The 72,089-nt window shown below is 37.6% G+C and overlaps 2 protein-coding genes and 2 long non-coding RNA genes across 4 annotated transcripts; 2 read left to right on the top strand and 2 right to left on the bottom strand.

The window, feature by feature from the left end:
- Nucleotides 1-4,524: 4,524 nt before the first annotated feature.
- Nucleotides 4,525-5,844, bottom strand: LOC130998301 (uncharacterized). The gene has a single exon (XM_057923732.1). The coding sequence runs from the start codon at nt 5,842-5,844 to the stop codon at nt 4,525-4,527; it is 1,320 nt and encodes a 439-aa protein (XP_057779715.1).
- Nucleotides 5,845-40,285: 34,441 nt separating this feature from the next.
- Nucleotides 40,286-41,451, bottom strand: LOC130998299 (uncharacterized). The gene is made up of 2 exons (XM_057923731.1): nt 40,411-41,451; nt 40,286-40,315 (listed from the first exon to the last, which is right to left on the bottom strand). Exons 1-2 carry the CDS (start codon nt 41,449-41,451, stop codon nt 40,286-40,288), a joined length of 1,071 nt encoding a protein of 356 aa, XP_057779714.1.
- Nucleotides 41,452-48,282: 6,831 nt separating this feature from the next.
- On the top strand, nt 48,283-60,787 carry LOC130997575 (uncharacterized). Its single transcript, XR_009093125.1, has 3 exons — nt 48,283-48,487; nt 56,730-57,245; nt 57,780-60,787. It is a non-coding gene; the product is annotated as an uncharacterized LOC130997575 (long non-coding RNA).
- Nucleotides 60,788-61,981: 1,194 nt separating this feature from the next.
- Nucleotides 61,982-63,491, top strand: LOC130997574 (uncharacterized). Its single transcript, XR_009093124.1, has 2 exons — nt 61,982-62,605; nt 62,888-63,491. It is a non-coding gene; the product is annotated as an uncharacterized LOC130997574 (long non-coding RNA).
- The last annotated feature ends 8,598 nt before the right edge of the window (nt 63,492-72,089 follow it).

The raw sequence follows: 72,089 nt of genomic DNA, 5'->3' as shown, positions 1-72,089 counted from the left end.
CCTTGACTTGCTTAGAAGCAATTTTTGAATTTATAAATTGGGGACTACGGGTATACACCCTACTCCCCCCTCTGGTGACATGTGCAATGCCTCTGCATGAACATGTTAAGTAAAATATGCAATGTGAAACAACGATAATGAAAAATGCACGAGACAACACCGGGAAATTCCCTAAAACCACGTATCCAATTTTATTGATATCATGGCCCCGAACCTCGTTAAAACCCCTGTGGGGAAAAAGAGTATTCGGTCTACAATTTCATCATTTCTGCTGAGTAGCAGTTATACATAGAACTTTTTTAGAGTGTTGATATTCCACGGCCTAGGGAGAGCTCTGCCGTCTGGATCTGACAATATGTACGCTCCGCCACCCAAGACCTCTGTGATGATGAACGGGCCTTCCCAATTAGCTTCAAACTTGCCCACTGCCTTTAATGCATCAGCTCGCTTAAGGACTAGGTCGCCCTTGGATAATTTCCTCGCTCTGGCCCTTTTGTCATATCCTGCCTTGATAATACTCTTGTACTTTGCCGCTCTGACCCGGGCTTCATCCCTCTGTGCTTCCACCAAATCCAACTCTGCTCGGCGGAGTTCGGCATTGTGCTCAGTGTTGTAGGTTGTAATCCGATACGACTCCAACCTTGCCTCTGCTGGTATCACCGCATTAGATCCATACACCAGAGTGAATGGTGCTTCGCCAGTGGCTGTCTTTGGGCTAGTGCGGTAAGCCCAAAGTACCGTGTCCAACTCCTCGACCCACTTGCCTCTGCTTTGATTCAGCCTCTTTTTAATCCCTTCGCATATTGTCCTGTTGGCCAACTCCACTTGTCCGTTCGCTTGTGGATGATCCACCGAGACAAATCGTTGGGTGATGTCCATCCGGTCACAGAAATCCGCAATCCGCTGCCCAGTAAATTGGGTTCCGTTGTCCGACACGATGATCCTGGGCACGCCAAATCTGCAGCATATATTCCGCCAAATGAAGCGCTCCACAGTCACCTCATCGATTTTCCCCACGGCTTCAGCCTCGACCCACTTAGAGAAGTAGTCCACCGCTACAAGGAGAAAGCATTTGCCCCCTGGCGCTGTTGGCAGTTTCCCGACTATGTCGATGCCCCACTTGTCGAATGGACATGCAGCGTACATAACGCCCATAGGTTCCCCTGGAATGTTGATTCTCCCGGCATGTCTTTGGCAAGCCTCACACTTGCGGACGAACTCCCTGGCGTCTTTGTTGATGTTAGGCCAGTAGAACCCTGCCCGAATGATTTTGCGTACAAGGTCCCGGAATCCCGTGTGACCACCACAACAACCTGCATGAACTTCGTTTAAAGCAAAGTTAGCTTCCTCTGGAGATAAGCATTTTAGTAAAGGCTGAGTAAAGGATCGTTTGTAGAGTTGGTCATTAAGCAAGCAATAATTTTCGTATCGGGCCCTCTGATTAGATTCTCTGTTCAACCGCTCCCCTGTCTTGAGGAAGTGTATAATTGGAGCCCGCCAGTCATCCCTGATCTCCACGGAGAAGACCTGTGAAGTCCCCATCTCTCTGGTATCACAGAGTAAAATGATCTCGTCATTCCACGTTTGCTCTACTGCACTGGCCATGCGTGCCAATAAGTCCGCTTTTGTGTTCTCGTCCCGAGAAATCTGCTCGATCTTAAATTCCATGAACTTTTCTTTCATCTCGCTGATTTTGCAATGATACGCCTTCATCCGCTGATCTTTGACATTATAGGCTCCTGACAACTGTTGAGCTACTAACTGGGAGTCTGTCTTGATGATAACACATTCGGCCTTGAGTTCCGACAGAATATGCGCCCCTCTGACCACAGCCTCATATTCAGCCTCATTGTTGGACAGCCGGCAGGTGAATTTGATGGCGAACTGATATGTCCCATAACCTGGGGAGGTGATGTACACCCCGATTCCACACCCCTCATTCGTTACTGATCTGTCCACGAAAGCAACCCAAAACTCTGGCAAAGGACGGCGAGTTGTTTCTTGTATGAAATTCGCTAAAGCTTGTGCTTTGATCGCCGTTCTCGGCTCGTACTTCACATCATATTCCCCCAACTCCACAGCCCATTTGACCATTCTTCCCGACAAATCCGGCCGCCCCAACACTTGTCTAAAAGGTAGAGCAGTGCGCACCACTACCCGGTGTGATAGAAAATAAGGTCTCAACTTTCTTGCCGTGACCATGACCGCCAGAGCAGCCTTCTCGATTTCTGTGTAATTGGACTCAGGACCCTGGATGATTCGGCTGACGAAGTAGATGGGTTTCTGGTGACTTCCCTCCTCTCTGATAAGCACAGAGCTGATTGCGTCTTCCCCCACTGCTATGTATAGATACATCGTTTCTCCCGGGATCGGCTTGGTCAGAGTCGGTAGCTTTGCTAGATACACTTTGAGATCCTCAAATGTCGCTCGACATTCCGCTGTCCACAAGAATTTAGTTCCCTTCCTTAAGATTTTGAAAAATGGCATGCTACGCTCTGCCGACCGTGAGATAAACCTGCTCAGAGCAGTGATGCGCCCATTCAGAGTCTGCACTTCCTTGATTCCTCTGGGTGGTGTCATTTCCATGATGGCCTTGACCTTTTCCGCGTTGACCTCAATCCCTGCGGGAGTAACTTTGTAGCCCAAAATTTCCATGTTGTGACCCCAAAGGTGCACTTCGCTGGATTCAGCATGAGCCGATGTTTTCTAACAACGGTGAAGATTTCCTCCAGGTCAGAGAGATGGTCCTCCGCCCTGATACTCCGCACGAGCATGTCATCCACATACACTGAGATATTTTTGGAGAGCTGTTCTTTGAAGACTTTTTCCATCATCCGCTGATATGTGGCTCCAGCATTTTTCAAGCCAAATGGCATACTCCTCCAGCCGTAAACCCCACAACAGACGGCGAAGGCCGTTTTGGCAATGTCTCCTCTGTTCATTTTAACTTGATGGTATCCCTGATATGCGTCCATCATAGATAGTAAGGCGCATCCCGAAGTGGTATCCACCAGCTGGTCAATCCTCGGCAGAGGATAGTGGTCCTTTGGGCAAGCAGCGTTCAAGTCTCTGAAGTCCACACACATCCTCCAAGTATTTGTTTTCTTTGGTACCATAACCGCATTCGAAATCCATTCTGGATATTGCACCTCCTCAATGTGCCCTGCTTCCAACAGCCCTTGGACCTGCTCTCTAATTGCAGCGTCCTTCTCGGTCCCAAAATTCCTCGTTCGTTGTTTCACTGGCTTAACTCTGGGATCCATGTTAAGGCAGTGCTCTGCCAACCCTCTGTCAATTCCCTTTAAATCAGCGGTACTGAATGCGAACACATCTGCATTCCGCCGCAGACAACCAATGAGCTCTTCTTTGACCTGATCACTCATGGAAGACCCGATTTTGGTCTGGAAGCCCTTCTTCCCTGGGAATAACTCGATCATGTTACAAACATCACTTGTAGAAACCAGAGCGGTCTTCTCTGTACTATCCCTATCCTTCAACAAGTCTGCCAATTCGTGACGCTCCTCTGCCGAGGCATGTACCTCGCCCACTTTTCCCCTCTTCCGCGTATCCTTCCCTCTGTTGTTCTTTCCCTTTTTTGCCCTGAAGAATGTGTAAGCATTTGTACATGGCACGCTTTCGATGCCGTTTGGTCACCACAGACTTCTCCCACTCTTCCCCCCTCGATGGGGAATTTCATCTTTAAGTGAAACATAGAGATTACCGCCCTGAACGACATCAAGGCAGGCCGGCCGAGTATTACATTGTAAGATGGTTTAGGCATGTCTACCACCAAGAAGCGCATCATTCTAGTTTTGCTGGCAGCGGCTGCAGTGCCGAGATTTAATGGGAACTCCGCGTAACCTATAGGCATGACCATTTCTCCCCCGAACCCAAACAGAGGGGCATTCGTTGGCTCAATATGTACTTCGATTCCCATATTTTGAAGGCACGACAGATATAAGATATTCACTGCGCTACCTGAGTCTACAAAGATACGGTGAAACAATGCAGCCCGCTATGTCCGCCATAATACCAGCGCGTCATCATGTGGGTACATTAGTGTGCGTAAATCCTCTGCCCCAAAGGTGATAGTCGGCTCATCTGCCGCACTTGTAATCTCCATAACCCGTGTAGGGTAGTACCCCGACTTGACTGCTCGCTATGACTTGTTTCTTAGCCCTGTTTGACGTGGGCATCCCATTTTCTCCGCAAATCATATGAACTTCCCTCCTATACGGGAAAGGAGGTGCTTGTCCTTCTGGTCCCTCTCTTCGGTTATCCCGGTTGTCATCGGGTCTGCGGTCCCTATTGTTTCCCTGTTATTGTCTCTGTTCTCGGTTATTTCTCTGATCCCTATGATCCCTCTGATCATTCCGCCTCTGGCCCTCATTCCCCCTGTCAATGAACTGATCGAGATTTCCCTGGCGAACCAGTAATTCCAACTGGTGTTTGAGATGACCACAATATTTGGTATAATGTCCAAAGACATTGTGATACTCGCACAGCTTATTGTTGGGGCCCCTCCTACGGCGGCCCGTCCCGATAAGTCCCTGGTGCCCGAAAGAACGGTTGGTTTTTTATCAAATGGAAGATTTCCTCTTGTGGTTTGTTCAGAGGTGTGTATTCGGTGAATCGCGTGACTTCGTTCACAGTACGTTGTTGTTGAGGCGGCATCTCTCCTTGGGGTGGCAGTACCCTTGGAGGTAACCCTCTGAATGGTGCCCTGTCCTGATGTCGTTGTCTCTCTGGTGCTTCCTCAGCTCTTTTGACTTTGTGTTTATCGTTTTCTGCTTTTCTCGCCATCCTGGCATCCTCTAACTGCAAATAGCCTGGCAACCTTGCCATAATATCGTCAAAATCCTTTGCTGGTCGGATCTGTAGTTCATCAAAGAAAATCCCCGGCCTGAGCCCTCTGACGTAGGCGCAATTCTTAATTTGGGATTCCGCCTCTGGCACCTCCAGAGCGGCTAAGTTAAATCTGGCAGTATATTCCCTCAGTGTTTCATTTTGATCCTGTTTGATATCCATCAGCGAAAGAGCTGACTTTCCCACCCTTCGCGAGCTTGCGAACTGACGTAAGAAGCGGGTCTGCAAGTCCTCAAAGGAGTAAATAGAATTGGGGTTAGCTGGTCCGGTCAGAGTAGTGGAGAAGATGCGGCACTTGATGCCCTCAGTATACATATGCAGTGTGACCAACCCCTCAAATCGATTGAGGTGTACCTCCGGGTCGGTAGTGCCATCATAGTCTAGCGAGATGAGTTTGTAGCTTCTGGGTAAAGTGTCCGCCAGAATGTCGTCGGAGAAAGGACTGCGGTTGTTGATAGGGTGGAACCTCGACGTCTTGGCCCTTTTATCCTCCTTATCTCTCCCATGTTCCCGTCTGTCCCTCGGGGAGTCGTGAGCGTGGGGGCGCTTGTGATCCTTGTGCCCTGGCCTGCCAGAGGAATACTCCAGCTCTCGTTCATCTGACTTCTCTATATAGCGTGATTTCTCTGAACGATGGGACCTCTCTGCCCTGTACGACCTTTCTGCTCTGTTCGATTTCCCTGACCTCTGCCCTCTATCGTCCCTCCGGGATTTCTCCCTCAGTGATTCCTCCAGATCCTCAAGCTGGTGCTTCAGTTGCGACACCTGGTTTTTCAGTCGTGCTTTCTCCTTCGGCCTCTCCTCCTCGAACACGAGCGATACGGATTGACTATCAGACTTATCAACCCCCTCCCGTCTAACAACACTATTGAGCCTGACCCGACTCCCCTCCGGCCTTTTCTCCACTTCCTTGTCAGCGGGAACCCTTTGTATCTCCCTCGGTAGCGGGGCTTGTGCTTTAGTGAATTGGTTGTTCATCTCCTAAATAGTAGGAGGCGGGGCTTCAGTACCCTGTGGAACGAGCGCTCCTGCCAGAGGAGTTGCAGCGGGGATGGTGGACAGCAGAGGAGTCCCCAGTGCCTGACGCATATTAGCGTAGTTGAGTAGAGCCATCATTTGCTCTGCCAGCCCGAAGTTGAGCGGTCCCCCACCAGATGTAGGGGCCAAACCTGGCATCTCGGAACCCGGAGTCACCAGAGCGAATCTCTGGACCCCAACATTTTGCCCTGTCGGCGGAGTGGCTGAGACGGTGTGAAAACCCGGTGGTGCAGTGAAGATGGTGCTGGTGGGCAGCCCATTAAATAGCGAGGTGGGCACTTCAGTAGTGTGGGCAGCAGAGCCAGATCCCACGTTGTCGAACTCCTTCTCCAGAATACGGCGAGTTTTAGAGGAACCCATAGTACCTGCACATAAACAGAGTGAGAAGAAATCCAGACAACAAATGAATAGATCCTCCTTTACTGATTGAAATCCCGATATAAGAAATCCCGAACACCGGCACAGAGGCCGTTTAAAAAATTCCCCTCAAGATAACTCTATACACTGGGAAATAAACCCAGGGCATAGATTGGAAAAACAGAGCCCGAATAACAAAAATTTCCCCTGTGAACTCGCATTAAGATCCGGCAGAAAAAACAGAGTGTCAAGAGAACCAAAGTAAGAGACCCAAGGATAGACATAAACAGAATAACCACCAAGAAACTTGTAAGCGCAATACGTTAGGCATGATATATAATGAGAATTATGCAAGAAAACGAACATCGTAACCCAAAATTATCACGATCGTGCGCTAAAATAACCACAAAACCCAAAAACGGTAGAATCATCACAGCAATCAGCCGAATTATTAACAGAACGCGTTAAACAGGGGATAACACGAAGATTTATCCGTAAAAACACGGAACACACCAATAGTTATCACCCTTAAATGAAAAACAGCCGTAAACCCACAACACAAACCCAGCATGACAGAAACAGAGTACCACCCCACAATCCACCGATAGAAAACGAAGATTAGCCGCAAAAACATGGAAAACATCGATAATTATCATCCTTAAGCGAAAGACACCCGCAAATCAACAGCGCAAGCCCAACCACAACAGAAACAGAGTGTTAATCAGAATATTACCGATGCAAAACCCGTAAATCAATAGCGAGAACCCAGGATAACAGAAACAAGATATTAATCAACATATCATCGGTGCAAAACCCGTAAATTAACAGCAAAAGCTCAACACAACCAAAAACAGAGTATTATCCCACAATCCACCAGTATAAACATCAGATCTGTAAAAAAAACCCCAATTCTACGAAGAGACCCTGCGTTTGCCTACAGCTAAACCGATCAATCGGTAAATAAACACAAATTCCCCCAATTCACGATTTACAACCTTCACCACCATTCCCCATGCATAAAAAACGCAACTAAACACAGATCGCAGAAGATTAAAGCACATCAGCCCGAAAAACGTAATTAACGGATCGAATTCATCTGGGTGCCCGAATTATCGGCTCAAACGGTACCGACACACGCAAACCCGATTGGAATTTCAGATCTGCGCGCGCCGGCGACCACAAACTCACATCCTAACTCAGTTACTTCCCACAGACGGCGCCAGTTGGTGAAACAAGGAACCAACACCTAGACTAAAGAGTAATGAACGTAGACTATACCTAGTGTGGTTGAACGGAAGAGACAAAGAACACAATCGGAATGCAGAAACTCAAGAGAAAACTACTGCTGTATTGAGAATTTGAGATAACGTAGTTTACAATGCACGAACTCAAGGCTTATTTATAGATTACATGGGAGGGCAAAATAGTAAAATCGGCATATACGCATGCGCCCTGCGTGGTCGAGGGTATTATAGGAAATTCGTTTCTACGCGGGAGATTTCACCGCGCTTTTATTGTTTCCCTCTGGCGAAAATGACTTCTCTGGTGGGCGAGACTCCTCTGGCGAAAATGGCTTCTCTGGTGGGCGAAACTCCTCTAGCGAAAGTGACTTCTCTGGTGGACGAGACTCCTCTGGCGAAAGTGACTTCTCTGGTGGACGAGATTCCTTTGGTGAGGATGGTTCCTCTGGTGAGTATGATTCCTCTGGTGAGGATGGTTCCTCTGGCTAGGATGGTTCCTCTGGCGAATATGATTCCTCTGGCGAGGATGGTTCTTCCAGCGAGTACGATTCTTTTGATGAAATCTACCTCACTGCTCTCCGTGGCTCCACTGACGAAGAGATTCCTCCGCTCCACATATATTACTCCTCATCAAGGTGCCCGTGTAAGAAGTGCAAGAATGCAGCCTTTTTATATGTACCTACGGTCAGGGAACATGTTAGTAGGCGTGGATTTATCCTCAATTACACAACATGGGTTTATCATGGGAAAACACCGACGTATATACCGACATTACATGATGGACCTAGTAATTACCAAGTAATGGATGAGGATGATGAGTCATACAATTACTACGAAAGGATGGGGCATGATTATGCTGGACCTAGTAATTACCAAGATCTTCCAAATCTGGAGGAGCCGCCTAATCCTGACGCTCAACAGATTTATGACATGTTGAACGCAGCCGATAATCCATTGTACCCATCCTGTGACACTTACTCACAGTTATCTTGGATGACTCAATTCATGAGCATAAAGATTGAAAACCACATATTAGAGAAATGCTACAATCAGTTGTCGTCGATGTTTAAAATGACTTTACCGAAGGATAACAACTGTCCAGAAGACTTCTATAGTATGAAGAGAAATCTGTGCGGTTCGGGTTTGCCGATAGAGAAGATCAATTGTTGTGTTAACAATTACATGCTGTATTGGGGGGGGACGATAGTGAATTGCACAGTTGTAACTTCTATGGCGAGTCACGATATAAGGAGACACGGTGTGCATTTGGAAGATTGCGAAAGAAACCTGTTCCCGCAAAACAGATGCACTACTTTCCTTTGACGCCCCGACTGTAGAGGTTGTTTGCATCTACAGCAACAGCCGAGAATATGCGTTGGCATGCGACTTCAACAGACGATGGGGTTATGCGCCACCCGGCAGATTCTTCAGCATGGAAACACTTAAATTCAGTTTATCCTGAATTCGCTCAGGAGACCAGAAATGTGAGATTGAGCCTCTCTACAGATGGTTTTGCCCCCTTTGCACAATCAGGATGTCAGTATTCATCTTGGCCGGTGATTGTCACACCATATAACTTGCCTCTGTGGTTGTGCATAAAAGAACAATTCATGTTCCTCATGGTTCGCGTACCGGGGCCATCTAACCCAAAGATGAAGTTGGACGTATTCTTGCAGCCACTGATACAAGAGTTGAAATATTTGTGGGAGGTAGGTGTGAACACTTACGACGTATCTATGAAGCAAAATTTCCACATGCGGGCAGCTTTTATATGGACTATCAGTGATTTTCCAGCGTACGCTATATTGTTTGGGTGGGGTACAGCTGGGAGATTGGCCTGTCCACACTGTATGGAGAATACAGAAGCATTCACTCTACCGAAGAGTGGAAAATAATCGTGGTTTGACAATCATCGGAAGTTCTTACCTCATAACCATGTATTTAGGAGAAACAGAACTTCATTCCTAAAGAATAAGACATGCAATGTGAATCTACTAGAACAGAGATCGGGAACAGAAATCTTGTATCAAATTGAGCGGTTGGGCTTCGTGAAGGTTACAGAAGACTTTGATGGCAGAAACGCTCAACTCGCAATATATCAAAACATTGGGTGGAAAAAGAAAAACATATTTTGGGATCTTTCCCATTGGAATGATCTTTTGATTCGACATAATCTGGATGTCATGCACATTGAAAAAAATGTGTTTGATGACGTGTTCAACATTGTCCTCAATGTGAAGGGGAAGACAGAAGATATAGAAAAGTCGGGAGAAGAATTGAACATCTTCTGCCGACGGCCTGAATTGAAGAAATTGGATGGAGCCCAACAGTATCCAAAAGCATGTTACACGCTTGAAAGGGAAGAGAAGAAGATGCGTTGATATGAACACCCTGAAGATCCACAACAGAAAAGTCATGACTGTCACGTGTTCATGCAAATACTGCTACCAGTTGCCTTCAAAGAACTTCTTCCTAAGAACGTTTGGGAGGCAATTACAGAGTTAAGTTTCTTCTTCAGGGAATTAACATCCCGCAATATCTCAATGCATGATATGGGTATACTTAGTGAGAAGATAGTTGTTACTCTATGCAAACTTGAGCGTATCTTCCCACCGAGTTTCTTTGACTCAATGGAGCACCTACCAGTTCATTTGGCAGACGAAGCACGACTTGCCGGTCCAGTGCAGTATCGATGGATGTATCCTTTTGAACGATATTTGAGGACTTTGAAAAACTATAAAAAAAATAAAGCCAAGGTTGCGGGATCCATCACCATTACATATATATTAGAAGAAATGTCAACCTTCGCATCGTATTACTTTGAGGATCATGTGACTACAAAGTGGAGAAATTTGCCTCGCAATATTGATGAGCAAGTTGCTGAGAATGATGATCCTAATGGACTCTTAATATTCAAACCAGTTGGACGTTCGATTGGTCGAATGACAAAGAGATACATGGAGGCGAAAGAATACATTGCCGCGCATATGTATATTTTGAGCAATTGTGCGGAGGTTGCAGACACATATGTGAAGTGAGTATTCTCGTTCAATTTATGTATATAAATACGCATCATACATAAGTAGTAACATATAACTTTTTCTTTGTATTTGAGGATCTTCGAGGAGGAACTGCGATATGCAAATCCTTCAATCACCAGAGCGGAGTTAGAGGTTGCGTTTGATAATGATTTTCTTGAGTGGTTTAGCCATTATGTATGTTGCAAACTTAAATTTATGTTAAATATACATTTACTTAACTAAAAGTGGCTTGTAAAATTAAATTATTGTGTATAACAGGTGAGTAGTCCTTCTAATGACGATTTGAATCCGTATATTAAGTCGCTTGCAGCCGGGCCCTTAAATGAGATTGAAACATACTCTGGGTATTTTGTGAATGGCTATAGATTTCACACGACTGATCATGATAGAGAGAGTGCGACTGTGAACAGTGGCGTTTGCATTAAAGGCTCGGTCTATGGTAGAGATGTGCTAGACTTTTATAGGCGTCTGCAAGAGGTGTGCGTGCTGGAGTATCGGGGGTATCCAGTTAAGAAGACAGTCTTGTTAAACTATGAATGGTTTGACTTGTCTGCGAAGGGAACTTCTATTGATACAGACTTCAAGTTGGTTTCAGTGAACCACACAAGGAAATATAAGAAGTATGATCCATTTGTTTTAGCGAATCAAGCAGTTCAAGTATTTTACTGCCCAGATCCCAGTACGAACCAATCAAAGAAAAACTAGTGGTCAGCATGCAAAGTCAACGCAAGATCAAAGGTTGAAGTCTCTACTGCCGCATCTAATTCAACATTAGATCAACTGTTTCAAGAAGAGGTGGTTACTATTATGCCTACCCACACAACTGTAGACATTGACCCGCCACTTCTTGTTCATCCTCTCGGTGAAATCGTTGATGTTGAAGATGACGATGAACCAGAAGATGATGATCAACCGTTGACATCTGATGAGGACGGTAGTGATGATGACAGTAGTGATGATTAGGTTTGTGTTATGTTTGTTATTTTATTTGTGTTATGTTTGTTATTTTATTTGTTAATGTATTTCTAAATTCACATAACAGGTTGAGTCGAACACTTGGAAGTTAAGATATTTTATTTGCGTCTATGCTTATCTGAATCAATTTGAAACAGGTAACATGTCTAGTCATAGAGGTTTCTTTGGGTTTGGTCGGTCTTCTCGGTCTGCACAGGATGAGACTGGTGACACATCTGATGGGCCTGGGCCGCATATTTCTGTGACTCTTGAGACTCCCCAGGCCTCTACTAGTAGTTCACGGGCTAGAAGGCCCAGAGGCCCTACAGCTGCCAATATCAGAGCCAGCTCAGCTAGAGACGGATGGAGGATTATATTTCAGAGGGATCATAATGGGTAAGTATTTTAATTTAAATTATTATTTCTCGTATAGTAAATAATTCCTTAAATTACTTTTACACAGTGTGTTGATGGAGCCAGTAGGCCTGTCTAAAGCATGCGCGCAAACATTTAAGAGGATTGATAACCCAGGCGGGTACACATGGAGGTTGACTCACTCGAGCGTGAATGATGCGTACTTTGAGGAATTACGGGTATAATTGAATTTATAGTACATATAAATTTTACATGTATATATTGTTAAAATGTTATATACTCCCCCCTTCCCACTTCAATTGGCACACTTGCTTTTTTTGTTTGTCCCACTTCAATTGGCACTTTCCAAAAATAGTATGTGGTCCCTACCTTCTCTACACACATTAAACAAATGGTCCCCACCCACTTTACACACCCAACCCTTTATTCTTAACCTCCGTGCGCAAAGTAAAAGTGCCAATTGAAGTGGGATGGAGGGAGTATTAAATTAACTAATTCTTTCAACAGAAAGAGTTTCTTGGCAGCCTGAGGATGAGTATGATGTGAGGTGCATGTGGGAGCGAAATGCCCGCAAAAGGTACTCCGACTTGATGAGCGACTACAAGAAACAGCTCCGGGAGTATACGGTTGAAGGGCGGGAGATGCCTAGACCCGTCTGGATGACTCCCGATTTTTGGACGGGACTCCAGGGACACTGGCAGCGGGGACGATGTTCAAGCCTTATCCGCGCGGGCACGTGCGAACCAAATGTCTGAGCACGATGGACCTGGTACAGGAATCAGCAAGCACGTGGGAGGGTCTCAGTCCACTCGTATCCTGCAGCAGAATCTGATTAGTAATTATCAAATAAGTTCATATGTAATATATAATATATATCGCAAATAATATAATTTATTTATCTTATATACATGCATGAACAGAGCTTGGAGACTAATCTGCCCCAGGATGCACACAACTACAACACCTTCCTCTGCCTCCACATGCGCCCGGATGGAAGTTATGTGACAGAGAAGGATGCAAGACTTGATGTAAGTGTTTAAGTTTAATCAAAATATTAGTAATATACATAGTGAAATGTATTTATTTTCTGACAATTATGCATTGTTATGTATGAATTAGGCGGAGATTCATCGAATCGCTGTTGAGACAGGACGAGAGAACGGGCTCGATGAGGTCTATTTGGAGGTCGTACAGCGCAATAGATCACGGTTCTACGACACTGGAAGTGCTGGTCGGACCCAGGTTAGTAGGAGATCTACTCACTGGCACTTCTGAGATGTCTCAGCAGCTGTATGATACACTGATCTCCATGCTGGAGGACCGCCTGCAGAAGGCTGAGGAGGAGAGGGTTGCAGAACGTCGAGAGTTCCTGGAGTGGATGACTATGACGGAGCAGTATATGAGGCAGATGAGTCAGCGACCTCCATCCCCTACTCATGATGATTAGGTCTCTCATCCCCGGTCCATCGTCTTGATTTACATATATTTATATTTTGTTGAACTATTTATTACATGTTTTGGAACAACATTACATTTGGCATTTTATTTTTACATCTATGTTTTATTGAACTATTTATTTCATGTTTTGAAACAACATTGCATTTAACGTATGCAAATGATTTCAAAATTAATACATTCCAATTACCAAATTAAAATACCTATATAAACTAGATTGATAAAAAAATATTTATTAAAAATTAATAAACAAATATTTTTCGACATAAAAATAAGGACGTAAATAAATAAATTTAAAATACATTACAATTACCAAATTAAAATGTTTATGGTGTATAAACTAGATTGATTAAAAAAATTAATTAATTAATTAATAATAAATTAATAAATAAATATTTTTTCGACATAAAAATAAGGACGGAAACGAGATCGATCTGTAATTAACAACATCTCTTAGATATCATCTCGACATATTCTAAAGTTATGAATATATGATATTGTATATAGCCTTTAAATGAGTTAATAAGTACTAGATATATCAATAATACGAGTGTTCTGTACTGGTGACCACTCGAAAAGAACTTCAAGGTTAAGCGTGCTTGACTCAGAGCACAAGTAAGTTGGGTGACCGACTGGCAAGTTCATCTAACTTATCCAATACTGTATAAATACGAAATAAATTGTGGATATATAATAAAATAAATAAATAAATAAAATAAAAATACTTACCGGCGGCAAATGCCGTCGCTAATTAGCGGCGGCGTAATGCCGCCGGCAATACCTAGGTCACCGTCCGGCGAGTACACCTTACCACCGTCTGGTAAACATTACCAACGGCGGTGGCGCCGCCGGTAATATCTGGGCCGGTCCGGCGAGTACGCCATCGCCGTCCGGCGAACTTTATCGACGACGGTGATGCCGCCGGTAATTTTCCGGCATCTCTCCGCCGTTCAACGATGACAAATGGCAGCGGCGTCATCGCTGTTAATTGCCGGCGGCTTCCTGTTGCCGCCGGTAATGGACTTATCGATGAGATTTTTGCCGGCGGCGGCTCGTCGTCGGTAACGCTGCCGGTAAGGCGATTACCGACCATAAAAAAAAGGAGTATTGGGATATATATCCCAAAGTTATCAAGACTGTTGGTATCAAAAAAAACAAAAGGAGTGTTGGGATATATATCCCAAAGTTTCAATTCATTAAAATAAGCAAATGATTATCTTTACTAGTATTCTTTATCTATTAGGAAAATTTATCAAAGAGAACATGTTCTCTGTGATTGATAAATTTATCATGGGAAAATGAGGGATAACAAAAAATAATTCTCCCTTTAAATCACTCATTTCTTTTCTCTCATTCCTTACAAAATAAAATTTCATCCTTTTTCATTCATCCTTTTCACTTCAAGGAGAGATAATATTTTCACACTAGAAGTGGAAGGATAATATTATCCCTTCTTGGAGTGAAAAGAATGAATGAGAAATGATGAAATTATCTTTTTATAGAAAATTAAAGGAAAAGAAATGAAGCATTTAAAGGAGGGATAATAAGAATTTTTTACTATCCCTCATTTTTCTATGATAAATTTATCAACCAAAGAGAACACACACTTGCCAATGAGGCCTATCTCAAGTGGCAAAGCTGAGGCACTCAAAGACTTTCCTTTGTGAGGGGTTCAATCCCTCTATATATATAGGGGAGAGTTCTATAGAAACGCAAATATAGACAGAGAAAGGAGACAGAATCTCAGCCGTTGATCTTATCTAATCTAACGGTCAGCGTTCGTTCCTTCAACGTTCAACGCGGATTTGTGTTGAACATGAACAACCATCAAACCCCCAGCCCCAAAAAGTTCAACAAATCATTTTGTACGTTCAACAGCATTAATTGCCATATTCAATGTTTCTATTTCGCATTCGACACCTTTGTTTCTGTAGAATGCAACCCTATATCTATATATATATAGGAGGGGAAGTTCTATAGAAACACAAAGATATATAGAGAAAGGAGACAAATTGTAGTTCGTTAGATCAATCTTGATCAAGAGTTGAGATTAAAAGTTAGTATAATTAATATAATAATTTTTTACAATAAAATTAGTTCCATCCGTCCACAATTTAAAGTCCCATTTTGGTGTGGGCACGGAGACTAAGAAAGCTGAAAAATGTGATGTGGATGAAATATAAGGGTAGTTGACTAAAGTGATAAAGATGTTGTGAGTGGGTCCACTAGTGATAAAATGTACTCCCTCCGTCCCAATAAACTTGTCCCACTTTCCTTTTTGGGTTGTCCCAATAAACTTGTCCCATTTCCTTTTATAGTAAAAATTAGGGGTCTCATTAAAAATTAATTAAACACATTTTAATTAACTTTGTTAATTAAATCCCTTTTATTTCCTACTATTCCTTATTCCCTACTGCACTCGTCTCTCTCTTTCTCTCTCTATCAGCCGCCTCGTTTCCATCCTCCAGAAAACCCTAAAATCGTCAGCCCCATTCGACCGGCGCCGCCACCACTTCCCCCCTCTGTTGGTGGCCGGTGCTCGTCGGCTATTGTTGGGCGACGTATTGCATATATTCGGCACGTACAGGGCTCTCTCTCTCCACTGGTCGCCTCTTCGCGTTTCTTCCGAAAATCCCAAAGTCGCCGGTCCAATTCGACCGCCGCCGCCTCCGCTTCAGTCAATTTCTGTATCCCCTTGGTTCGTCGGCTCCAAATTTCTGGTGTTCGTTGGTTACTGTGAAACCCCTAAAATTTCACAGATCTAAGACGAGCGGCCGCCGATCTCGACCACCGCCGTGATGAACAACCCATGGGAGGGTTACCTGAGCGGCACGTACATTCCAGATACGGAGGAGGATTTCTCAAACTGGGGTTCACCTCCAAAGGTGTATTTCACAGTTTTTGAAGTGTAATAGCCTTGTGTAGTGAAATGGCAGATTTTATAGAACTTGGCAGTGAATTTTGGTGGGAATGTTGAAAGCTGCGAATTAAATGAAAAAGTTTCAGATTTTGGCTCTACTTTTCCCTCTTCTTTTTTCATTTCAGATTTTTGCTCTAATTTTGAAGTGTAATGCCTTGAATTCTGCCAGCCTATTAAATTTGAAGGGATCAAATTATGCCACCTTGAATTCTGTCGCCCTTTTAATTTAATGAAAAGTCAGTCAACCTTATTTGACTTAAAACATAAGAATAATTAAGATTTACTTACTTTTTGTTAAATATGTGGGACCTCTTACTTTACAACACTAATTCAACACTCCTTAATCTCCGTGCCCAAAAGAAATGGGACAAGTTTATTGGGACGGAGGGAGTAGTAAATATAGAATATAAAAATAATAAAGGTATTTTAAGGTGGGTCCATTAGTGGCAAATGGTAGTAAATATAGGAAAAGAAGAAGAGTAAAAGTGTACAAAAAGCATAATAGAGCTTTAATTTGTGGACAAAAAATTAAGAGCAAGTAGGGCTTTAAATTGTGGACGGAGTTAGTAAGATTCATAATATCCCTAAAATTACTCACTTCCCATTTTCTCTCCCTCATCTCTCTCTCTCTCGTCCCATCTCTCTCTCTCTATCTCTTCTTCTCTCACTGCTGCTTTTTTCTCCCAGACCACCTCCAGAACTCGCCACCACACCATCAGCCTTCCGATGTCGCGCCGGAAGCGTCGTCGTTCAAGGCTCGGCATGACTCCGACCGCAGCCCCGCCGCCTGCAATCTTTCACGTCGCCACTGCTACCACAGCCACCGTGCAAGATCTGCACGACCACGGTCTCCCTCTGCGTCATACAGCCCAGCCGCCTGACCACCCGTGGATCCGGCACCGTCGACGGCCGTCAACAATTATTGTTGCTACGTGAACGCAGCGCCGCACGGTGCTATCTGCTGCTGGGAGAAGACGCAGCTGCTGCTGCCGCAATTCACGCCTCCGCCGCTGCACGTCCGCCTAGCCGCCCCCTTCTCCGAACTTGTAGATGTAGTCCAATGAATGTGTAGTTAATTTTATTGAACTTGTAGATATGGTCCAATGAACGTATAGTTAATTTTATTGAACTTGTAGATATAGTCCAATGAATTTTTAGTTTTCTGTTATTGAACTTATGTATGCAGTTTAATTTTATGGAATTCAATACCATGCACGTCCCTTGAACATTCGCGGAGAGAAGGAAGGGGGCGGCAGAATTTACAAAGGGATAGAGAGAGAGAGAGAGAGAGAGAAGAGAGGGGACGGGAGAGAGAGAAAGATGAGGGAGAGAGAATGGGAAGTGAGTAATTTTAGGGATATCATGAATCTTACCAATTTTAATTATATTAACTTCTAATCTCAGTTCTAATCTCAACCCTTGATGAAGATTGATCTAACGAACTAGAATCTATCTCATTTCTCTATATAGGGGACTGTTTCTATTGAATCTAACCCTATATATATATATATATAGGGGAGGGCTAGAATAAAAACACTCTTAAGTGTATAAAATATAAATGATTTTCAGCCCTTAGATCATCAAGATCTACGGTTGATTCGTAACCCTGTTGGATGAATTCGTGGTCCTGAGTTCGAATCCCAAAGGTAACAAAATTTTATTTTTCGCAATTCGTAACTCTGTTGGATAAAATTCGTACATTAAAAAACGTTTATATTATATTTTAACAAGTGTTTTTACTGTAGCCCTCCCCTATATATATATATATATATATATATATATATATATATATATATATATAGGGGATGACTAAAATAAGTACACTTCTTAAAATATAAAATAAGAATAATCATTTTCAGCCCTTAGATCATCAAGATCTACGGTTGATTCATCATCCTATTAGATGAATTCATAGTCCTAAGTTCGAATCCCAAAGGTAGCAAAAATTTAATTTTCGCAATTCATATCTTTATACAACGAATTCATACGTGTTTTATATAAAATTCATACATTTTTCCTAGTTCTTATTTCTTATTTTAAGAGGTGATCTCATATATATACTTCCTTCGTCCCACGAATTTTGACACGTTTGGTTTCGGCACGAAAATTAAGGAATTGTAGATTAGTGTTTTAAGTGTGTAGATAATAAAATATAAGAGAAGGTAATCAAGTGATAAAGATAATGTAATTAAGACCCCTTATTTTTGAACTAATTATTACCTTATTTGGAAATGTGTCAAGATTCGTGGAACGGTACAAAAAAGAATATGTTTCAAGATTCGTGGGACGGATGGAATATATATATTAGATACTCTTGTAATTCTCACAAAAAAGAGAACGCACCCTTAAGGTTAATCATGAAAAGTAAACGGTCCATAATAAGCTATTGCTAAGCTAGGGTATTTATGTAGCTTTAGGTGTCTGTCAATTATTTGATGATGTCGAGAGTACGGGAAAAATATTTCAATATATTATTCTAAGGTGAATGCACATATGAAATTATATGTTTGGAAAAGGTTGAGAGATTTACGATAAACACCTTTCACTGACGTCTTAACGATATATATACGCACACATGAATTTTAAAAATTTTATATTTTGCAAGGAATAATTATTTTTGTATCGGAGCCATAGAATTTAAAAGTTGGGGGCGTGGCGCCATTTACGCAATGGACGAGTGTTTGGCGATGGACAATCTACTAGTCATGCAATTAGTAGAAATACACACACACTCATCTTCTAAATTCCTTCATCATCTTCTGTCTTTTCCCCCTTTCATTCTCTCTCTCCCTCATTCTTTTTTTGGTAATCTTTTTTGTTGATTTTTTGTGTTGATAGTATTTAATCAACAAAGGCAAAAGCTATCTACACTTTGTTGAAAGGCACGTTTGAAGCATCCTATGTCTCCCTCGTCATAATTTCTTTCTTATTAGAGCCAACAAAATAAATGAAAAATTAAGTATTTGTAAATTATACCTAAGTTCCACATGTTTAGACCAACTCACCCTAGATATAATTAAACTCAATACCGATAAATAGTTCTTAATTAATATATTTACATTACTTGAAACACTACAAAAAAACGCACGATTACCGACGGCATTTTGCCGTCGGTAATAAGACACGGCCGCCGGTGATAAAGGCTATCGGCGGCAACTCGCCATCGCTAACCGGCTCGTCGGTAACGCCATTACCGACGGCGATCGACCGCCGCCGGCATTTCCGCCGTTAAATACCGCCGTTGAACGGCGGAGAGTTGCCGGAAAATTACCGACGGCAAATGCCGTCGGTAATTAGCGGCGGCGAGATCACCGTCGGTAATTTCCACCGGACGGTGGTGGCGCACACGCCGGAGTTGTTCAAGGTATTACCGAGGGCAAAATGCCGTCGGTAATTACCGACGGCATTTGCCCTCGGTAATATTTTTTAATTTATTTTTTTTTATTTTATTTTATTTATTTATTTATTTTATTTATTTATTTATTTTATTGTATATCCACAATTTATTTCGGTATTTATACAGTATTGCATAATTTAGACGAACTTCCCAGTCGGTCACCCATCTTAGTTGTGCTTTAAGTCAAGCACGCTTAACCTTGAAGTTCTTTTCGAATGGTCACCAGTACAGAACACTCGTATTATTGATATATATAGTATCTATTAATTCATTTAAAGTCTACTTCAATATACAATATCATATATATTCATAACCTTAGAATATGTTGAGATGATATACAAAAAATATTGTTAATTACGGATTGGCTCGTTTCCGTTCTTATTTTTATGTCGGAAAAATATTTATTAATTAATTTATTATTAATTTTCGATTTTTTTTTTTTTATCAATCTAGTTTATACACCATTCATAACCTTAGTGTTGATTGATGAGTGAATCACTAATCAAATTAACATTATTAAGTTATAATTATAAGTTTCTCACTAACAATTTTGAATGCTTAGCAATAATATTAGAGTAGTGATGATTGATGAGTGAATCACTAATCAAATTAACATTCTTAAGTTATAATTATAAGTTTCTTACTAAGAATCTTGAATTCTTAGTAATAATCTTGGATTAGTGATGATTGATGAGTGAATCACTAATCAAATTAACATTCTTAAGTTATAATTATAAGTTTCTTACTAAGAATCTTGAATTCTTAGTAATAATCTTGGATTAGTGATGATTGATGAGTGAATCACTAATCAAATTAACATTCTTAAGTTATAATTATAAGTTTCTTACTAAGAATCTTGAATTCTTAGTAATAATCTTGGATTAGTGATGATTGATGAGTGAATCACTAATCAAATTAACATTCTTAAGTTATAATTATAAGTTTCTTACTAAGAATCTTGAATTCTTAGTAATAATCTTGGATTAGTGATGATTGATGAGTGAATCACTAATCAAATTAACATTCTTAAGTTATAATTATAAGTTTCTTACTAAGAATCTTGAATTCTTAGTAATAATCTTGGATTAGTGATGATTGATGAGTGAATCACTAATCAAATTAACATTCTTAAGTTATAATTATAAGATTCTTATTCTTACTAAGAATCTTGAATTCTTAGTAATAATCTTGTATTAGTGATGATTGATGAGTGAATCACTAATCAAATTAACATTCTTAAGTTATAATTATAAGATTCTTATTCTTACTAAGAATCTTGAATTCTTAGTAATAATCTTAGATTAGTAATAATCAATGTTTAAATTTTCACTTGTATTTCAATATATATTTGATTTTAATGTTTTTGTATTTTTATCTTTGATCAATTTATTAGATGATAAATGAAAAAAAAAATGAAAAAAAAATAAAAAAATAAAAAAAAATAAAAAAAATAAAAAAAAATAAAATTAATTACCGACGGCATTTTCCGTCGGTAATTAGCATTTGCCGTCGGTAATTAGCGGCGGAAAAATGCCGTCGGTAATTTTGGCCGGACGGCGGTGGTGCTATCGCCGGATGTCACCGGCGGTGGTGATTAGCGGCGGCCGGTTGCCGCCGGTAAATACCGACGGCAATTGCCGTCGGTAATAAATAATATATATTTATATTAATATATATTTAAATTAGCGACGGCGTAACCGCCGCTAATTAGCGGCGGCCCGTTTGCCGCCGGTAATAGTCAAAAGGAGGGTCGCCTTTTTTGCCGCCGCCGTGCCGTCGGTAATTGCCGGCGGCGGTAATTTTCGTTGCTATTTACGCGTTTTTTGTAGTGAAATTTGTCAACACTCCACATAATTATTACCTTTATAAAGAGACAATCACGATTATTTAAAAGGATGAATGGAAAAATTATCGAGAATGTTTTAAGGTTGTACTTACACACGTACACAAACGCACGTAGTTTTCCACACTTATATATACTTTACTTTCATTGCTATATTGTTTATAAAATAAATTTAAATACATTAGCCTTTTGTAGTGGGTTGTCGTTTTGTCTATAAAAAATAAATAGAGAATTGATTGTGGAATTATAAACAATGTATTAATTGGTGCTCATTTTTGTATCACACGAAACGAGTGAAAATGTATAGACCACTTATTGCTTAGTGGTTGGCTTTCATTCGCTGGTCTTCCTCAATCACCATGCATGCATGCACCACTGCGTGATCAACCACTTGCTTTTCTTTTTATGGAATACGTACATCACAGTTATCCATATTTTTATTCGGATAATTGTCACTTCACTTATTATAAATAATTGATGTGGCCTTTTTATTGCAATATAACTTTTGGTAGAGCATTATTAATTATGGGTTTTTATTTTTTTTGATAAATTAATTATGGGTTTATTGATGTATGTATAAGATGGATGTATCATATCAGGGTTAATTGCATAAAATGTCACCAAACTATGCTATTTGTATCAAATTTGTCACTAAACTTTAATTTGTTTCAAATTAAATACTAAACTTGTATTTTGTATCATTTAAGTGTTTAAATTCAAGTTTCCAAATAAACTTATTCCATGTGGCTATTAAAAGCCACGTAGTCATCTCCATGTTTGAACTTTCATTCTGACATTTCATCAAACACATGTTGTGCCTTTGCAAACTTGAACTCTATCTTTAGCATTTATTTAAACAGATGTCATTTATGAGTAGAACAATGAGTTTCTTCACCAAAAATAGATTAAAGGTACAACAATGAGATATTGAAACAACTAGAAGAGGCATATAATTTTCTCAAAGCATGTAGTTTTTCTAACATAGTATTGCGATCTGCCTGCGCATGGCTACGAAAGTCAAGTATTTTCATGACAGTTTAATGTCAAATTCCTATTAGTTCAGTAAATGCATCCAAAACAATGAGTTCTCTCTAGTCTGCATATTTTAATTGATAGGAATTGACATAATTTCACGTTGGACCAATCAATAGTAGTTTAGTTGGCTTTTCATAAGTACTCTCAGTTGTTTACGCCTTTCGATCTGAGGATTTATTCTCAACTTGTCCCCAATTTTTTGTTTTTCTTTTATTTACTCTATTTTATATATAAAAAAAATGATATGGCAAATCTTTTTAATTAATTGATTTACATGGAGATGACTACGTGGCTTTTAATAGCCACATGGAATAAGTTTATTTGAAAACTTGAATTTAAACACTTAAATGATACAAAATACAAGTTTAGTATTTAATTTGAAACAAATTAAAGTTTAGTGACAAATTTGATACAAATAGCATAGTTTGGTGACATTTTATGCAATTAACCCTATCATATCTTCATTCGGAACTAAATTTGTTAATCTACCAACCCTATTTCGGCTGCTATATATTCCGTCTTAGAATACATAAGGGCAAAGAAGTAAATACATATCCCTTGATTTTATTTGGCGGAGTCTGTTGTGAATTATTGCTCACTATATAAAAAAATTGCAGATAGCATAGTCTTTTATTCTTGGAATCGGTATCCTCAATTTACAGAAATTAATTATTGATAAACTTATCAACTTATCCATCATTTATGAATCAAAGAAAACACACCCTATATAAACAAATTCTTGATAAATGTGGGTAGATAAATTGATAATTGAGTACAGAAATACAGAAAGCATGTATTTGGATAGATAAAGCACGTAAACAAATTAACTTTTTATATGTTAAAGTATTTGGAAAAAAAAAATTATAGCCATTGATTAATTTATCTCAATTATTATTAATCAATTTTTATGATTGTAATTAAAGAAAAGAGGATGAAGTCACTTTTTCACTATGTTTAAAGTTGAGATGGTAATTGATGGTTGAATATTTAATTTAGCACACTCTTTAACTTATGTGAGGTGATCAATTTGACTATTGACCCACGAATGGCAGAACGGTAGTGCTCCACCACAGCTGTTATACCTCCTCCTCCTCCTCTTCATCTTCTTTTTACTCTCTTAAATAGAAGAGCAATTTTTATTTAATTTATTTATATAGCTGTTTTTTGTTTTATGATTTTGAAAGTACGAGCTATTTGGAAAACAATAATTTATCCCTTTTTTTCTTTTGCATTTCTATCTGCTCTATGCAAGTGATGACGTTGCAATTGGATAGGACCACATTGATCATATATATACATATGAATTAGATTCTTTTTTGGTTTGGAAAAAAGAGGAAAGCTTGAAATGTCAATTTATTGAGGGAATCAAATTTAGATTTTATAAATAATGAAGTAAGTGGTAATCGTTTTGCTCATGTCTGCTGGGCATCATGGTCATGTTAGTATCCGTTATACAGTTACCTGGATACGTCAGTTTATTCAGAATTGGCAGATTCGCTTCACTCACATCCATCGTGAGGGAAATAAGCCTGCTGATTTTATGGCTACGAGAGGTCATCAGGTCATGGCTTTGACTACTTTTGATTGTTTTTCTGGCCGTCGTCATCTTCTTGCTCTTGTTAGAATGGATCAGCTTGGTTATCCTAATTTTAGATTTAGATATCATGTTGATAGTTAGTTGGTTCTCGGTTATTTCCTTTTTGATGTTGTTTTTTTCGTCCTCCGGCTGTAGTCACTCTTGGACTGCAGTTGTGTATAGTTTTGATCTGTTTATTTTCTGTTTCTCCCTGTTTTTTTTCGTGGGCATTGTCACTTTTGGTCAACATCATGTATGAGATACTGGTTGATGTCTATGCACAGGATGGGGGTCTGCATAACCCCTCACCCCTTGGGTGTTTTCTTAAAAAAAACAAAAAAAACTTAGACATATCGTCACATACGAAACTACATATGATTGAAGTCACGGCGCCAAATGTCTAGTAAATCATGTTAATATTTTCTTTGAGTATATTTCCTACATACTTATAATATAATTTTACTTGTATATTAGAGCATTTCATGTCGGTTGACTCGAATCAACCGAATGGATGAGTTGACAGATGCAAAGACGAAGGACTCCAGCTACGACTCGTTGGGATGAGTCCAGCTCGTTCTTCCTTATAAATGGTGCGTGTTATATACACGTGCCAAATTTCAAAAAAAAATTTTAAAAACTTCGACTGATACCAGCGGCAGAGAGAAAGAAAGAAAAAAAGAAGAGAGAAAGAAGCGTACCTAATACGACAACATTGATGAGAAAATTAGATTAGGGTTAATAAAAGATACTCCCTCCGTCCCAGCTTTTTGTATCCACTTTTAGTAGTATTTACAACTAAGTGGATACAAAAAGCTGGGACGGAGGGAGTATATTAAATGTGCCTATAGTTTGAGCTATATTAATGGGTTCTGTTAAATTTTGAAATGATCCATTGTGATTATTTTTTTTAAATTTTCAGTGTTTTTAATTAATGAAATTTTCAGTTTTTAAAATAAATGTAATCTTTAATGTTATTTAAATTAAAATAATTTATAAATTAACATAAAAATTAAAAAAAGTCAATATATGAAAGTAGCCATTTTTTCAGTAAACTTAAAATTTACCTACTCAAATCAAAACTTTAAAAATTATCCACTTTTTGTGTTAAATGACTAAACTGCCCTTAAAATTAAAATTAAAAAACTACCTACAAATACATCATCACAAACACACTACACATTTTTAAAAAAAAATACTCCTCTCTCTCTCCTCTCGGTTGCACGCTCTATCTCCTCTCTCTTTCTCTTCTCTTCTCCTCTCTCTCTCTCTCTCTCTCTCTCTCTCTCTCGTACAACACATTTCTTTCTATCTTCTCTATCTCTACAGCACCTTCTCTTCTCTCTCTATACATTCTCACATTTATTTTCTCGCCTAACTTAATTTTTTTTTGCTGGAATCTTCGATTTCTGTTCTGAGTATCACCAAATCATTAAATTGTAATTACAATTGGAAATAATTTGTCATTGCTGATGTTTGGCGCGCGAGTGGTCGGTTTCTAGAAAATGATGGAAAGCAATCCTCCACGGAAGCTGCTATTCTTGTTCTTGATATTCAAGCTGCTTCTCTGCTTCAGATCCTGATTTTCTCCTCATATTTTTTCACGAATCCATAGATATATAGATGTCAATGAATCCAGTTATTAAATACCAACCATGGCAGATGGTGCATTGTCACCTAATATTTCCGACAGCGCCATAGATTTCGATCTCATACACGAACTCTTCTTCGATGGATTCTGGTTAGAGGCCAATAGCTATGAATTCACAATCAGATCTATGAATTCATATCTAAAACTAGAATTCACAACTGGATCATTAGTTGTGAATTCGAATTTAAAAGCTTGAATTCACAACTAGTTGTTTTGGTTGTAAATTCGAGTTTTAAAATTAGAATTCACAACCAGTTTGATGAATTCACGACTGAATTGCTAGTGTTAGATGTGAATCCGAATTTTGCTAGTGTTAGATGTGAATCAGAGTTTTAAATCTCGAATTCACAACTAACACTATTTTTAATTGTGAATTCAAACTTTAAAACATGAATTCACAACTAATACTAACTATTCAGTTGTGAATTCGAGTTTTAAAGCTTGAATTCACAACCAAAATTAATGACAGCTGTGAATTCGACTGGTTGTGAATTCACGGGTAATTTTTAAATTTTTATATGCAACGGTAAAATCGTAAATGTGGCTAATTTTTATCTTAGTGGGTGTTTTTTAAATTTACTATTCCAAAGTGGCTATTTTCAAAATTCACTCAATTAAAAATCCGACATCTCAAAACTAAACTAATTTTACTTAATTAATTGTCTTATTTAAATTTGTGTCATTTAAATTAAATAAAAAAATTAGAAACTCAAAACTAATTTATATGAGTCAACATGATGAGCCATGTCAATGCAACACTTGTCTCGTAAATGGTCCCGGAGCATGGAGGAGTCAAGTATTGACTCAACCAATGTGGATGCTCTTATACACATGTTTGATAGGCCTTATCGGGGCTTGCCTGATTAATAAATGGGGTTATCTAGGCGTTTGATAGTCCATACGATTAATCAAGCAAGCTCCACATAATTAAAGTGAAGGCCCTGCTTTATTTCAATGTTCCTTTGATAGCCCAAATTATTAATCAAGTAAGCCCGACATAAAGTGAAGGTCCTGTTTTGTTCACTATTCCTTCTTCAATTATAATCTCTCACGACACATCTTTATTATTAAACCTATTGCTACAGTAACACCCATCAATTCACAGTACACAAAAACTACCCTCACTCAGCTCAACCTCTTCAAAACTTTCCTCGAAGGGCAGGGAGAGGGGGACGGCAGCGACGATTATCCTTTTCTGGCAGAAGTTTGTTTTGCAAACGGAGGAGGGTGGGACAGCGGCAACAATTGTCTTTTTCTAGAGAGGGGTTTGTTTCTGCAACAAAGGAGGGTGCAGGCGATCAAACAATATTTTTTGGGGGAAGGGGAGGGAGGGTTGGTGCACAAATTTGGGGAGGGGAGATGGTCTTGTTCCAGGCAGTGCAAGAATTCATTTTTTGGGAAGGAATTATTTTCTTTTTATTTTTTTGGGCAGAGAAATGGGGAGCTTGTCCATGACATCACAAAAATTGGGGGCGGAGGGAGGGGGTTGCTCGGGGCATTGGGAGGTGCGATTGTTTGGTGTGCGTATGTGCATGCCTTTCTCTCTGGGGTGGGGTGGGGTGGGGTGGGGTTCAGTGATTAAGTGTTTTGCTTGAATTGCTCCCAATGTTATATGCGTGGGTGCGTGTGGGTTTGGGTGAGGGCGGGGGAGATCTGAGTGTGTGTTGGGGGTGGGGAATTTCTCCAACTGTTGCATGGTTTGTTGGGGGGGGGGGCATTGCTTTGAGTGTTGTGTGGTTTGGGAAGAGGGGGCGCTGCCCTGAGTGTTGTGTGTTTTGGTGGGGGAAGAGGCGGTGAGGCGCCGGCTTACCAGCTAGGCGGTTGTCGGGGTTTGTTTTGAGGTTAGGCGGCAGTGGCCAAGGGGTACAATTTTTTTTTCATTTTTCCTTTTATTATTTTATTTCAATTTATATAAGGTAAAATTTTCATTAACTAATTTAATCTACAAATTATAACCTTTCTACCAAGCAACAATATTAATTATAATAGAATTATATCTTAGCTACCAAAGACACATAAATAATAACAATCTCACATAATCCATATTATTTATCTAGGTTCTATTTATCACCCTTTATCTCATCCTACCTGCCAAATGCATCCTAAATTTGAAATAATATACAAAATTAATATATATGTATGAGAAAGACATAGAAAGTAAGAAAGCCTATTGTTTCTTTGTTGGAGACCCATGCTAAGCCTTTTATAATCAAAACGAGAAAACGATACTCCCTCTATCCTCGAAATGAGTACCCATATTTTCTTTTTGGTCCGTCCACCAAATGAATATTCATTTCCTTGTTTTTTGGTAAGTGTAACACACACAACTCACTCACAATAAAAATTGGCCTCTTATTCAACTCATAAACACTTATCTAATTTCTTAAACTCGTGTCACCCCAAATGAGTACTCATTTCGTGAACAGAGAGAATATTTTAAAGTAAATAAGACAAATATTAACTCTATCCGGTAAAATACTTCCTCTCCAATTAACAAGTTGAAGATTTGAATAAATGGTAATTTATTAAAGGGTTGCACTAGATCAAAGCTCAGCTAGTGCAAGTCCAAAACTTTAATTTATTATATTGATATTGGTGAAGGTGGTCTAAATCACATCTGTTATTTTCATGTAAAAGGAAGAAGAAACATAACATGTTAAGTTTGGATCGTTGGTCTTTTTTATCTTCGAACAACGAAAAAAACTTTGATTATGTCTTCACAGCGAGAGTTCTCAATCTCCTCTTAAACAATTCAACAAAAAGTGATTAGAAAATGAAAACAAAGTTGTTGTGTACGTATGTGAAGTGTGGAAGGTGATAAGTCAGACGAAATACCACTGTGGCAGTGGCGTTGTCGTCAAACATTCAGAAGTGTTTATTTTATAATCCACTCCGTTATCAAATTCTGGTATGCTCCTAGAGAATCACCTAATATGTGCAAGTTGTAACTTGCCGAAGTCTGTCGTCAAGACTCCGGGCAAATGATATTTGTAAATTGTCCTATGCTCGCTATCATATTTTCCTAAGGACAAGTTTAGGTCGATCCAACAGAGAGTCGGTGTATCTCGGTGCTCGATGTCACAGTGCCAAAATTATAGAGAGGTTACACTTCAGTCTAAGTGTGAGGACTCTGGTTTGAACAGAATGTAAACTTTGACTCAATATAAATAATTGAAATAAAACCCAGAAAAATATCAATAATAAAAGGGACCTAGTCTGGACATAGCATTGTTAGGTACAGTGTATATTTTCCGGTCATCAATTCAAAGATATTCGTTGTGCCCGTGTGTCATTGGCTATAGGCCGTTTTGATCAATGACATGTGCCTCCTATTGTCATGATGTCACGAACACATACTCACCCAGCCCTCATTCGCTCCTTAAGTTTTGGGTTGAATTGATTTATTTTCCCCTCTTTACCTTGGTAGATTCCTCATCAAATTGTAGTTGCGTAAGTTTGCCTAAAACACATTAACGCCCAACAGATCCAAATGGTCACAGGCATGCCCAAAGACATACTACCACTCGCCCGCACCTGTCACACTTTACGAAGTGAGAGATCTCCATGCTTTTTTCCGCCTATTGTTTGTTACCTAATCTTGCCCATAATATTACAGGCCGAATAATACTCCAAATTTGATTAAGTTATATTTAATTCAGACCTAGTGCTTCGGAAACACACTTACATGACTATTTTGCCCATATTTGACCTCACGAATTAATTACCCCTATACCCAACTTCAACTTAGCCCAAAACAGGAATTAACTAGACATAATGAAAGAATTAAAGGCAAAGAGAGTAACGAGAAATAACATTCTTGTATTAATGATTAAATGTCTAGAAGGAAAGCAGTCCCTAGCCAGCACCAACTTGGGCCAAAGCAAATAAAAATATAAAATTAAAATTAAAGGTGTCTTTCAAACTTGTTCATTCATCGCAACTCTCAAACATAAATGATAAGGCTAAGAACATAATTTAAAGTGAAAGACGATCGTCGGGGGTAGCACATGGAGCAGCAATGGTCGAGTTCTTTTCTCTGGTGGATATGCTCATTTATTTATAGAGTGGCAGTGGGCTAGGGCTTGTTGGCTCGTGAATCAAGGTCGGCGTCTTGGCTGCTAGGGTTGACGGGGATAATTTTCTTCGACATCAAAATGTAGTGTCGACATATCTTCTTTGCTTTGGCAGGTGGTCTTTCCGGAAAGGTTAGTGAATTTGTCTTTTCTTTTCGACTGTACGATGGAGTACGCCGCCTTGCCTGATTGCCGCCTAAAGTCTGCATCCCTCTTTGGCATATTCACTTTTGTCTTCTATTATTTCGTCCTGGTCAAATCTCTGTCTTCATTGGCTCTGCACCTAAACACGATCTGATTCCGAATGGTACTTAGTCTGGGCAAAGTGCATGATGTTGAGCCCAGTAATGACTTTAAGTTCTTGCCACTCTTGGAGAATGGAGTCTGTTCTGGGCATAAACGTACATGCATGACTTATGCCCTACAACGTGTCCTTCCAGACACGAAACACAGAAAAACACAAAGAAAAAGACTCAATCTATACTTGTACAAAGGCTCAAAAGAGCACGAAAAATAGACTCATCATAACCCTAAAAAAAGTTAAGTAATTACAGGTTACAAATTCGCCTTAAACTTCACCCCAAACTAGTATGTAATCTATCGAAATTTGAGTTTACATCGTGATTTATTATTAATTTACATTGTTTTATAATTATAGCATATGAAATAGTCTTTATGAAAATTATTTCTTTTATTAATTTAATTTGATCAAATTGATGGTACAATTTAAATAACATCAAATAAATTGAGATTTATATTAAAAAGAAAAATAAAAAACCCTTGAAGGCACAAGAAAACAGACTAAGGGTCCGAAACTCGAAAGGAGCTCGTCGAACAAAAGAGAAAAAATCTAGCAAAACGTGCAGGATAGCCTGAGCCAAATGAAAGCTGCAGCACGTCACAGAAAATCTCTAACAATAAGGAGAAAATCCATGTTGGTGTGAAAGTCATCCAACTCCATTTTATCCGACCAACGTCCGCTGGCGATATTTTTTTCATAGAACACATACTAGCACGGTTGTTATGATCAACAACAAAGTCCCTCGGCTTATAACCCATTTTCTCCGCATTTCTGAGACGACCTTTTATGCTATCTTCCGAAGCCTGTGACGCGCGGATGCTCCATACTTTTTGGAGGATGACCTCGTCTACGCTTAGGCGGCGCTTGCTCAACTAGCATTTGCATCCCTCGACTAACCTGCTCCTCCAACCTGCTAATACGACTAGAAATATCCTTCTGAGCAGGAGTGGGCACATGAGGCTCCGGAGCCTGCTGTTGGTTTTTAATAGCATTATCCAGAAACCGCTCGCGGCTACGATCAACCTTCTTTTTGCTGGTCTTTTGTTGAGCAATCGAGGCCTGCCCCTCGTTGTACACCTTTTCCATCTTAAGAACATAGGGGTCCTGTTCTGCAATAATTTCCTTCTCCTCCATAGAGCTATCAAAGTCAACCACCTCCTCGGTCGGCCTCTGATCAGCCTCATGCGCAATATTCTCTACGGGGACCACAAGCTCAGCCTACGCAGAGGCAAGAACCACAAATTCATTGGAAGTCTCCGCTCCAAGCTTCCGCTCCCCAATCTTGGGCTGCCATGCAACATTCTCCACGGGGACCACAGGCTTAGCCTGTGCAGAGGGAAGAACCGCAAATCCATTGGAAGTCTCCGCTCCAGACTTCTACTCCCCAATCTTTGGCTGCCATGTGTTTTTATTGTTAACTTGAATAAATCCAACAACCTTAGCCTCCGCGGTAGAGGCTATTACCACATTTTCTGTTACTGGTTGTACCGCCACATCATTTTTCTCCGCTGCAACAGATCTGGTAGAATCCTTGGCTTGGGTTATTTTACATTTATCAATTGAATGTCCCTTAATCTTACAGTTGGGTCAATAACAGGGAAGTTGTTCGAATCCGAACTTCACGTAGAATGAGATATCTGGGCAGTCAACAAAAATTGAATCAGGTAAAGGAAAAGCAAGGTCAATTTCAATGAGAATACAAGCATAGTGCCCGAAGTCACCATCTGCCGTAGCGCCATCAACCTTTATAGGATTCCCCAAAGATTTACCAATTCTAGTGATGATATCCACACAATTCAATATTTAGCGGGCAAACAGTAAATTCTAGTCCATACCGGGAAAAGGGACGATAGTTCCTTATACGGATCAAAGTTACGCGTCCATTCCCTGAGACGCATTGTACCTTTGGAAAGATCCCACAACTGTTTTCTTTTGGCCGATGCCTTGTCCTTTGGAGAGCGAAATTTAATGGTGAAGAAACTTTTACCCATAGGTATCAATAGCCAAGAGTGATCCGGACACCAAATATCCTGCAGCTCGTTCTTGAGATCCATGGTCGTTCTTGACTTGTCCCCTTTACGAAGTATGAACCGCCCAATAAAAGCATGTTTGAACTCGGCTAACTGATTCTGGAATGATTCTTGGGGGATGGTTAGGGTGATCAGATCACCCTTCATCTCAGGCTACAGAGATGTCAAACTGTGAACTAAAACATCGGGCTTACGAGCCAAGAGATCCATATAGCAACATAGGAAGGCTTCGTTGCACCCTTCGGAAAAGGGCCTATTGTAACCACAGCAGGAAAGCCCGTAGCCAAGGCCAGAGATCTAGTGTGTGAAGCGGAGGCTAGTCCCGCCGCCGCGCGATTAGGAGAAATGGAGGCTAAAGCCGCCGTCGTGTGAGTGCCATGGATCAGGGCGGCCATAGCTGCAGTGTCCACGAGCAGATGAAAGCCCGCAGCCAAAGCCAGAGATCCAGTGGGCAAAACAGAGGCTAGACCCGCCGCCGCGCATTTAGGAGTTTCAGTCGCAGGGCCAAACACCACGGCGACCTCAGAAGGAGGAGAATGAGGGGCCTGGTGACAATCGTAGTTGGCAGAAACCGAAGGGAGGTTGAGATCTCCCTTATTTGGCGAACCGCAGAAGGTACTAGAGGCCATCTCCGGCGAGTAAAACAGCAGCGGCTGGCTAAAGTAGGGTTAGGGTTTCAAGAAGAAAAATTGAGAGAATTTTCGTCATTTTCCTGTTTCTCCAATATTCCCATGATTTAAATGACATTAATATCAATCAATTTGACAACTAAATGTTAAATTTTGGATGAGATAATAAAAATACTCTATATTATATACAAGTTTTTATCTGATTAACTTTCATAAAAAGTTGACGTGGGATTAGAGAATTTGAATAAAATAAGAAGAAAAAATGAAAATTTGATATGATGGAAGATTCTTTAGCTTTATTTTCTGTTAGTCGTTAAGATTTATTAATTTTATATATTTTTTTAATTGACGGATGAGAAATAATTTAAGTTTATATTCTTCATTTGAGCATCATCTCATCTATAGCTTGTAAGATTAGATCATCATCTAGAGCTTGAAAGACTACTTCTGACTTTTGAGTGTTGGACTTGTGAGCATCATCTTTCTTTGGAGTTTGAAAGACAGCGTCTGACTTTTAAGCATCATCATTTGGAGATTGAAAGACAATAACTAAATTTTAAGCGTAAGAAATCTGAGCACCATCATTTGGAGCTTGAAAGACCAGAACTAACTTCTAAGTATCATCTCATTTGGAGTTTGAAAGATCACTTGTGAACATCATCTCATTTGAAGTTTGAAAGATCATAACTAACTTCTATGCATTATCTCGAATGGAGCTTGATAGATCACCTCTGACTTCTGAGCGTCATTTCGCCTTAAATTTGAAAGGCCATAACTAAGTTATAAGCATCATCTCATTTGAAGTTTGACAAATCATCCTCTAATTTTTAAACATCATCTCATCTGGAGATTGAAATATTACATGTGGATGCTTAGAATTTAGATGTGGAGATAATGTAGATGGTAAATAGTTTAAATAGAAAATATTATTGTTGGAACACTGGAAAGATTACCTCCAACATTTAAGCATCATCCCGTCTGATGCTTGAGAACAATTTGCTTCGGAGCAGTAAAGCATGTCACTTTTGACTTCTGAGCTTTGAAGTATGAGATTTCACTTCTATGTGCAACCTACGTTATTCGAAATTTTCCTTTTCTCGCCATTTTTCTATGTTTTCCTCCCTCTATTTCTCTTTATCAAAATAATAAATTAATTAGGTTTAGTACTAATTCTAATTCTTTGGTTGAACCCCAGAAGTTAATGTTATCAATTTATTTTCTTTTTATTTGCTTATTTTTCTCTCCCACCCCTTTTGTCCGTAGTTTTCTATTAATATTTTATTTTTTCCTTTCAATTTTGAAATCATTTACTAAACAAAATTGATTCGTTTTAATACTAAAACTAATTTCTCATTGTAATATTTTTTTTTTTTGAGAGCAAAAGGGATATCATTAAACCAAAGAGCCGTTAACGGTTACAGTAGGAAAAGAAAACGAAGAAGAGGGCTCAGCCCTGGAAATTAAAGCAAATTTGGCCAGACGATCTGCTTTTGCATTTCCTTCTCTTGGTGTCCAACTGAATTCAACTGATCTCAGATTGTTAGCCAACTCCGAGATGCTGGTAAGAACATCCCCAAGGTAAGATCTGTCTTCATTCCTGTTTGTAAGCATCCAAAAAAGATCTTGACAGTCCGTTTCCATAATCAAATCATCCCAGCCGTATTCCACAGCCACCCGCATTCCTTCAAGCATAGCAGCAGCTTCGCCTTCAATCACAGAAAAAGCCCCAGGAAGGAAGCCGAAACCACAGCACTCAACCGAATCGGAAGCACTAGTAACCACAGCTCCATACCCCACCCCTGCTCCATTCAAGACAGCAGCGTCGCAGGCCACCACCAGTTGGCTGTCCCTACTCCGACTTACCTTATGAGCAGTTGGCTGATTAGAATCCGGCGTACACGTAGGCTTGGTCCAGAAGGTGCGTTTGGCCATGTCAAAACACTCTTGATGGCTTAAGATCTTTCCTTGAAACACAAGCAAATTCCTAGCATACCACAACGTCCAAATCAAGTTAGCAAACACTTTATGGACATCCTTCTCATTTGACTCTCTGATCTTTTCAAAGCAATCCAGGATAGAACATATTTCTTCGTTTGGCGTTGGTGGAAGGCGGAGAGGAGAAGCCGACCAAAAGAAACGAGTCCAGCTACAATCTCTAAGAGCGTGTTCCACAGTTTCAATGTGATCGCCGCATCGAGGACAGGAAGGATCAACAGAAATGGACCTTGAGAGCAAAGCTCTAGAAGTGGGCAGCGCTTCAACCAGACATTTCCACAGAAAGAGGCGGACTTTAGGGATCACCTCCAGATTCCAAATCCAGTTAAACAGACGGTCATTCCCTCCGGACGACGACGGCTCATTAGCTTCTCTGAGATTATATGCAAGGGCGTATCCCGACTTAACAGAGTAGGAGTTACATTTCCCAGAAGGCCAAAAAGGTCGATCAGCAGAGGTGAAATTAGGTTGGAGATGGTTCGAGAATTTCCATAACTCCTCATTACTGAGATACTGAGAAAGCTTCGCAGGATCCCATTGACCCGTATCAAGGAGAAGCTCAGACACTCTTGTATTATTCCACTCCAAAGGAACATTAGCAGCCCGGAACTTACCATCCCCCATCGGAATCCAAGCATCAATACCAATACGGATCCGAGCACCATCTCCAATACGCCAAGCCAATCCCTCGATCAACAGATCACGTCCTACCAATAAGCTTCTCCAAGCGAAAGATGGATTATGAGCATTATTGGCTAGGAGGATATCCGACCTTGGGAAGTACCTCGCTTTAAGAGAACGCGCAAGCATCGAAGAGTCATTGAGCAAAATCCTCCACACTTGCTTAGCAAGCATAGCCTTGTTGAACAGATGGAGGTCCCTAAAACCGAGCCCTCCGTTATTTTTGGGACCACAAAGCTTCCTCCAGCTTTTCCAATGAATACGACGTTCCTCACTCTTTTGACCCCAGAAAAAACTTGCTGCCACACTATTGAGTCGATGGCAAATCTGATCCGGCAAAGCGAAACAGCTCATCAAGTAAGAAGGGATCGATTGAAGCACAGACTTAATGAGTATTGTTTTTCCAGCCCCCGACAGAAACCGACGCTTTCAATCTTTAGTTTTTTTCCTTGTGCGATCAACAAGCATCTGAAAGATCTCAGTCTTGGAACGACCTACAGTGCTTGGGATACCAAGATAGCTCCCATGTCTTGTCTAACACATATCTAAAATTTATTGTATTGTACTCATCCTCGATAAAATTGATATGTCCACTAACACGTCTGACCTACTTTATATAAATACAAACAAAAAATAATACTAACTAAATAAAGTGTTTGATCAAGTTCAATATGAGCGACCTAGTGGTAAAAATTAAAATAAGACATATAACCATGATCGAAAATTTATAGTATGATTATACTTGATTTTCTTGTTATTTTAAGAACTTATATATATATATATATATATATATATATATATATATATATATATATATATAGGGGAGGGCTACAATGAAAACACTTCTTAAAATATAAATATAAACGTTTTTTAATGTACGAATTTTATCCAACAGGATTACGAATTGCGAAAAATAAATTTTTGTTACCTTTGGGATTCGAACTCAGGACCACGAATTCATCCAACAGGGTTACGAATCAACCGTAGATCTTGATGATCTAAGGGCTGAAAATCATTTATATTTTATACACTTAAAAGTGTTTTTATTCTAGCCCTCCCCTATATATATATATATATATATATATATATATATAGGGTTGGGTTCCGGTAGTATCCAAGCTTATAATAGATCCGTAGATCCAAATCTAGACCACACATTTATGACATGTGGCGCATCAAGATGGTGACACGTGGCAAGGTATTTCAAGGCAAAATCTGGAGAGGGGTAAAATTGGAATGTCATTTTCGAAATTATAAAAAAAAATAGATTTTCTCAAAATAGGTATATTTTAGATGCATAAAGTTTCATACGAGAATGCATGAACTTTCATATAAAAATGCATAAAGTTTCATATAAAAATGCATAAGATTTCACCCCACCCCAACCCCACCCCCACACCCCTGAACCCCACCAAAAAAAAAATTATTTTTTTATTTTCTCAAAAACTGATTTTTTGACCACTGACCCCCCCACCCACCCACGCCCCACCCCACCCCCCAAAAAAAATTTTTTTTTTTTGAAAAACTGATTTTTACATGCATAAAAAAATTACATGTTTTACATGCATATACTTTCGCACAGAAATGCATATACTTTCACACAAAAATGCATATACTTTTCACACAAAAATGCATTACATTTTTTGAAAAATATAATTTTTTTGGGCTGGAGGGTGGGTGGGGGGTTAGCGGTCAGAAAATCAATTTTTTTAAAAAAGAAAAAAATTGGTGGGTGGGTGGGTGGGGGTGCGGGGGGGGGGGGGGGTGGGTCAGCGACTCAACAATCAGAAAATCAGTTTTGAAAAAAAAAATTGGGGGTGGGGGGGTGGGGGTGGGTGGGGGGTCAGTGGTCAGAAAATCAGTTTTAAAAAAAAAAAATTGGGTAGGGGGTGGGGCAGGGTTGGGGTGGCGAAAATACCAGATTTATTAAAATGAAATGCATTTTTTGTATAATTTAATGCATTTTTATGTAAAATCTTTATGCACTTTTGTTTGATTTTATATACATGTGAAACATGACTATTTTGGGGGGTGGTAATTGTTGAATTTGTATACTGAAAGCAAGAACGTTTTATGCTTGTATACAATGATTCATGTGTTCACTATTTTATCTCCTATCTGATTGGGTTCATGATTGTATATGTATGTTCTTTATCTCTATATAAGTAGATTATATGGTGTGTTGTAGATCACAGAAGACTGTATAATTGGAATAACCTTAAGAGATATAATATAATCACAGCCGAAATAACTCTAGGACAAGTTATTGGTTTAGGCTGCGGTATAGATGGAAGTAGTTTGTCTTGATTACTTGTCTATACCGGTACGTCATAACGTATTGATAGGACCACAGTGAGATGTATTCTTCTATCTGACTTAAGTGAAGAATCAAGATCTCGGTGACTTAATAAAATCTTAATACTAATAAGATTTCAGATATATATGTTGATTCGTTTATCACTTTATTTACTATGAGCGAGAGTTATATAGTAACTTGAGTACTCTGTATCTTGGGTGATAGCAGTTAATATATGATATTTGATTATCTGTATTAGTACTCATATTCGTATAGAATAATGACATCCCCTTAAGGAGCTCAATAATGTTTATTGCGTTAAACCCTGCAGGTTGATTAAGTTCAGGCGCAATAATAAGTTTTGAGTGGTACTGCTTAAGGATTACAAAGAGATTAATTAATTAAGGCTGTCAGAGCTATAATTAATTAATGGATGTCGGATATTTTAAATACGAGAATTTAATAAGTCTAAATGCAAGCCCCGACTCATCATCGGCAATAAAGGGGTAAGTCAATATCGGTTCTCTAGTGGAATGAACTGATATTTATAAATTAATTATGGTCTGGGCTGACCATAGATAAATTAATTTATTTGAGGCCCATCTTTATTCCTTGTATTTGGTCCCTGGACTGGCCCAATGTCTCCTAGCCCAAGTAGGGCTAGAAATCGCCCCTCACTCATATCTGGCGCCCCCTCCCTTGTATTTTATTATAAAATACAGCTGTCAGCTCTTAGGAAAAACACACTGATAATTATTAGGGTTTTGAGAGCAGAAAGGAGGCGCAGAACGTGCAGGGTGAATTCTAGCTTGAGACTTTCATAGCTCGTTGTCCATCCAACGGTGAAAGCTGAGCGGGATACAGTCGAGAAGATCAGAACTGGAGTCTTTCGATTCGATCATCAACAACCTCTGCATCCGCTTTACAAGTAAGTATTCCTAACACCTATGTGCAGCTGTTAAATTCATAGGAGCATGTTTAAGATTAATCGTTGTTTGATAAATTAATAATAATCCAAGAAACGATCATCGGGCAAACGGAACGTTAATTCAATTTAATATTCCTTCAGTAATGGGGAGGGTTGGGGGTGGTGTGGTGTGGGGTGGGTTGGGGGGTGGTGCGGGGTGGGGTGGTGAAAATACCAAAACTGTAAAAATCAAATGCATTTTTCTGTTCAAAGTTATGCATTTCATGTGAAAACTTTATGCATCTTCGTGGGAAACTATATGCATCTAAAATATATCTATTTTGAGAAAATCTAAAAAAAATATATATTTTTTTAATTATTAAATCCGAAAATTACATTCCAATTTTACCCTCTCCATATTTTGCCTTGAAATGCTTGGAAACTCCTTGCCACGTGTCACCATCTTGATGCGCCACATGTCATAAATGTGTGGTTTAGATTTGGATCTACGGATCTATTATAAGCATAGGGATCTACATGATCCCATTCCTATATATATATATATATATATATATATATATATTTGTTCAGATTTATAATCGATAAAGCCTCATAAAATAATCGATGCAAAATTTCAATTAAAAAAAAAATAGGAATGTGAATTAATTAACAATAAAGGAAATTTTAAAATATTAAATAAATAAGTATTAAAATATATGAATTAAGAGAGCACTAAATAAGTATAAGATAAATAAGAATAGACGATGCCAATATAATATATTCACTAATATCCAAACATGTTTAAATTATTATAAATATAAAACAAATGTTCAAAATTAATTATAATATATATACATGTACTTATCCAAATTCATTAATTACTCGATCCGTTTAAATTTATAATACAAGTTGTTGCAATATTTTTGTTTAAAAAACTTGTATTCGTTCAAAATGAAATGATAAATTTAGGTATTTCGATTATACGAAGATTTGAATTATTTATCTAGAATGAAATATATGTATCCATTTAGAATGAAAATTGACATGTGAAAGGTATAAGTAGATTTATTATGAGGTATATCCTATATTAGCCAAAAATATATAATAATAGGAAATTATTACCACATAGATAAAATTATTAAAATAAATTTTGTTTTGGACTATTACACCCTTACACACTTATACGATTTACACAAATTTTGTGTGTAATCAAAATTTATGTAACAATGTTACACGAATTCGTAACAGTGTAAACAACAATTAATGTTACACCAATTTTTGTTACACTGCTGAAATAAGATTTTATTAAAAAGAAAATAAACAACAACGGAAAACAAAAACCCTTGAAAGCACAAAGCTGCAGACTAAGGGCCGAGCCTCGTTAAAACCTCAAAACAGCTGAGGAAAAAGAGTACTCGTCAAGGATCAAGGTTGACAGAGCTGAGTTAGGAGGTCTCAAGGATTCCGGCCGAACCATTACCCTTAGGCCTCCCGGCTCACAACCGATCCAGAACGAAGAGAAAAAAAACCAAAAAGTCAAGCGAAACGAGTAAAATAGGGAATAGAAACATCCTCCTTGACAAAATCATTTAAACCAGTAATGGCATGAGGCCAAAAACCCTCCTCCCTAGCTTGAGAAGCCAAAAAATCCGCCGATCTGTTGCCCTCACGATAAATGTGAGAAATGCGCCATGTGAAAGTATGGAGTTTGGAGAGAGCAAGCTGCCACCGAGGTTTGAATCTCCAAGGAACCGTTTCAGAGAGCGACTGAAGAAGCTGAACCACGAAGGAAGAATCCGACTCAAACCAAACTCTCTCCCATTTGGCACGATGCACAGATTCAATCGCAATAATAATAGCAAAAAGCTCAGCTTCGAACGCAACCCCCTGGCCGCCTGAGAAATGATAACAACCAAGAACGTCATTGAAGGCATTCCTAAAGACGCCCCCCGCATGAATCCTCCCTTCACGAACCGAACCATCAGTATTAACTTTAATCCAAGACGGCGGTGGAAGGTGCCAAGCAACGTAAATATAGGAGAAAGGCTTCCTGGGTTGTCCAGCGATGGAAATATTGTTAAGAATGAGAAGATCAGAAACCGAGTTGGCCATAGTACCAAGGACAAAATTGTTGGCAGCTTCACAAAGAAAAACCCGGACCTGCTTGAGAATCAAGTGGCGCGAAGGTGCAAAATTTTTGTGAATGACGTTGTTGCGATGAGACCAGAGACTCCAGAGAAGAGAGACCACCCCAGCTTTCCACAAATTGCCAACTTGTTTGCTGTTTTTCTGGTGGATAGAGAAACGAATCATGCTACCCACGTCCAACGGCAAAGGTTGGTCAATCAAAAACCAACGAAAGACATCCGCCCAAATCGAAGCCGAGAAGGGACAGTTCAACAGAACGTGATCCATTGTCTCTTCCGCTGCCGAGCATAAAGGGCAGCGGTTAGGCCCCTGAATACCAATGAGGCGATTCATATCAAAGGTAGGGAGCTTGCCAACAATAGTGCGCCAGACAAAGAGAGATCGCCGAGCGGGGATAAAAGGGGCCCAAATCCAGGAGCCCCAGTCGACCTTAGGGAACTGAGGTCGTATGTGAGCAAAGGCCGAAGCAGCAGTAATGTTCCCGAAACCCGAGCGAATCCAGGATCTGTCGTCCGCCAATCCAGGAATGGGGGTAGATATGATGTCGAGAGAAATGCGCGGGAAAGACTGCATAAAACTAGAAGTGAGGTGCCACTTATTATCAAAGTAGTAGTCTGAAATCTTCTGAGAGAAATAGGGTGTCATGAACTCCGGAATTTAAAGTTTGTCGATCAGCCGATACCCGAGCCAATTATCTCTCCAAAAATAAATCGTATCTCCCGTGCCAATCGTGCAGAAGGTATCCGAAACAATCTCCCGAATCGTCCTTCTAACACCAGTCCAAATCGACGAACTCGCCCATTGGGAAACCCAATCCATGGTCTGAGTGAGATATTTCTGACGAAGCAGCCGATAGCCGAAGCTGTTCATGTTCATAATATACCAACCCAGCCGAAACATGAAACTATTATTGATGTCAGAGAAAGATTTGACTCCAATTCCGCCATGTTCCTTCAGAGCACGAGCTCTGTTCCAACTCACAGAAAAAGAAGGTTTCTTCAGAGTACTCCCAGTCCAGATGAACGATCTACAAGCTCTGTCAAGAGCATGCAGAAGTTTCGCCGGCCATTTATAAACAAGCATGCTATGAACCGCAGCACTGTTGATAACGGAAGAAACTAAGCAGAGCCTGCCCGCCATAGATAGTTGACCGCCTTGCCACCTAGGGAAATGGGCAAGAATCCGATCATAGATAGGTCGAAGCTTAGCAGAAGAAGCTCGACCCGAGAAAATAGGCACTCCCAAGTATGTGAAAGGCATGGAGCCAATGTTGAAGTCCAAAACCATTTGAAGCCGAGAACGTCGCCCAGGAGACACCCCTTTCCCGAAGTAAAGAGTAGACTTATGCTTGTTGCAATATTGCCCAGAGACCGTGGCATAGAGCTGAAGAATCGAGTCTATGATAATGCAATTACGCTTGGCAGAACAGGAGGACATCGTCAGCATAAAGCAGATGAGAAGGAAAACTCAAAGATCTCGAGAAACGCATGCCGGCGATTAAACCCCGATTAGCAGCATCCAGAAAAATACGGCTAAGAACATCTTCCGCCAAGGCAAAAAGAATTGGAGACAAAGGATCTCCTTGTCTTACCCCCCGACCGCATTCGAAATAGCCATAGAGAGCACCATTGAACCGAATAGAGATGCGAGCCGAGCTGAGAATAGTTTTGATCCAAGAGCAGAAAATATTGGGGAAGCCAAACTCTTGAAGCACGAACAGAAGAAAATCCCATCTAAGCGTATCAAAGGCCTTATGAATGTCGACTTTAAGAGCCATGTTTTTGCCGTGTAAAGACCTCTCCATGCAGTTTGCCCCTTCCGAGGCAAGAGTGATACACTCATGAATAGAACGTCCCAAAATAAAGCCAAATTGATTGTTGGAGACGATGGTGGCAGCAGCAGCATTTAGCCGGATCGCCAGAATCTTGGCAATAACTTTGAAAAAGAAATTGCCAAGAACGATTGGCCGATAATCAGAGATAACCTTGGCATCAACTTTTTTGGGAAGAAGGGTCAGAGTATTGGAATTGAGACCCGAAGGGAGATAATGATGAGTGAAGAATCTTCTGATGGCGGAAGTGAAATCATGCTCAATAATGTCCCAAGCTGAACGATAGAAAGTACCTCCAAAGCCAATTTTTGTTACACAAATTCGTATAAATCGTGCAAGTTTATAGGCATAGCAGTTCAAAATGACTATTATTTCCATAATTTTATCTGCATGGTTAGATGTTTTTATTTTTTTATTTTTGCTATATTAGAAAGGCTAGAATGAGATATTTTCTCATTTACTATTTATGCATAATTAGATTATTTTGAAGGAGAAATCTATGCACATATCCATATAATCTGCTAATACGTATACTCATATCTATATCTATAAAGTTCGTTGGAAAGATTTAAAATAATATGCACACACACAGGGAAGGGTTAGGCTACAAACTCCTTTAAAAAAATAAATTACGAACTCTTGAATTCTAAATGAAATATGTATATGAGTTCACTGTGAAAATATATGGATTCAAAAATTAAATTTCGCTCCCTATGAAATTCGAATTCAATATCAAGACCATGAATTCATACTTTTTCAATGTAGATCTTAATTATCTAAAGGTTGAGATTCTTGAGAATGATTCCTAGTATAATATTAAATGAATTTTTTATTTTAGCCTAACCTTTTATATATATATATATAGATTAATTTATCTCAATAAAAATATAAGTGCATCTAAACTGAAGAATGCTCCTAATATATTTATATATTTATTTAAGAAGAAAAAAAGACTAATATAATTAGTGATGAGGTCATGTCTAAAAATAATTGCATACTCTTATGGGATGAACGAAAAAAGAAATCGAGTATACTCTTATGAGTGGGGGGAGTATTTATATTTTAAGAATAAAAAGAATAATACATATATAATTAATTAATTTATTATCATAAGTTATGCTTTGTAATGTCTATATTAATTGATATAATTATTGATTATATAATTTAAATATTATAAATAAAAAATAATTATTTCACATAAAGGAGATTTAAGAAAAATGAGAACGACAAAATTATAAGAAATTAAACAATATACTTGTATGGTCATTTTGAAGAAGGAAACACAATATTTGGCCACTAACTAAAAAAACACAAAATCTGTCCATTTTTTACGTTTTATAACTGTTTTGCCTTTAATTATGACAGACCCGATTCGGGTCGGATTCGGGTTTGCATGCGGGTTAGGCACACATGACACTATTAGTGTCGTTAGTGCCATATACTCAGTGTTGCACGAATTGTACTTATGGTCATATATATTAGTGTCATTAGTGTTATACGAATGATACTATGATCATATTAGTGTCATTAGTGCCATATACCTGGGTACAATTATATAACCATTTTGAACACTTCCCCATAGGGTTCAGATTATCCATTTAGAGTTTAGATTATCATTTAGCTAGGGTTTAGATTATCCATTTAGGGTTTAGATTCTCCATTTAGTGTGTTGCACGAATGTACTTATGACCATATTAATGTCATTAGTGTTATATACTCTCTTATATATGTAGTGTAGTACGAATGGTACTTATGGCCATATTAGTGTCATTAGTGCCATATACTTAGATTTTTTTTTTCTTCGGTTGGCACATATGTCACTAATAGTTCCATATGTTTCTAACCCACGTGCAAAGTCAAATTCGACCCGCCCTAATTAAGGGCAAAACAGTCTTTATATGCACGTAATAAATGGCCAAATTTTGTGTTTTTTCAATTAGTGGTCAAATATTATGTATCCTTTTTCAAAATGACTATTTCAAAAACGCTCTCAAATTATAAAGTGCCAAAACTAGAGAGACAATTTTTATATTAGTATAATATACTAGTTTATAGCCCTTGACGAGGTATCATTAATTAATAATATAGCTTTCTTAACTAAAAAGTTACATCTTTGATTTTTAACTTGTTTTTAGCTAATACACAATACAATTATTTTCATAATAACAAAAATCACATTATTAAATTGAGGTTTAATATAAAAGAAAAAATATCATCCATTGAAAGCACAAAGACGAAGACTAAGGGCACGATACTCGAAAGGAGATCGTAAAATTAAAGAAGACTAAATAAAAACAACTCAATACCGAAATTCAGGATAGTCATCCATTTCATCCGACCAACGTTCATGGACAATATTATTCATTGCACGCATACTGGGACTATTGCTAATGTCAACCACAAAATCACTCGGCTTGTAACCCATTTCTTCCGCATTCCTAAGGCGACTTTTAATGCTACCTTCTGGAACAGCATGCACCGGCTCCCTTCCTTTCCCTGAACCCTTTGGACGGCCACATCCTCACTTCGGCTCCGAGAGCAACTGCATCCCCTGATTAACCTGCTCCTCTAACCGACTTAAACGACTAGCAATATTCTCCGAAGAAGGATTGGACTGTTTATCACCAGCAACCTCTTTTTGAATCAGAGAATTAACCCGTTGACTCGCTAAACCTTCTGCCTTGACCACCGACTGCTGCTCCGCCACTTCCACAGGCTGTCCTCCCTGCGCCTGCTGCTGCCGAGCGTAAATTTGCTAAAATTTTATTAAAGTCGCCATTTACACATATTGAAATCAACCAATAATTCATTTAAATATTAATTGCATCAGTCAAAATAATTTATTTGGTTTAAGAAAATATACAATAAATTTATCGTTATATATTAATTGCATCGGTCAAAATAATTTATTTGATTTAAGAAAATATAGGCAGTGATATTTATATAACTGAATAGTAACAATTATAGACAGTGTCATTTGTATAATCGAATAATGTCATTTACACGATTTAGATCAGAATGCAAATTAAAATTAAAATGTGGATCAAAATTTAAGTGTGGATCAATTCGATTGTACGATACACCCAATCGTATCTAAGTTTTTGTGTTTACTTGTAATGAGATGAGATGGTACCACATTTGAGTGAGGCCACCGTTTAGCTCTCAGTCAATAATAAAATTAAAATTGAGTCATTTAAATTAAATACTAACATTTAAACGGTAAGCCGCAATTCTGGAAGATTAGTAGCACAAGCATCATGAATAAATTAAACTTTATGAATTGATGTGGATGAGCACTCACAAATTAAATTAGTAATCGAGAATCGTGAGCAACGAAGAGCGATCTTGATATATGCTCTTTCCTTAACAACAAAGGACGACAAACGCCACACCTTTTTTGACGAATCCGTTTCAGCTGGAAAAGTGTATTACTTCCATTACTCAACCACACCTAATTTACATAACTAACCAAATTATAAGGCGATGTGTTTCTCTTCCTTCTTCGTTAAGTCCAAATTAAACCTTTTATTTTGGAATTATAACCAAAAGGTTTTCAATTTGGTCTTTTATATAAGTTGAGATTTATTTGATTTGTATATTGAAATATGTTTTTTAGTCTTCAAAGGAATTTGGGGCTTGTTTGCTATGCATAATAAATGTGGGTCCTGTGGAATAGATATCTATAACACCATAATATATTATTTGCTTCAAAACTCAAAATCCTTTATAAATTAATGGCTCGTTATTTACTATCCATATATTTTGGATTCTGTAGACAGAACCGATCACCTATCTACCGTGGGTAAATATAACGTGTCCACCACTGATATGGCAATTGTAATTAGAGTAAGATAATTTTAATTAGAGTAAGATTTATTAATTCTCCTTTCTAAATAACATTGCCACATCAGTGATGGACACGCTATATTTACCCACGGTGGGTAGATGATCGGTTCTGATTATTTATATACTTCAATAAGGTAATTATATTAACAGAACCGATCACCTACCCACCGTGGGCATGCATAACGTGCCCATCATGATGTGGCAATTGTAATTATAGTAAGATAATTATTAATTCTCTTTCCTAATTAAAATTGTCACATCAATGGTGGGCATGTTATGCTTGCCCACGGTGGGTAGGTGATCGTTTCTGATTATATTAAACACTATGATAAAACACTTACAAACATACGCATAGTGAAAACATCCGCATAGGAGAATCTATGTATTTCTTTTTTAGTGATCTATCATCTCTTTACTAATTTTGAAATGAATAACAAAGGGTTTTAGAGTGCAAAACTATAGCCATAACAATTAGGCCAACACCTAACCCTTTTTAAAGACTCCCCTCCAGACACACACACACACACACACACACACAAAAACCTCAAAATATCATTTATTTGTGGTACGAAAACACTTGATGAGGAAGACCGTGGGGATGGTTTTTTATTTTTTGTTTTTTTAATATTTTCTAAAATTTTTGAATGAATGGAACGACGGACGTTCATTCCGTTATCCAAATTTTATCGTGGTTAGATTAAAATGAAGAATTGAAATACAGATTTTTCGAACATTATTGGGATATTTTACATATATTATTATATAGAAAAAAAAAACAATATGTTGATAAAAATGCATCAATAACATTTTGTACGTAAGAAAAATTGCGTCACCGAACCAAAAAAGATGGTTTTGAGTGGGTTTTCCAACAGAGGAATAAAGAAAAAAGAGTAGAATATGAATATGCTCCTTGACCTAAATATTCGAGATATTTTTTCACAACTAGTTAATTAATAAAAAATAATTTGTGGGTATATAATAAATTTCATATTACATAATAATAAATATGAATGTGACTAAAAATGGTGGGTTGAAAATCTTTTAGGGCCTCGGAACACGTTTGGACTTCATCGGAGCCCATAATATCCCCAAAAATCATGAACAAATTATGGGCTTGACCCAATGTAAGTTGATACCAGATTTTGTAAACAACCCACCCCTTGGTTGGATTGTAACAACTAATTCTTTTTTTTTTTTTTTTTTTTTTGAGAATATTGTAACAACTAATTCTAAAACCTCTTTAAGATTAAATAGTAAGGGTGGTAAAATGGTTCCGGTTATCCGATTATCACTGAAACCTAATTGGAAAATCAGTTAATCGATTAACCAATAATCGGTTATCGGTTATGTAACTTTCTGGAAATCGGTTAATCGGTTTAACCGGTCGGTATCAGTTAAATCGAATTAACCAGTTTAATAATTAAATAATATACTCCCTCTGTCCCATTGGGCTTGTCCCATTTGGTTTCGACACGGTTATTAAGGAGAGTATTAGTAGTGTTAAGTGTGTAGATAAAGTAGGAGAGAGAATGAGAGAGAAGGTGATAAAGTAGGAGAGAGAAAGAGATAAAGTGATAAAGTAGGAGTGTTATTTATAGAAATGAGACAAGATCAATGGGACAAACAAAAAAGGAATACAGGACAAGATCAATGGGACGGATGGAGTATATTTTATTAAATTGTAATAATACTAATAATTTAAAGAATTAGGGCTCCCACTCCCAGCGAGCAGCAATTTCCCTCAGTTTCATAATTGGGCTTTGTCTTCCCCATTCGTCCTTCCCACTAGAATTTCTGCGACTACGAGGGTTGAGGGAAGCGCCGAGCGACGTTGTTGCCCTCCCCCAATTCCCACCGTCGCATCTTACCCACGTCGCTGCCTGAAATTTGTCACTGCCTTCCCCCAGTTCCTCGACTAATCAACCCGCGATTCCCTTCGGCCTTTGCTCGAGTCCGAGCTCCGGTGGCGGCGATCCAACAATCTCGACGACGTACCTTTGAAAGGTTAGTTCCACTCATTTTCGCACAGCTTTATATGTAACCCATTTTAACACAGCTTTAATGTGGGAATGATTGTTTTAAGTAGTTTTTTCTGTTAAAAAGAATGGAATCGTTGATTAGTTACTAATCCCTCTAAGTAGGTGAGGATGTGTCTGCTTTTAGAATGCTATCATGTTGTTCACTTGTTCTTGGCAGAGTACATGTTGAGCCGAATTTGTGGGAGTGCTTCTTGGTGTGTTGTAGGCCTCTGTGTTGGGATTTATTTTTGGCTGAAGTTGCATTGGCTGCAAATAGTAGTGCACTTGCCATAAATCCCATAATTAACCGAATCGAAAATCGATTCGATTTTCGGTTATCATTTTCAACCTTAATCGATTTCGGTTAACAGGAAAATTGGTTTGGTTATAATCGAATCGAATCGATTACCAGCCCTAGTAAATAGTATGTTTAAATTGCATTTATTTGAAAGATTTCAGGACTTACATCACAATACACTCTTATTCGCCGACCCTATTGGTGATGGGGAGACTCGATTAATTCAAGGCGATTATTATTGGTAATCCAATATATATAGATATTTTGAGTAGGCGTAATTTAATCTTGAGAAGTATTATTATATTATTATAAATATCGTGTCTAGATGCGTCGAATTAATGATATTTTCTTTGAAGTGCTCATAAGATTTATGGTACTAGAAACCCGACTAATTGAATTACAGGTACAATAATATTATTAAAATAGCTAAAACTTCTAAATAATATATTAATTAATTATAAATGTTAGCAAGTTTAAATTAATTAATGGATATATGTGCATATTGAGATACCCCTAAGGTAATTTAGAAATTTGAACGTGCGACTAAGGCTACCTTGCCTGAGCCAGATGGACAAGGCTCCGGAATTAGCAAGCATCGGGACGGCTCGAAGTTTGTTGTTGTGAGAGCTCATGAGATGGTGAGCACTTAATGATTAAATTAATAATTATTTTATATTATATATTATATATCAATATATATGATAGTCTGTGATAACACATACTTTGCTATGGTTTTTATTAATATTCATATGATGCCAATTTTATAGAAATTGAGTGTTTGATAGTTGTTTTGTGTGCTTAAATTATTTTATCTTATGAAATTTGATACTTGTTCGTACTTTGGTGAAATCTATAGAAATTTTGTAACTGAATTTGAAAGAATGGATTGAATGAAAGTTGTAAATCATCACGATACGAGTTCGTGAGTGCAAATGGATCACAAATTAGGGTTTAGACGAGACAGATCTGACCGAAATAAAATTATTGCGCGTTTAGACAGAGACGCCCCGAGGTCCGACACTCGACCACGGCCATGGCCGCGGGTGAAAGGCGAAAATCCTCAAAAAGTTGGCCCATATGCGAATTTATCAGTATTTTCGAGTTATGTATTATTTTTATTCATGTGCCTACATATAGGTCTCTTTATTGAACTATTAGACACCTCTATTCACCATCTTTTCACATTTTTCAATTTTTACCTTTAGAATTTATTGCTTTCGTAGTTTTCATAGCTTAAATTTATTTTCTGCAAGATTCAAGATTCAATCTGTTCATTCACAATTCTTTTCGAATTTTATTTATTTCAGTCTTTTCAATTGCTTTCTTTTATCTAATATATATATATATATATATATATATATATAATTTATTTTGCTATGTTTTACTAGCTCTTTATCTGATTTTAGGATTTTTAAATAGTTGATTGTGATGAGTAAACTCACAACACATCAGGGTAAAATATGAAGAAGAACAAAGCTAAAACTCGAGTATCACCAAGCAGAAAATAGAGAATTTGACTTGTATTAATTTTTCGAACGAAGATAGAGTGTGTTACAAATGACGATGATCCTTCTATTTATAGGGATAAATTACAAAAAGGGTATAAAAGTAAAATCTATCTTCACGCACTCTGCATGTATTCCTAGCCTTCTTATCCTTCTTATAACTGATTTTGCAAATTCTAAGGCACAACGGTAATCCCATTTCTGATCTTCTAATGGTTCTGGCTGAGAAGCGAGTCGACGACTTCCTATCCTGTGGAAGAACAGTGTAAGTCTTAATATGATATACATAGAATTTAGAGTTTCACCGTGGTATTATGAGAATGGTGCGTCCAAAACTAAGTAGATCTTCTCAATTTCATGGCTTAGGTGCCACTGAGGCACTTGGTAAAACCTTCATCTCCTTTAATTTAGGCTTTTCATGGGGGTGCCACCGTGGAACCTAGACTATCCTTACACTTTTATCAATGGATGTTTCCAAGGTCATTAAATAATAAGGATGCTATGATGGCACTAGATTAACAGTGCCACCGTGGCCCGGGTCTTTTAAGCTTCTTACTTCTCTTGAAGTTAGGATATCTTGCCACCGTGGCAAGTTTCATGACCTGGTTTTGATCTCAAGTTTAAGGAAATATCCTTTTATCTCTTCTTTTCCTTACCTTTTATCTCTTCTTGCTTCTTTTCTGTAATGTGGCCAAGGGCGCGTAAGCCTGGTATCTCATTTTTGGCACCATAAAACCTCTATTAGGTTAGATTATAAATATTTAAATTAAGGGATTGGAGATGATGGACTGATGCAGGATTCACTCCTGATCGGATTGAATTTAGGGTTAATTTGCTATAAATACGCCAACTTTCGCCGATTTTGAATTTAGACATGAGCTTCAAAATCTGCCTGACAATACATAACCTTTGCACCCATTTTAATTTTTGGCCCGAAAAAATTTTCCGGCAAAATTTCTTCTTACGTGGCAACCGGAAGATCCAGCGTGTCACAAACATCCGGTGAATGAAACTACACCGTTTAAGACACACTAAAACTACGTCGTTTTAGTGAGATTTCAAATTTTAATTTAGAGGGGTGATCCCTAATTTCTCTTCATTCCTACCTCTTCGACCGATTTTTTTTAGAAAATGGAATCATCTCCTCCACTTTGCGTGCACAAGATCGAAGCTGCCATCAAGATCTCCTGGTCCGATGCAAACCCGGCCACAAGATACTACGGATGCTCCTTAGGCCCGGTACTTAGCTACCTGAATTTTCTTTCTTTTCATTTTTGTGTCTCTACAGCATTTGACCTAGGGTTATGTACATAGGATGGAAGATGTGATTTCTTCTAATGGATGGACGCAAGGCCAACCATACTTCAACGAAACTACATCGCTAAACTGAAAAGGGAGAGGGATGAGGCCCGCGAGCAACTCCGCATCCAAACTTGCTTGGCTAGGCAGGCGAAGGAGGATGAGGAGGAGGCTTGGGGCAAAGCTGGAGATATGACTGTTCTCAATCACGAATTGGAGGAGGAATTGGCTGCCTTGAAATCAAGGCGTTGGTGGCTAGAGAAGATGGTGACATTGGCTATGCTCTTGCTGATTTTGCTTATTGTGATAGTTGCTTAGGGTTCTTGGTTTCTGGAATGTAAAAAAACCTTATTTTGTAGTTGTAAGAAATGACCGTAGTTGCAAGCTTGTAGTTGGCAAGAATGGCTTGTAGTTGTACTAAATGAATCAATTTTCAAATGGCTAAATGATGATTCAAATGGTGGTTGTTGATCAAATGCTGATCAAATAACTTATGAATTTGCAGATTTTAACCTTCAAATTCAATATAATATCCTGCAAATAGTTCATAAAATGGAAGTAATAAAATAGTTGCATACATAAATGAAGGTAAAAAGTTGCACAGCCCGCAATTCATTGTTAACCATCACAATTCTTACAATAAATGAAAAAGCTGTCTCAAAGCTCATGGGAGCTGAAAATGCTAAACCACAGTTCTTATGAAACTAGCACAATGCATACTACATCTATTACAATCCATCATTCCCACTTTCTTGAGTGCTTGGTAGCTCATATGCCTTCCTTGGATTGATAAATGTTGACCCCCTTTGTTTGGTTGAACCCTGTGAATGTGATACTAATTAGATTGTGTTTCAGACTATTTTCAAAGAAAACTTATGCTTTAATCCTTACCCTCACATAGATGTTTCCTAACTCTGTCACCATTGTGCCAATTCCTTTCCTTGCAAGTGCTCTATCATTTGCTATTGTTTTTTTCACTTGAAGTGGGAGTGATGTGGGAGCTCGAGGGTTAGGCAGTGACATGGGAGCTGCATCTGAAAGTGGTGAAGGATTAGACTGAGAAGCTGCATTTGTAAGGAAGCTAGTCCCTGTACCAGTTACTTAGCTTGATTGAGCCTCTGATTGAGCTTTGGCTGGTCGCCCTCTTCTTCTCTGTAGTGAATGAATATGTTGATCAAATATCTTTGAATTCACTGAACTAGAAATATAAATACATGAAACTGGACATATTACCTTCTGTTTAGGTGGTGGATCACACTTCTCATTCTTGCATCCCCTTGTGTTGTGCCCCTGCTGCCAACACTTTCTACATGTCATTTTCAGACCAAATCTCCTCAATTTGTTTGGGTTGGTGGGGTGTTTCTCATTATGCTCCCTTGCCCTTTTTTTCTTCGGCCTTCCAGCCCTCTTTGTATAGGATGGTGGCTTAACTGGCCATCCATCTGCATGAGGCCACATCTTCTCTCCCCTTAATGGTTTGATACCTACCTCATATGCCTTCTTGTACCGCTCTATTGTGTAATAATCATGCACATCCATCTGCATGAAGGCATGGGATTCCAGTCAATTCCCATGATCTACAAGAGCAGTGTCCCTCATCTAGACTCACAATGAACTTGTCATCATAAAGATGAACCTCAAACAATCCACCAACAGCAGGGTGCACCTCACAATATCTACTTTTAAATTTCATTTCTTCGACTGTTTTCCTAATTCTAGAACACAAACTGTCATTCACACTCCCAACCTCAAAAAACTTCTTAAATTGTCTTTCCATTACAGAGCACCTAATTTCCTCACACATGGTTATTATATGCTTACCTCTAGACCTAACAATATAGCCATTAAATGTTTCACTTATGTTATTGTCAACCATATCACACTTGCAATGAGTATTTATGAAAGCCTTACATAATTTATTAGGCTCCCTTTCCATGAAGTCCACATATGTTGTCTCTGACTCCTTTCTCATCTCCTCCACTGCCTCCTGCCATTCCTCCACATATGTGCTCCTCACACAATTCCAAAACATATTCTTCAAGCTGATTCCTTTATGTTTCTTATTCCAGTTTGCATAAGCATGCCTAGCACAATTCCTATGCTCAGACATAGGTGGTAGGTCTGCCAATGCCTTAGTCAGTCCCTGCATTTGGAAGGATATTAGACAACAAATATATGGGAATCAATTGATTTAAGCTTTAGTATAAACTGACCTTTTGTTGGTCAGAAATGAATGTGTACCCACCACCTTGCTCTGTATTCAATTGCTCTATCAACCTTTCTGTGAACCATTTCCAGTTGGCCTCATTTTCCACCTCCACCACAGCCCATGATTGTGGATACATTTGATTATTCTCATCCTTGCTCACAGCACACAGTAGCATCCCCCCAAGATGTGTTTTCAAAAAACACTCATCTAATCCTATGATTGGCCTACACCCGGACTTGAAACCCTTCATGATTGAACTAAACCCAATATATAACCCCCTAAACACACCTCCCTCACTGCACAACAGCTCAAACTTACCTTCTGGGTCACTCACCATCATTTCAGCCAAGTAATTTCTCAACTTGGCATAATGAGCATCCACTGACCCTCTCAATGTCTCCAAAGCAATCGTCCTTGCTTTGTACAACCTGTTTGGTTTCACTTCTGTAGCATACCTTTCACAAATATCTTCCCTCAAATCATCAATTGCAAAATTCTGCCTCATCCTAAAAACATTTAAATATTGCTTTGCTATCCATTTGGAACTAACCAGCAGGTTATCCCTACTCCACCTACATGTATGAGGCTCTGATGAAAGGCGTTTGATTACAAAGGTGCCTTCTCCCTTCACTACACTGCCATAGCAACTCCAATTGCATGGATCCTCACATCTTGCCTCACATCTTTCCTTACCCACTCTACTGAAATGCAAATTCCACCCCTCACAAATGGCTTTGGTTGTCAAAGCATCCATACATTGTTGCCCAGACTCAAATCTCATCCCAAGTTCAAGAACCAAGTTCTTATGATCACATCTTGGATCATAAGTAACCTTTCTAACACTGCTTCTGACACCATCAAACTCCTCATCAGTTTCATAAGGACAGACCCCATCTGTACTATCCTCATAATCAGACAACGCTATATCTTGGTCCTCCCCAACAACATCATCATTGTCATTTCCAATGTATCTACCAATATCATTGAAAGTATCCCTATCAATTCTTACCTGCCTACGGCTTGACATGTACTCCTCATCATCATCAGCTAATTCTCTGTCACTTAGGCTGTCCTCAGTTTCCTCCCCATCCTTAGGCAAATACTCATCATCAGATTCTTCTTCACTCTCTTCTCTACATAATTCGGCCCTCTCTGATTCAGTTACTCTATTTGTGTCCTTCTCACTAACCTTTTCAGCCTCTTTTTCATTGACCTTCTCTGTAATCTTTTCAGTCATAAGCTCATCTATGCTTTCACTCACCTTCTTAGTAATCCTCTCAACATGTTTATCACTTGATTTTTCCCTCACTTTTTTATTGATAGTCTCCTTCACTGTCTCTACAACTTTCTCTCTAACCTTACTCTTCTCCTGAACCTTCTCCTTTCCCTTAGACTTTTTTGTAGGCCGTTGCACTTCTGGGCTAGCCTCATATGGTGTGTCCAAGTTATCCCCATTTTCATTCTCAATGACCATATTACCACCCTCTGAAATTGTCAATGCAGCAGCTCTTCTACAGCCCTCAACATATACTCTAACATATCTACGAATTGGAGTCATCTGACTTAACATAGCAAGGACATCAGTGTCGTCCTCAAGTAAGCTAAAAGAACTCCCATCCATATCCTTACACCAAATGTGTTCAAATGACTCATAACCTAATTTCTTGATTTCTTCAACTAAATCGAAGTAGCCAAAGAAATCAGTATCTAGCCCACTACGACACTCGGTTTTTCCACCATAATACGCTTAACCCCCATTGTTAATTTGATGAAATCGACCACCATGTTGTATAAACAATCTAAAAGCACTGCAAATTCAAAAATAGAAAGAAAAAAAAAACTCAGCTAAATCAACAAATTCACACACCCAATTAAGTAAATTTCATAGAAAATATGTTACTTTACTTACCTTACCGCCATCTTCGTCCTTCCTCAACAATTCTTCAAAGTTTCAGTTTTTGGTCGTAGCCCTAATTTGGAAAAGAAACTAATGTTGCAAGTCTGGCCTTAGTATACAAAACGAGGCCGTTTTTTGTCAATAAAAGCCATGTCAGATAATAATTGAACACGTCGGATGATTATGCCACGTATTTCGCCGGGAAATTTTTTCGGGCCAAAAATTAAAATGGGTGCAAAGGTTATGTATTGTCAGGCAGATTTTGAAGCTCATGTCTAAATTCAAAATCGGCGAAAGTTGGCGTATTTATAGCAAATTAACCCTTGAATTTATGTGATTGATTTATTGGTATCTTTTTACCTTCCAGTTTCTAGTTCACAATTCATTGTGTTTGATTTCTTGTGAATTATCTAATCATTTATTTTCATGTTAGCTATTCAATTTGAGACCTCGCGGAGATAACTGTTTAGCGGATTCAAGAAAGTGTGATATAATTTTAACTTTGAGACCTGACGGAGATAGGTGAATTATAGGGATCTGTTCTTGTGTGTTTTTCGGAGTTAGTAGATTTTCTTGAGACCTAGCGAAGATAGAGAATTTACTAATCAGCTATCATAAACTGTTATATCAAGAGTGTATGATTATTTATGCGACCTCTCATCAGGAAAGGATTAAACTAGTAATTATAACTAATAGGTTAATTGTGTAGATTTACATTCCCTATGATCAGTCTTTTATTTATCATAAGTTATTTGCTATATTTTGAGATTAGTATTTGTTCTGCACCATATTTTTTCTGTTGTCTGGATATTGCTATAGGATTTATTAGGATTACTCTAAGTATTTTCGCTTATCAGTTCTTGTAGATACAATACTCATTTGTTATTTATACTATAATTACACAGTATTAGTTGCCGTATTTTTGTTGCTAATAAATTAGAGATTAGTTTGATTCACATTTTTGTTAAATAGGCTATAAAGGAGGGAATTCTCGTAAAGAAGTGTGTATGATTGCTTCAGAACATGTGAAATAGGACGAGACTTTTACCTACAAGAAGGTTGAAGACATTGCTGTAAGTATTTTTATAATTAAAACAAACAAACACACACACACACACACACACACACACATATATATATATATATATATATCAACATTGTCTCTTGAAGCCGAATTGGCTAGAAAAGAAACGATGTTGGAGACCAATATGAAAGTGCAGTGTGCTAAGGAGATGCTCCAGAATCCCAGTGACACTCAAGTAAAAAAGCCACACGGGAGGTCCCCGAAACATCAAAATGAACATGTTGCGCGAAATAATGTTCTTCCTCCGGAGGGCAGCATTAAAGCTCGGCTACGTGGTACGGTGGAAACGCTGAAGAATAATAAGTCTGTCGATTTAATTCATTCCTGAATGAATGAGGCCATTGAGGTTGGGAATACATCTAGGGATTTCGTTATACAGCCCAAGACTACAGCCAGTGCAAGGGTGATGAGCAGTGTTGTAGCGCGTAGCTGGGCAGAGGAAGTGGAGAAGGGTGATTCTCGATTCACTAATCAACAATAGTGATGATGAATGTGTTAGTTTGCAATGTCTGTGGCCTCACGGATGAAACCAAGCCATTGTGGTGACTCGTTTTCTCTTTTAGTGGTTGGTATTTTGGAGCCGAAGACAGAGTTTGATAATTTTCAGGCTTCTTATTGGAGATCTCTTAATATGATACCTTGTCATCAGAAACTTTCCATGGTTTTGCTCGATTTCTTTTGGTTTTTCTGTTGGTTGTTTTCTTGGGTTGGGAGAGCCGAGGTTTCTTTAGAGCGATGGTTCGGCCTAAGTTTTAGAAGTTACCTCAACTCAGCTATCCTCCCCATTCTTCTTTTCTCTTCTAGACGAGTATTTTTTCCTCTTTCCCTAAGAGGTTTTAATGAGGCTCAGCCCTTAGTCTGCTTTTTTGTGCTTTCAAGGGTTTTTTAGATTTTTTTCTTCTTCTTTAATAAAGTCGTATTTTAATTAATATATACATATCAGCATATCTTCATTATATTTATGACTTTTAATATTTAATAATTAGGTGATAGTGAGGAAGATTGCTGAGCAGCAATGATGGAGTGCCGGTTTGAGTCAAATATATGTGGATGAGGTGATGGGAGGCCGCCTTGATAACAAGCATAGGATGTTTGGAACAGGTACCTGATCACTAATTTCTTAGCAACAAAAATACCGCAACTAAAATGGTGTAATTGTAGCAAATAATCAGTAGCCAAGTATCATATCCACCTGGACTGATAAACAAAATTGCTCTAAGTAATCCTATCAAGGACTCCAACAATATTCATGCAATTCCCAAGATCAATGAATTAACTAAAAGTAAACTTTAGAACAAAGCAAACAAAATGTAGGTAGATCATCATAAGCATCTCACTAAAAATCTAATGGAGCAATAATCATCTCAAAAACAATCACACACCACCAACCAAGCAGGATAAAATAATAAAGCCAACAATAATAATAAAAGTAATACACATATCTAATCTCACCCCCCTCCCTCGAACTTATTACAGAACATAAGTTCGAAAATAAGTTTGGAGGGATGGTGATATGTGTGTCACTACTTACAGAAAAATATGCTCCACGGTGGTGATGATATGGACGAAGCTCAAAATCAACATTTTCCAAGCTCAGCTGCAATCTCCCCAAAACAAACAAAACAAAGACAACAAAAAGAACCAAAGAAAAAGGAAAATGAAAATAAAAACAAGAAAACAGTTAGGTTACCTCCCAACAAGTGCTTAATTTAACGTTGAGCTTGACGATACCTCATGGCTCATCCTATCCCCACACGGTGGAAAACAAAAAGAGGCATCAAAAGAAGATAAACCTCTAAATCCCATAACACCTCTAAAAATATAAGCCAACCAATCACACAAGCAACGATAAAGCTATCATGATCATTCTGCTTCAAAGATATCTCCATGAACTTGGTCATTCTTTCATCAGTACGTAGCTTGGCCAAGCAGCAAGCTTGTAGTCAGACCTGGGAAGAGCAGGAATAGAAACATGCTCTATAGCAGCAGAAATATGAGGGATGCTAAAATCCTCCTTTGTAGTAGAGGACTCATCAACTGCTATTTTCTCAATATCCTCATCTTTCTCCTCGGCATCCTGCAGCTTTGAATAAGATTGATGTTGTACACGTCTGTCCGATTCTTCGAGCAATCTTTCCAGATCTTCCACTATACACCTATACTCTGAGGGACACATCAGTCAAACATCAGGAGCCATGAAATAAAATAAATAAATAAATAAATAAAAGCTTGAAATAATGCCTAAGTCCTATCAGAAATATTAAAGTAAATTCTAAACAGTCCCCGACAACGGCGCCAAAAAGTTTATCACTAATTTCTTAGCCACAAAAATACCGCAACTAACACGGTGCAATTGTAGCAAATAATCAGTAACCGAGTATCGTATCCACAGGGATTGATAAATGAAATTACTCTGAGTAATCCCATCAAGGACTCTAACAATATTCACGCAACTCCCAAGATCAATGAATTAATTAAAACTAACCTTTGGAACAAAGCAAACAAAATGTAGGTAGAAAATCAAATAATAAAACGACTGACCCTAGGGAAGTAAATTCATTAACCAAATTCACATAATCAATCTATTAATCATATTTACCAGTTTTAATCCTGCTATGATGAGAGATCACTAATTTAATCAATTACTCTCGCTAGAGCAGCAATGACAGTAGATTAGTAAATTAGTAAATTATCTATCTCCGTTAGGTCTCAAAAAAATCTACTAACTCCCAAAAGCTCCTAGGAATAGCTCCCTATGATCCACCCATCTCCGCTAGGTCTCAAGGTTAAGATCATATCATACATTCCTGAATCCGCTAAACAGTTATCTCCGCAAGGTCTCAAACCGAATAGCTACACATGCAAACTATTGATCAGATAATTCACACGAATTCAAGCACCAGGAATTGTGAATCATAAACTGAAAGACAAAAAGGTATTAACAAATTAATTACATAAATCTAATTAACTATTTACAAATCCTAGAATCAGATAAAAAACCTAGCTAGACATCAGAAAATAAATCAAAAGCGTAATAAATAAGAAAGCAATAAAAATAAATGAAACTGATAAAACCCGAAAAGAAATTCTGAAGTAACAGCTTGAATCTTGCAAGAAAATAAATCTAATCTATGAAAGCAATAAAATTCTAAGTCTAAAACTGAAAAAAATGAAAAGAGGTGAAAAAGATGTCTAATAGGTCAGGAAAGGAATCTATATATAGGCACAGGGGAAAAATACAGAGTTTGAGCTCGAAAATAACATAGAAAACGCATAAAAAATCAAATTTTCAGACCCGCGGCGACCGCCGCGTTCTAGGCCAAAAACAGGCACTTTCCGACGACCTTCCCGGCGGTCGACGGCTGGGTCGCCTCCATCGCCGAGTTTCCGGCGATCGCCGGCGTTGGTGCAAAAATCCTTCTTCACCCGGCGCTCGCTGCCGGGTCGCCACTACTACACGCGACTTTCTTATTTCGGTCATATCTTTTTCGTCCAAACTCTGATTTGAGATCCGTTTGCGCTCACGAACTCCTCTGGAGACGATCTAAAACTTCTATTTCAAACTGTTTTTCCAAACTCGAACTCAATAATTCTGTAAATTCCTTCAAAATTCGAGCAAGAATCATGTTTCACAAGATAAAGCAATATAAGCACAAAACAATCATCCAACACTTAATTTCCTATAAAATTAACATCATAAGAATATTAAAAACCATGGAAAAGTGAGTGTTATCAATACCCTTGTACGGGTCTTGTGGCTGGTACTTGAGGGGGGCCAGCTCACACACATCTCATCTGCATTCACAACATGTTGATACTCGCTTGGAGAGATACAACAGCAATAACTTCAGGAAGAGCACGAGCATAGATTCTAATTGGAGGAGTCATTCTAGGTGGGAGATGTTCCAGCAGTTCATAAGGTCCACATAGTTGAAGAGCAACGGCTCAGGAGGTTCCGACTTACTACCTTTAGGCAATAACCTCAGCTTTGATGTATTTTATTTAGTAACTATTGATAAAATTAATGTTATGATATTCGAAGATATACATTTGTTGCATATTGAACTAGTCAGTATGATAATTAATGTTGAATGAATTTGAAATAATTTTTATTTGTCAAAATTAAATTGTTACAAATAATTCCAATTTGTCACAATTAAAGTACCGAAAAATTGCTAAAGGACATATCTATAAATATGGATCAATCATGGAGTGAAATATCAAATCAAGACTTGGAGAGGAGTGAAGGATCGGCTGCTACAAAGAGTAAAGAGAAGAAGAAGACTAGGTCTTCCTTAGATTTAGGAACGTTGGTTAATATGCTTAACCAACCCCTAAACTAGAGGAGCAAAATCATCACCTCAGCACGTTCGAAACCCAAATGTACCCGCCATGTTTTCTTCCCCATCAAGCTCATATCTCATATATAAATAGGGGCAGAGCTAATTGCATTCGGTACCAGTCTAAGCTACAAGATACACAAGTGCAGGAGCTTAGAAGCTAATGTTCAAACATCATTCAAGACATCTAGTTCATAGCACACCTTGAGCGGGAGACTCGTGTGTCTAACATTCTTTGAGTGGGAAACTTGTTTGGTAGGTTTAATTGTTTGAGATTATAGATTAGCTTCGTTCAAAGCCTAGTTGTTGCTAGCATTAGTTGATAGGATTAGAAGATATTTCTTTTCTTTTCAACTCCACTCAATAAGAGGAATTCTATTAAGTGTTTCATGTATCTTCATTGTAAAAGGAATTTTTATAGTGAACATAGTATAAAAAAAAATCCATTGTGCGTACTTTACTTTTCCGCTGCATTTATGCTTTTCTATAGATTGTTGAGTGAATTGTTTGATCATTCTACCCAACATATCTGGGTTTGCGAAAGAAACAAACTTTCAATAATACTATAAAATAATAAAATTATAATTAATAATAAAAATAAATAAATATTAAATAATAATACAAAATTATTATTATTATTATTGTTATTATTTAATTATTACTATTATTTTATTTAATTACAATTTATTATAACAATAAATGATAATTAATTATTATAATAATTATTTTATTTTAATTATCATTAATTTTTATCACTAATAATAATAATAATAATAATAATAATTTCTATTATTATTGTTGTTATTGTATTTATTCTATTTTATTCCTCCCTATTGATTCCTAGATTAAGGTGAATACTGACGGCTTCGCTTCTGGCGCTCCTAACGCAATTGCAGCAGGTGCATTTTTTCGGGATAAGTATGTTAGGGGCCGTTTTCATAGTAAAGGTGGTACAGGTTTCGCTTTTGAAGCTGAACTTCTTGCGGTCATTACTGCTATCTCCATTGCTCATTCTAGAGGTTGGTTTCATTTGTGGGTGGAAGCTGATTCCATGTACGTCATCTTTTTGCTTGAAATTAGGAATTGTGACGTTCTGTGGTGCTTTATGTCGCTCTGGAAACATACGCTCCAGTTGCTTAATGGGTTTCAACTTCGTACTTCTCATATTTACCGCGAGGGCAACGCGGCGGCAGACATCATGACGAACAGCGATTGGGAGTTAGGTTGGTGGCCTTTCGCTGTGGATCCTATAAAGCAAGTCGTGGCTAGAGACATGTCCTGCCACAGTTTTGTTCACATCAAATGATTGCTTGGTTTTTCCCGTCTTGCTCGCTGAAGTCAGGGGTTTGTTGGCCCGAGCTGATCTGGTCTGGGGTTGCTGGGCTGGGCTTTTCTTCGAATTGGTGGCTTATATGTTTTTTTCTTACAGAGGCCTTTTCCCGAACAGCTGGAGTGGTTGCTGGGCTCTGGAGGTGCTTTAATTTCGGTTTTTCTTCAAGTAGGTGGTTAGCTGATATGCGAGTTTTGTTGTAATGGTTGGGCTCTTGGCGGTTGTGTTTGGAGCGTTGGGTCCAGGAAGTCGGGCTCCGTTGATGGCTCAGAAGTTGGACTTTGGTTCTGCCGGCGTAGAGCTCTATTATTTGCTCCCGATAGTTTTCTTTGGAGCTCTTGTTTCAGTTCTGCATTTGTCTTGTTTTGGTTGGTGTTGCTAGTCTAGGTTTAACCTTGAACTGGTGGCCTTTTTGTTCTCGCAGAGGCTCTTCTCCGAACAGCTGGTTCGCTGGTGGCTTCTCTATGTTCTTGGGCTCTAAAAGGTGTCTCTTCTGGTTGGTGGGACGTTGATTTGCTCAGGCTGCTTGGCCTTTGGTTGTGGCATGTTTTCATATCCAGCTCTTTTTATAGTAAAGGTTGGGTTCATGGCAGTTGTGGTTGGAGCGTTCCCGGGTTCTTTTACAGCTCTTGGGTGCGCTCATAGCTGGGAATCTAAGAAGTCGGGCTCTGTTGGTGGCTCCGCGGTTGGATTTCGGTCCTGCCGGCGTTGAGCTTTCATTTTGCTTCCAGTGGTTTTCTTTGGAACTCGTTCTTTTGGTTTTTCTATTTTTGTGCGTTCCATGTTTTGGCGTGGGATAGCCCGGGCGACTTGGGGGCAATGGTTCGGCCGGAGCTTTCGAAGTCGCCTTCCCGCTCTCCCCGTCTTTGCTGTTTCTTTCGATTGAATTTTCGAAGAGCATTTTTTTCCCTATCTAGGGGTTTTCCCTAGGTAGGTTTTAACGAGTCTTGACCCTTAGTATGCTCCTTTGTGGGTTCTAGGTTTTTTCTTTTCCTTTTATAATATGGCTGCTATTTCATTTAATTCTATTTCATTCCTATCCATTCATTCCTTGTAGATACCAGCCATATGATTTCTATATTTCATTTCATTCCATTTTCATCATCATTCCATTCTCATCTAATTCCATTCCTGCATACCAGTCATCACCTAAATTTTTCTCTGAATTCTATGTAGAATACGTCATAATTCGCTAGGTAGAATTACGAACATCTGAATTTTGAAAAATTAAAATTTTGCTCTCTATGGGATTCGAACCAGGACTTTGAGTTCATCCAACAAAATGATGAATCAACCATATATCTTTGAATCTAAGAGTTGAAGATAATTATTAATTTGTATTTTAAAAGAAAATTTTATTTTAGCTTATTCATGTATATATCTTTTTATATGCTCCATCGGTCCCAATAAGCATGAACCGTTTCTTTTCGATATGGGTATTAAGAAGAGTTATATTAAAAGCACTACAAGAAAATGCGGCTCTAACGACCGAAATTTCGGTCGTTAAAATCCAAAAATCGGTCGTTAATATTTTTAACGACCGATTTAACGACCGTTTTTTTCGGTCGTTGTTTGCATCGTCGCCCGAGTTTTAACGACCGTTTTTTCGGTCGTTAAATTTAACGACCGATTTTTTATTTTTAACGACCGAAATTTCGGTCGTTAAAAAGAGAAAAAAAAAATAAAAAATAAATATTTTTTTTATTTTTTTAAATAACGACCGAAATTTTATTTTTAACGACCGAAAATTCGGTCGTTAAAATTAATAAAAAAAATATATTTTTTTTTGAAAAAAATAATTTTTTTTTTATCTTTGTATCCCACAAGTATTTTTAGTGTATTTCTAATGTATTTTGACTTTAATTGCATACCATTTGACGAACTTCCCAGTAGGTCACCCATCTCACTTGTGCTCTAAGTCAAGCACGCTTAACCTTGAAGTTCTTTTCGAATAGTCACCAGTACAGAACACTCGTATTATTGATATATATAGTATCTATTAATTCATTTAAACTCTAATTCAATATAAAATATCATTAATCATTCATAACCTTATAATATGTCGAGATAATAACTAAGATTTGTGGTGTCGGCGAAACATTGACGATAAATATACGATCGAATTTAAAATAATAAAAAATTAATATTATCGTAATTAAAAAAAGAAAAGAAAATATGAGTATGAAAAATAACAATCAAATATACAACAAAATCAATATTAAATCAAATAATCAATATTAATAAAATTAATATTTGAAAAATAATTTTATTATTTTAAAATAATAAAATTATTAATATTTTGAAAATAATGAATCTAATAATTTAGAAAATCTAATAAGTCTAATAATTTATTATAATAAGTCTAATAATTTATTATAATAAATCTAATAATTTATTATTATTTGCAAATAATATCACATTTTTATTAATAATCAATATTATCTATTTTTATAGAATAATATTATGAAAATAACAATCATTTTTAAAATATTCTCTATAATTTGAAAATAATAATTAAATAGAAAATTAATAAAAAATAATTAAATATATATATATATATATTTATATATAATCAAAAAATAAAAACGAAATTTAAAATTTTTAAAATTGAAAAAATAAAATTAACAACCGATTATTCGGTCGTTAATAAATAAAATAAATAAATAAAAAATTAAAATAAATAAAAAATAAAAAATAAATATTATCGTAATTAAAAAAAGAAAAGAAAATATGAGTATGAAAAATAACAATCAAATATACAACAAAATCAATATTAAATCAAATAATCAATATTAATAAAATTAATATTTGAAAAATAATTTTATTATTTTAAAATAATAAAATTATTAATATTTTGAAAATAATGAATCTAATAATTTAAAAAATCTAATAAGTCTAATAATTTATTATAATAAGTCTAATAATTTATTATAATAAATCTAATAATTTATTATTATTTGCAAATAATATCACATTTTTATTAATAATCAATATTATCTATTTTTATAGAATAATATTATGAAAATAACAATCATTTTTAAAATATTCTCTATAATTTGAAAATAATAATTAAATAGAAAATTAATAAAAAATAATTAAATATATATTTTTTTTAAAATTAAATTTTATTAAAAAGAGAAAGAGAAAAAACGAACCAAGAACCCTTGAGTGCACAAACAACAAACTAAGGGCCGAGCCTCATTAAAACCCTTTTAAGGCAAACCTGGTCGGAAAATCCTTAAAAGGGAAAAAGAGTACTCGTCTAAAAAGGAGCTGTGTGGGAACGGAAGTGAGACAACTTCAGAGATTCCGGCCGAACCATCACCCCTAAGCAGCTCGGTTCCCGAACACATCAAAGCAAACCAACAAAAGAGAACAAGCAAAGAAGAAGCAAAAACACGACCAACCAAAAAGGAACCAAACTGAAAACCAGAAACAGCACGACACCAGCCACAACTAGCGAAACTAAAAGGAAAATCAGCAGACGAAGAAAAACCATGCAAACGGAAGAAGAAGATAACACTCCAAGAGGCGGCACATCGACGACGAAAACCTCCGCTCCTCAATCAAGCTCGACGTGAAACGGTAGAAACACGCCGATCACGGAGATCCAAGAGGTCCGACCAGTCGGCTCCCAGTGTCGAGCTCACCCGAGCACTGAAAAAAGACACCGCTGACACCCCGACCCTAACACCAGAAATCGCCCACCCTCCTGCCAAACCATCCCAACGCCAGCAGACAATCGAAACCCCAACGAAGCAACCGCACCTGTCGCGAAAAGCATCCAACCTATTCGAAACAAACACTAACACCTTAAAGCACCATTCTAACAAAGCTATGGGTAGAAAAATCACGAGCCACCGCATGTTTAATATCGTCAATCGCATAAGGCCACCATCCCTCTTGTCTATCATCATTGGCCATTATGTCCGCGGGGTGATTTCCTTCCCGAAAGATGTGAGTAACAATCAAAGAAAAACCATGAAGACGACGAAGAACCTGCTTCCAGGAAGCTAAGAAACGCCAGGGAACATCCGTGGAGCGATTCTCCAACAACCGCACCACATACATCGAATCGGACTCAATCCAAAGATGAAGCCAGCCACGATCATGAGCAATATTAATAGCAGTAATAACCGCGAGAAGCTCAGCTTCAAAAGCAAACCCACTACCACCCTTTTGTGGAATCGAAACACCTTATTATCATTGGCCATTAATAAATAAAATAAATAAATAAAAAAATTAAAATAAATAAAAAATAAATAAAAAATAAAAAATAAATAAAAATAATTTTAACGACCGAAAAATTCGGTCTTTAAAAAAAATAATTAAAAAAAATTTTTTTTTTTATTTAAAAAATATTAAAAAATTAAAAAAAATAAAAAAAAATAAAAAAAATATTAACGACCGAATAATTCGGTCGTTAAAAAAAAATTTATTTTTTTTTAAATAATTTTTTAATAAAAAAAAAATAAAAAATATATATTAACGACCGAATTTTCGGTCGTTAAAATTAAAAAAATAATTAAAATATAAAAAAATAATTTTTACGACCGAAAATTCGATCGTTAAGAAAAATTAAATATTAAAATATTAAAAAAATAATTAGCGACCGAATTTTCGGTCGTTAAAAAATAAAAATAAATAAAAAATAAAATCGATCGTAAATCGGTCGTTAATGCCGAAAAATTAACGACCGAAATTTTCGGTCGTTAATTTCGGTCGTTAAACGCGTGTTTTCTTGTAGTGAAGAAAAGTAGCATGATCCACATGTTTAATATCATTGTTAATTGTATCATTAACAGATGGCAGAAAACAACATCCCCAATTTCTATTCCCTTCGGCGGTGGTAGACCTGTCGTTGCATCTGGTCTGCCAAAATCAAGGGAAAGGGAGCGGGAGAAGAAGAGGGGATTTTCAAATTTAATTAAAAAGGGAAAAATAGAAAAAGAAGCTAGGGTTACCTGGGCAGACGGGCGGCGGCGGCGTGATGTCGGCAGATAGAAAAATGAATAATGTTAGGGCTTTACCTGCTAGAGCGGTGGTGGCTCTGGCCGTTCGGTTAGAGAAGATGAAGCAGGAGGGGCGGCAACGGCGTGGGCCGTGCTTGTGTGTGTGGAGGTGTGTGATGGAGAGAAAGAGCAAGATAGAGAAGGGAGAACAGGGGGCGCCGGCCGTCGCGTTGAGGAGTCGACGTTCTGCCTTGAGGATGAGGGAGAGGCGACAACAGCGGCAGCAACCGCGCCGTCCTGTTTCTAGCAAAGAGAGAGAGTCCAGAGTGTGAGTGAGGGTCTAGAGAGAGATCATAGATGAGAGAGAAAGAGAGGGGTGTCTTAATTAAGAGAGAGGGTAGGTTAGTAGGTATATATAGGTGAATTTAATGAATGCTAAACATACCTTAATTATTAATTTGTATTTTAAAAGAAATTTTTATTTTAGCTTATTCATGTATATATCTTTTTATATACTTCATCCGTCTCAATAAGCATGACCTGTTTATTTTCGATAGGGGTATTAAGAAGAGTTATATTAAAAGAAAAGTAGTATGATCTACATGTTTAATATCATTGTTAATTGTATCATTAACAGATGGCAGAAAACAACATCCCCAATTTCTATTTCCTTCGGCGGCGGTAGACCTATCGTTGCATCTGGTCTGCCAAAATCAAGGGAAAGATAGCGGGAGTGGGAGGGGAGCAAGAGAGGGTTTTCAAGATTATTGGCATATTTTCAACTTTGTTTTGTATATATAGATTAACAATATTAAATAAAGAAATTTAAAGTTTGCGCTATATTGAATTCGAATCCAAAATCTTTATTCTTAAACATTAACGACTCTATTGCTTGATCATCAGACGCAAACTCTATTTGTCTTTATTTATATATCTTTTTTTTTGATAAATTTACAATATTAAATAAAGAAATTAAATGGCCGCGCCACAGGGGACTCGAACCCAAGACCTTTGGTGTTAGGCATTAACCCCTTACCGCTTGGCCAATACACGCACACGTATTTATATATCTTTACTTTCATGTGACTTGGTCAAAGTCAAGTCTGCTGCAGTTTTCAGGTGAAAATTCAATTTCTCAAACAAACTACTGCTTCTGGTTTGCTGCTACTTTCCTCTGAATATAAGTCGTACCATAGTATATTACTAAGTATGCTAAGAAGCCGCGTAGATTTTTTCTCATGGTTCACATAATTAACATTGTCACTTGTCTCAATTTTCATTTTTTCACAAATCAACATTCAGAAATCTATCAGCAAATTTAAACTATTATAGGCACCGTCAATCTTCAATTTAAACTATAAAATAAGAATTGGATTAGAACTTTGGTTTTCATTTATAATCAGTATTTCTATTTTTCAGTATTTTTTTAGTGTATACATATGATAAAATATTAGTTTTGTTTTTGAAATATTACTAGGTATACAACTTAACTTATATTTATATACTATAATTAGTAATAATTGTATTACATCTCTAATTAACTCCATTTGTTATTTTTAAAAAAATAACTAATACATTGTGTTATTGTGAATGAAATAATTTATTTTCTAAAGAAATCAATTAATATTTTGAATACAAATATAAATTTAGAAAGTTAGTTTTTTGATTAAACTCATGATTCTCGAAGTATTCGATAAATAAAGTTCGGGTTCAATTCAATCAAAACAAATTAAAGTTGAGCATAATAGTATCCGACTCGACTCGATTCGATTACAGCCGTGGTTGTGGTACATAATTGATTTCAATGAGGTAAAAATAAAAATAAAAAGCTTATAATGTAAGTGTAAATTAACTGAGACGAAGTTGATTTTGAAGTTTGACGCATTAATATATAGGTTTAAAAGAAGAAGAAAAAATGCTTTGAAATAAAAACAAACAATGGCCGAACAACGATTCAGTCCATAGAAAATTAAATTCCGACATGACTTTATTTGTATATGTCGTGAAGTAAAAAGCCCAACAACTCTAATTATTTTGTGGGTGCTTCTCCAACAACTCCTAATAATTATACTGACTTATACACATATGTGATTGTCACTTGTTTTAGTAGGAATATAGTCTATATAGACGTGTAAGCTATTTGTGAATTATCAGATCTTTAAAAATTATTCTATTTCGTTTAAACTCGTTAGTTAAATGAATTAAGCTTAAATTTGATGGTATTAATCATGCTTGTTACCAAGGTCGTTAAGTATTTTGGCTTAATGATATGTATAACTACGAATTTTGGGCATTTTCTACTTTTAATCTCTAATAAAAGATTTTGCCTATAAAACCACGAACTTTAAATATATTATGATTTTAACCTTTGACAAAAGATTATGATTGTAAAACTACAAACTTTTAATTACTTCTGATTTTAACTGCGGGAACAGTATAATATTACATATGTAGATTTAAAATCAGAAACAATTAAAAGTTCGTAATTTTATAGATAGAATCTTTTGTCAAAGGTTAAAATCAGAATATATCCAAAGTTCGTGATTTTACAGACATAATCTTTTGTTAGAGGTCAAAATCAGAATATGCCGAACGTTCGTAGTTTTACGGGTCATTAACCCATATACAAAATACTAATTACCTAGATATAATTTATATTTTTATATTATAATTAGTGGTAATTGTATTAAATTTCTAACTAACTTTATTTGTTATGATGAAATATTGGATAAATTATATTCTTGTGAATAAGATCTTTTTAAATAAAAATTTAAATTTAAAAAGTTCGTTTGAGCTCAATTGAGCTCGAATAAACTCGTGAAATTTGTCCATTAAATAAAACTGGAGGTTCAACTCAATAATAAACGAATCAAATTTGAACCTAACAATATTAACATTTATTAAATTTTGAAGAGAACATGAGAATGTAGATATGAGAGAGAGAGAGAGAGGTGTGGTCTTCTTCCTCATAAATTCATAGTAGCTAATTTTGTGTACCCAAAAAAGAAAGGAGCGGAAAAACAAAAATTATGAGTATGTGATTACTGAATAGGCATTTCATAGGGAAAAAAATGATAACCAAACCTAGAGTTGTTTTGTTCTTATAGATATGAAAACACATAATATATATATATATATATATATATATATATAGTCAAGTTCCATAGAGAACTGCAAATAAGTAGAGAATGGAAAACCATTGAACATGTCATAATGCAGGTTGAACATACTAATAATTTTATTGAACATTTGAAATTTTTGAGGTTCGAATCCTGGATATGTTCAACACAAATTACCGTTGAACGTTAAACGAACAAACGCTGACCGTTAGATTAGCTAAGATCAACACATGAGGTTTGGTCTCTGTTCTTTGAATATATATGGTTCTTCATTGAACTTTTTCACACACACACACACACACACATATATATATATATATATATATATATATATATATATATATTGATAAATTACATAAGTGAATAAAGAAATTTAAATATTAGCGATGAAGGACTTGAACTCAAGAATCAGGACTTTAGGTCTTGGACATTAATTTCATATCGTTAACCAATACATGCGTACAAAACATATATAATTTGGTATTATTGATGTTATACCATGAAAACAAATCAAATCAAATGTCTAAAAAAACTGAAATTTTAAGGGGAATTCAAGAACTTGTGAAAGTAAGGGGTGGAGTTGTTTCAAGAATATTATAGGTTTTTTTTTTTTTTTTCTAGATATGATAAAATCATAACATTTGTCGACATTTACATACTTGGTTTCAATAAAAAAACGCACAAAAATTTGTGTAAGCATTGTCAACAGCTCCTAGACTGATATCTTCGTTTATTGTGAAGTATTGCAGAAAGGACAAAAACCAAAGTGATACAGTCACAAACAATATATTATAATTTCGAGTTTTAAGGCATCCACCCCTGGCCATCAATTATGATAATTAATACTACTAGTAGTTTTTTTGACTTGGGGGAGTTGGGGAGGGGGAGCAGTGAGGTTCGAACCCGGGACCTCACTATTCACACACAGGAGGTCACACCGCTTGGTGTCCCCTTGGGACAATTAATACTAGTAGTTAGTATACCTTAAAGTGGAGTAATGCAAAAATTTCTCCCCTTCATCAACAAAAAAAAAGATATTCGTTAGAAGGAGGACATGAGTTTTAATAAAATTGTTAAAATTATTATAAATAGAGTAAAAATATAATTTATAGCGATAGTGTTTTTAAAAAAAATATTTATTAATTAAAAAAATAAAATATAAGTATAATTTATAATTAAATATAAGAAATAAAGTATGATGCGATGGTTCAAAAATGGGTAAATGTCACTTTTTGTCTCATCGTTTGGCCAAATTATCAATTATGTCTCAACTTTCCGATAATATCTAATTGGTACCAAACCTATCAATTTTTTTTTTAATTGTATCCCGTAAAAATTTTCCGGTATTCGGAATTGACGTGGAACGTCAGAGTTTGATTACGTGGACTTATTAATCCACTTGGAATTGCCAACTATATTATACTTTAAAAAAAAAGAAAAAAAAATGAAAGAAACATAGCTCCTGCTGTAGATCGGACTAGGGGAGAGATGGTGAAGGTAGCGGCGGAGAAAGAGAGGTGAAGGCGGTGGCGTTCGCCGACTGGGGTAGCCTCCG

The sequence above is a fragment of the Salvia miltiorrhiza genome, chromosome 8 (assembly GCF_028751815.1).
Source record: "Salvia miltiorrhiza cultivar Shanhuang (shh) chromosome 8, IMPLAD_Smil_shh, whole genome shotgun sequence".
NCBI classification, from domain to species: domain Eukaryota; kingdom Viridiplantae; phylum Streptophyta; class Magnoliopsida; order Lamiales; family Lamiaceae; genus Salvia; species Salvia miltiorrhiza.
This window is presented reverse-complemented; position numbering and strand designations above follow the sequence as displayed.

Bases quoted from the DNA above. Each gene is read 5' to 3' on its own strand.
- LOC130998301 (XM_057923732.1), bottom strand. From the start codon at position 5,844: ATGAACAACCAATTCACTAAAGCACAAGCCCCGCTACCGAGGGAGATA.
- LOC130998299 (XM_057923731.1), bottom strand. From the start codon at position 41,451: ATGACACCCTATTTCTCTCAGAAGATTTCAGACTACTACTTTGATAAT. The intron at 40,316-40,410 runs GTTCCTTGGAGA...TGAGGGCAACAG, and splicing joins TTCAGTCGCTCTCTGAAACG to ATCGGCGGATTTTTTGGCTT.